This window comes from Pollicipes pollicipes, unplaced genomic scaffold (assembly GCF_011947565.3).
Source record: "Pollicipes pollicipes isolate AB1234 unplaced genomic scaffold, Ppol_2.1 Scaffold_3216;HRSCAF=3773_pilon_pilon_pilon, whole genome shotgun sequence".
NCBI classification, from domain to species: domain Eukaryota; kingdom Metazoa; phylum Arthropoda; class Thecostraca; order Pollicipedomorpha; family Pollicipedidae; genus Pollicipes; species Pollicipes pollicipes.
In genome coordinates this window covers 2,801,896-2,871,192 of record NW_023596251.1, presented here as the reverse complement: position 1 = coordinate 2,871,192, position 69,297 = coordinate 2,801,896, and the positions used below count along the sequence as shown (strand labels likewise).

The 69,297-nt window shown below is 60.9% G+C and overlaps 3 protein-coding genes and 2 long non-coding RNA genes across 5 annotated transcripts; 3 read left to right on the top strand and 2 right to left on the bottom strand.

Annotated features, from left to right (window-relative positions):
* Positions 1-9,629: 9,629 nt before the first annotated feature.
* Positions 9,630-58,518, top strand: LOC119090940 (RNA binding protein fox-1 homolog 2; the record flags this gene model as incomplete). The annotated part of the gene is made up of 7 exons (XM_037213667.1): positions 9,630-9,995; positions 48,959-49,159; positions 50,659-50,838; positions 51,603-51,656; positions 53,257-53,349; positions 56,725-56,788; positions 58,430-58,518. Coding segments are annotated over exons 1-7 (780 nt in total), but the record flags the coding sequence as incomplete, so codon positions are not given.
* Positions 39,908-41,634, bottom strand: LOC119090938 (venom serine carboxypeptidase). The gene has a single exon (XM_037213665.1). It carries the CDS (start codon positions 41,617-41,619, stop codon positions 40,069-40,071), a length of 1,551 nt encoding a protein of 516 aa, XP_037069560.1. The 5' UTR covers positions 41,620-41,634; the 3' UTR covers positions 39,908-40,068.
* LOC119090939 (putative serine carboxypeptidase CPVL) lies at positions 42,186-43,733 on the bottom strand. Its single transcript, XM_037213666.1, has one exon. It carries the CDS (start codon positions 43,673-43,675, stop codon positions 42,302-42,304), a length of 1,374 nt encoding a protein of 457 aa, XP_037069561.1. The 5' UTR covers positions 43,676-43,733; the 3' UTR covers positions 42,186-42,301.
* Positions 58,519-58,549: 31 nt separating the features above from the next.
* LOC119090937 (uncharacterized) lies at positions 58,550-61,100 on the top strand. Its single transcript, XR_005093335.1, has 3 exons — positions 58,550-58,565; positions 58,859-58,913; positions 60,950-61,100. It is a non-coding gene; the product is annotated as an uncharacterized LOC119090937 (long non-coding RNA).
* A 95-nt stretch (positions 61,101-61,195) lies between these two features.
* LOC119090936 (uncharacterized) lies at positions 61,196-62,512 on the top strand. Its single transcript, XR_005093334.1, has 3 exons — positions 61,196-61,236; positions 61,669-61,741; positions 62,337-62,512. It is a non-coding gene; the product is annotated as an uncharacterized LOC119090936 (long non-coding RNA).
* The last annotated feature ends 6,785 nt before the right edge of the window (positions 62,513-69,297 follow it).

The following is a 69,297-nucleotide window of genomic DNA, read 5'->3' as shown; positions in this document are numbered from 1 at the left end:
GGAGCGGCAACGGCGCAGCGACATGAATTATGCACGCGAGTCAGGCGCACGTCCCTGTCCTCCCCTGTCTGACCTCTCGCCGTGACCGGGCCGGGAGGCGGGGCCCGGCCTGACCTGACTGGTGACCGGCGGTGACCCCTGGGGGTCGCCTGCGCGTCCGGTGAGCGCCGCGGTCGTCTGCGCTTTGGCTGCCGGGCGGAGAGACTTTCGCCCGGCCCGCAAACTCGGCTTTGATCGCGCACTAATTGACCGCCGCCGCTGCGAATGACGCCGCCGGGCAAGAAGTTGCGCGCTCGGCGGCCGCGACAGCTTGGCGATGGGGGCAGCCGGCGCCGTGGTCGGAGAAAGGGCGTGTGGCAATCAGCCCTGCGGCGCTGCTCGCCGCGGCGTGCGGCGCGTGGACGCGTGCGATGCGTGGACCCGCCACGGGTCTGCTCTGGCTCGGTCTGTGGACCGGCGCACTGATGTTAGCGCGGCTGCGTAGCGTTGCGCGCCTTGTGGTTCACGTCACTGTCATCGACACTGCTGCATTACTGACAATTGCTGGATTATTCATCGCCACATGCGACCGCGTAGAATTTCAGTGAACGCTTCCACATCGCGGGGAAGCCAAGCCATTGAGAACTCGCACGGTGGGAATCGAACCCAGGCCTTTCGATCGATATGGAATCGGTGCTAACGCTGGTCCTTGGCGTGATGTCCGTGTGCGCTGGTGCTGTTCTGTGCCACGCCGACCACCGGCCCCCGGCAGCGGCGTGGGTTCGTCACCGCGCTGGCGACCAGCTCGGTCATAATGGCGGAGACGGCGGCGGCCCGTCGATGCAGGCCAAATTGCCCGACAATCGCTGGCCCCGCTGTCTTTACCCCCCTCTCGCCTTTGCCGGACGGCACTCGGCGATGGCCTGTAATTGGCCCGCAGCGCAGGAGGTGGAGACGCTCCGTAGAGACTGGCGGCAATCACCAATCAGCGGCGTTGCCATGGCGACCGGCGACCGCCGGCCGCCGGCCGTCGCCCGCCGTCTCGCGGACACCGCGAGCAATTACGTGCACGCGCCGAGACGATTACGGTGGTGAGCGCAGCACCATCGCCGAGCAGCGCACGTCGGCAGCAGGAGAGATCAGGAGCTGGCGGCGGACGACAGGAGTCAGCAGCTGCCGCCAGCGACGAGCCTGCGCCCACCGCTGACGACCAGGAGTCGGACTCAGGACTCCCGAGTCGGCCGGAGCTTTGAGTTGGTGATCTGAGCGAGAGCGGGCACAGAGTAGCGATGACTAGCGGGAGCGCCCCAGCTGGCTCCGCAGAATGTGTGCTGAACAGCCAACCGTCCGGATTCTGAGCTTAAGTTCGAAGTGAGGGATCAAAATGTCATTTGAGACCGAGGCGGGACCGTCCTCGGGAGCGGCCGTGCTCCCGGGATCATGGGCCCTACCGAAGCCTGGGCTCGGCTCCGAGTCGCCACTGCAGTCGGGGCTCGGCTCCGAGTCACCGCTGAAGCCGGGGCTCGGCTCCGAGTCGCCGTTAGAAGTGGCCTGACAAGTGAGTCGCGGCCGGAGATGACCTTCCGTCGCCGGGCGCCGCGGCCGGAGCGCTCAGCCAGCCGACAGCCGGCCGTGTTTGCCAGCACGACCTTCATTTCCGGTCAGCGGCGATCTGGACAGAAGTCCTCGGGTGTCAGCCGACAATGGGGCGCTGCAGCCCAAGACTTCGCGGTCTAGTGATGACACCCGCGCTCCGTGGCGTCACGCCGCGCCGGGCTGTGACGTCATATAGTCTGATGCGTTTTGGCAGGGCGCCTCGGACGGTGACGTCCGCAGAGCCTTGGGACTCGCCCGGGAATCGCATGGGAACTGCCTTGGGAATCGCCTGGAAATCGCTGTCGCGGCCCCGAGGCGCCACATTGTGCGGGTGTGCGGGTCGAATATGGCACGGATTGCGGCGCCAGCACAGGCACCGTATTACAGGACGCTGTGGAGGGGGAGGGGGGGGGGGGGGTGCGTGGCGGGTGCCTTATGACCGAGTGCCGTGGCGGGCGCCGTAGTGGGCGCCGTCGGAGGCGCCGTAGCGGGCGCCGGTTGGGTTCCGTGCCCGCCGCGGCGCCGTCCGTCGTCACGCCTTGCATGGCCGTGTCTCCCGGGCGCCACTAGCGTGGCCGGAGGTCGATCGTCCGAACCGGCGGCGATCAACGGCAACTGTCGGTCCCGCCCAGTCGGTGGCGTGCCTGCGTACAGGGCCTTGGCCCGGGCTGACCCGTCGGACTCGCGTGCTCCTGCTCGACCGTCGGTTTCCCCGAGCTTTGCCGGGTATATCTCTCCGCCGGCTGGTCCGGACCGCTACGGCGTTGCGTGCCGGGCAAATGAGCCCCCGAGGTCGTTACGAGCGCGTCCGGTCGGCCGACGCCGGGCCAGCGGGCGGCCAGCCGTTCGAGGCGGTCCACGCCTGAGGCCACGACGCGCCCCTCAGGCGCCGAGACAATCGATTGCGGCGGCGGAAGTGATGCGCCTGGGACGCCGCGATAGTGCGGTTCGACTGGCCACCCGTCGGCGGACGCCTCTTGGAGCCGCTTCCGGCTCTCAGACACCCGAGCTCCGGCGGGGCCCCGCCCCCGCGGCACGGCGGCGTCTCCTGCGCGGGGTACGGCTGGGGGCGTGAGGTGCCACAGGCTGACATGGGCGTGACGTCACTTCTCGTACCTCCCTCTCCATGATGTCACGGTCCGAAGAGGATGCTGTGACCAAACTGAACCTGGCCTGTATAGGTGCCCTGACATCGCAGCGACAAAGGCGTGTATTGGCATCCTGGCACTGCAGTGACAGCGGCCGGGGAGGACGCGAGTGGCGCCAGACTCGGCCTTGGCGCCGGCGGTCCGTACGGCTGGTACTGCCACCGGTACTATCACGCATTGGCTGGGAGGAGCCCAAGGACGTCATGTACGTCATGGGGTGCAGGTGTCTCAGCGTAATGCTTGCGGGGCTCTCAAATGGGAGGAGAATGTCGCACGATGTCTGTGCATTCTTACCAGTTTGAAAGGCCCACCCAACTTGCGCCGAAGCTTGCGCACCGCGTGACTTAAACGCACTCTGACCCCCACCCCACCCCCCACCCCCCACAGTTCATGTCGAGTTTCCATCCTATACCTGCCTGCCCAACCTCCCACCTGCGATATGGGAGCGGGAGGGCACGAATGTGGACGGTAGGATCGGGCCCTTCGACGGAACTGTCGATTCCCAAGCACCGAAGGCCGGCGGTGGAGGCCTCAGCGCGGGCCGTGGGCGGGGTTACGACAGCGCCGGGGCGCGGCCGACTCCCGGTGAATGGGGCCTGTCGTGCACGTGGGTGGTGCTGGAAGCTATTGTGGTAGTCTGAGACGGCTACCGCGGCCGCGCCGGTGGAGAAGCAGACCCAGGGGAGGGGGGGGGGGGGGGGAGGTGCCATACTCCGGTGGTTTGACATCATCCCAGCTGAGTTGCATGTTGAGAACGAATAAAAAGACTCCACGACCCCGTCAAGCAACTTGCGCAGCGACGCGGCGTCCATTTATTCTGTTTATCATGATGACAGCGTCTTGCGATGACATATATGGTGGATGGTCGTGGGACATGCATTGACATTCAGTCATGCAAGCGCCTGGCACGAGTTGCATTGATTACACCGGCCGCGCGTATTGGAGGCAGCGGCGTTGTTTCTTTGTCAGAAACTAACTGCGTTCCGCGTACAAAGTAAGGAAGCAAAGATGAAACAATAGAGCCCTGGCCGTGCGGGCCGCCATCATTTATAGCACGAAAACATCTAACTGGGCACCAGCCATAGAGAAGTGTCCTTGTACCGCACGTGCTTCGTCCATGTTAGCGTGCAAGGCGAATGTTGGATCGTTATGCAGGACTGTCCTGCGTTGCGCAACCGTTCGCCGCCATCTTGAAAGGTCAGGCGTGGTGTCAAGCGAGGAATTCGGCTCGCTGCCCCGAAGGCACGCCTTTAAAGCAGGTGCGTCGGCTCTGTTTTGGCGAGCATCGCTACGCGGATGGCTTTGGTGTCGTCCGCCGACGTTTGGTGCTACCCTCGTTGTTGTACTGCGGACGCTTGCTGGATCACTGCAGCCTGAAGCTTCGTCCTCCGTGCCTGGAGCGTTACGCGCTCCCGATGTTCTTCCGCTCCCATTGTAACGTTGGACCGTGTTGACAGTCCTACCTAACGCGTCCTAGCGTCGCCAGTCGCTTCTGCGTCGCTCCGCCGCCCGTCGATTTAGCTCGTTTTTCTGTTGTTTTCCGCGCGCCGCTTTCGCCGCCGCGTGATTGGAATCCTCCGTTTGCAATTCGCTGTTTGCCTTCCCATTCTGCTTCGCTTCCTAAGGGCAATCTCCGGCGGGTTGGCGGCGGAGCCGATGTCTGTTGACGGCGACGCGGCGGGGACGCGTCAGCCTAGCCGGGCCGCCGCCTCTGGCGTCAGGCATGCCCGACGAAGGAGGCCGCAGCGGAGCCGATGTCCCAGCGGGGGTTCCGTACGCTGACGGGCCGCACGTCACGCACGTGACGTCGGAGCCTGCCGATGCTGCCCTGTCCACGGCGGGTTTGAATGCTGAGGCGACGCTCTGCGTCACATTCACTCCACAGCCCTCTGCCTGGGAAGATTGGCGGACCTGTGCCCGCTCTGACCCGCTCTGAGCCCGCTGTGAGCCGCTCTGAACCCGCTGTGAGCCCGCTGTGAGCCTGCTATGAGCCCGCTCCGAGTCCGCTGCGAGCCCGCTGTGACCCGCTCGGAGCTCGCTCGGAGCCCGCTCGGAGCCGCTCTGCGCCCGCTCTGACCCCGCTCTGACCCCTCTGTGAGACCGCTGCGAGCCCGCTCTTAGCAGCCGACCGGCCTGCCGCTGCCGGGCGCCGTCTGGATCGATGGAGGGCTATCATAGCGGGACGCGGCGTCCCGACCGGCGCCGGGAGTCGCCCGCGCGCCGCTCGTGCCCCAACAAAGAGACGCGCCGCCATCGGCATGGGACGCCGGCCAGCTGTTGCGTCCCGCTGACGTCACGGGATCGATGGTGACCCACCTGGAGTGGGGGGATTTAGGGGGGGGGGGTGACAGATGTCGTTCTTGCGCCGCAGCTGCCGGTGCGGCCCTGACCGCCTCTGTCGGTGGCGTCGGGCCAGCCTGAACCTCTCCTCAAGCTGAAGAAGGAATTTCGAGTGGCGTCTTTTGTCGCTTTGTTTGCATACGCGTGTTTGCTTCCTTCGCTGAGCTTTCAAGTGACAGCTTATTGCGCTCGTGGTCTGTCACAAAATGGATTTTGTGTCCTAAGCATTTGTTTTCCATTTTTGTCAGTGCAAAGTCAGTATTGGTTTTTTTTGCTTCCCTTGTTTTCTGTTTTCAGAAGTAATGTTTGCTGCTATATATGCAAAAAGCGCAACATGCCTGCAGTCTCATTGACATCCTTTCTTGCGGTATTGCAATGCCAGCATCGAAATTGATAATGCTGCAAAAACGCAATTTTAAAATCATTTTCCGTGTGATTTTGGCGTGAAAACCCAACTACGTTTTTAAGATATCGGACAATTTGAATGACGTGCCGTACAATTGATTAAAACTTCCAGTATTGCAGTTAAGCGCCTATCGTCGCACGTGCCAATGGTTCTCGCCTTTATCACGGTTAACTTCTGTACAGGATGCACGTCATTTATGGCTGCAAGACCGGCGTGGCCGCTTGGCCGTGCCAGCTCCGCCTGGTGGCCGGGCGGCTGATGTCGGCCAGTCCCGGCCCCTCCTCGCCGCGGCGGTGGCGGCGGCGGCGCGCATTGCGCGTGCGGCGGCGGCGGGGCCGGCCGGCCGCCCGGCGCCGCCGCCAAGAAACTGGTCCGTCCGGCTCGGCCGCCCGCAGGACGGGCTGCGCACCGCACGGCCACGCTCAAGGCCCCGGCGTACGCGCCGCACGCGCCTGCCGGCCGGCGCGCGGCAGCAACTGCCATCTAGCGGACCAGTGGAGAAAGTCTGTTGGTGGGGATCATGCAGCAGGTGGTGCGAGTGTGCTCATCGCGAATGCGAGTCGTGGTTGGTTTGTATTTTCTGATCCTGTCACGAACCAGTGGTTGGAACCGCAAAGCGGTCGGCAAGAGAGGCGCTTCCATTTTTGATCCGTGTGGAAATTGCTTCTCACCGCTCCATTGATGGTTGACCTTTAGTGAGGCCGTTATCGCCTCTCGTCTCTCAGTTGTTTTATGCTTACATAATATCTTGGGACGCACTTCCGTCCATGACCGGCGAAACGATTGGAAAATCGATACTCAAGGCGTGTATACAGGCAGCACCGATCGTTTGTTCACTTGATCTGAACCGTGCTTGCATCGTGAGAAGGTTTCGGGATCATTACCTGCGCGGCAGGGCCTCAGCAGCCGGGACGCTGTTAAACAATATCAAACCGAGGTCAGAATCGTTACTTAGAGCCTGGGCACCAGATGTTGACGGGATCCTGGCGAATGGGTATCTGGCCCATGTTGGTGACGAGGTGCAGGCATCCATTTCGAGTGACACAGCAGTGGTCGGTGAACTGGCTGGGGCGCGCGTCCAATTGGCATTCCCGGCTGTCACGCCCGTCGCTTTGTCTTGAGCTTCTCGCCAGTTTGATGACGTCATCGTCTGTGCTGCCCCACCGCCTGTCTTCGCCTCTGGCGGATGCCGTCCGCCAGGGGCGCTGATTCCGACTTCTGATCTGGGAAGGAGGCGCATTAGGGTCCATTCTTCACGCTGGTACCGGTGTAGTCATTGCACTGTATACTGATGTACCGTACTGTGATTGCATGATTTACAGACCATTTATTGCGCACCGATGTAAATGCTAGTGGCGTAATGCAGGCATAATACTGATGCTGCGATGAGAAAGCACACAAGTCGTCAGAAAGCACATATCCTCGGCAGATACTTGAGGAAAACTGTGTGTGCGTGCACTCTTCTACAGGTATGCTGTTCATGCGACAGCAGTGATGTCGAGGGTAGACAGACGGTAGTGACTGTCATCGGCGAGGGCAAGGCGCCCCTGCGTGCCTCGTGTGCGGGGCCGAGATGGCGGCGGGCGTGACGGCGACATTCGCGCTGTGTGGGGAACCGTATCAGTAGTGTTAAAATGCGCACAGAACGCACCGCCGCTGAGATAAGATATCGCTAAAACAACACCGGAGTTGTCGCCGTGGCAAGCCCCACGGAGGTGCCGAGGCGTCGCTCCATAGCGTGATGTGCCTTGCTATGCGCCCGCATTCCGCCTTTTGGCATGCCCTTCACTTCCCTTGAAAGGCAGTGGGATGAGCTGTGGAATATGGCTTCCTGTGCGGTCCCTGTGTTCTTGCCTCAAATCGAGGCGCGGCCCAGCCTTTGATGCCCCGTTGCGCGTGCCGCATGACCCCACGAGGCGAACCCTCGCGGGCGGCGACAGATGTTATCGGCCCATGATTGGCTGTGGGTTGGAACAGAAAACTGTCGTCTTCTGCTTCAGTGTGGCACCATTTCAGCTGAGTTCTTGACGTTATTAAGAGTGTAAATGAGCATTGCGTGAACCTATTTGCTGGCTCTCTTGAAATCTAGAAGGTGTTTTCGTTCAGCGAGCTTCAATGGTTTGCACTACTTGTGCAGTGCGCACGATGATTTTTCCTTTCCTGAACCAAGATGCTATTGCTGCTTTACGCGCTCGACGCAATTACTTGCTGTACAAAAGAAACCTTGGCAAGTCCATAGACGACGATTGGGATCAGCTGGACGCCGAAATATGGGTACGATCCTCTTTGTGACATCCATGCAGCTTAGTGTTCAGGCCTGACGGAAGCGCCCCGCGGATCCTTTCGTGATGGAACGGAACCTTTTAATGGTCGTGTTTTTAAGTGTGTAAACACTGGTACTCCGTAATTGGGTGCCCAATAGTGAGGGGAAATGCATCAACAATGATTCATGTAATCAAGGGTGCAGGATAATTGTACCAGTAGTGTGTGCATTAGTGCGCCATAGTCGCAACGTTAGGAACCAATCATGTTCGTCAAACTCTGGGGTCCGTTGATATGCAGGTATTGGGAAACGCACATGTCTCGATGGCCACCTTTTTCCCAAGCTTCCCAGACGAAGCCGGTCAGCCTTCAGCTACGTTTTTTTTCGGATTACTTTCACCGTTATTTATGAACCCCGTGCAGGCATGGAACCTTATCATGTCGGTCCGTTGATTGTAAACGTTTTTGCAGCATTAATGATAACATCGCAAATGTTTATGTCGTTCAGTCATTCGCGTTCTTGGGTTTACGTTATTTGTAACTCAGTTCTGTCGGTTTTGTAACGTGACGAGCGAATCGTGCACCGACCTGGACGGGGCGCCGAGACGAGTATTACACGGCTACGAAGAAGATGTTTCTGTATTGCTTATTTGCATTGTCCTCATATCGTCTGACTGGATGCGGTTCAACTGCGTTGCCATGTTCTTATCTGTTGTCATGATGCGTGGTAATCGTCCAGGCTCCAAGGCCAAAGTCCTGTTTCAAATGCATCAACATCATTGCATGCTACCACGGTCCGCTGTGCCATGCTCGTGTCCGGAGGACTCGTGAGCATGCAGTCTCCCCAACTTCGCCCCTCTTCCGCCGTCCCCCTGTCGCCGCCTGCGCTCCCCCTTCCCGGCGCGATCACATCTGTGCAAGGAACAGGGGCCGCCGCAGCCTATCTCGCTGCTGCCTGGGGCAGGCGCGCGCGCTTCGGCGCGGTGGGTGAGGGGAGAGCCTGCGGACGATGCCCTGGGATTCCCGGCCCCGATATCGCCTGAAATGTCGACCGCTCACACATCGAACAATGCGATTTTTGCGGCCGCGTGCTCGCGTTATTGAATGACACGCACCCGTCCACGCGGTGGCTGGCTGCGCCCCTGGCCACGAGTATGGATTTTGGCAGGGACGGGCGGGCGACGCCATCTGGCGTGAGGCTGTGCGGCGGCGGGCGCTGGAGGCGAGGACTCGGAGACGCCAGATCGCCGTATATTTAAACCGACGACGTCACGTCAAAGGTGCCGCTTTTGTTGCCTCTCCTCGGCCGCCGTTTTACGCACGCCTGTGAAGTTTCAAACGTTGCTCTGCCGTGCGCAGCGATGCCTGGGCGGCGGGAATGAAAAGCTGGAAGTTTCGGAGCTGTGCGGTCAAGGGCGGTCAAAGGCGCGCCCAGCGCCGCGCCCGAGGCAGGCCCGTGGGTGCATCCGGAGGTTGTTGGCCATACGGCCGTCGGCCGGCGGGCGTGGGGCCTCGGAAACGGCCGGGGTCGGACCCGGCCCTGGGGCGTGGCCGACCCCGGCCGTGCGTCGATGCGGTACGGTCGGCCGGTCGATGCGAACGGTGTCGCCCCGACGGTGGGGCGCCCCCACCCCCCTCGCCCCGACGACGCCCTCCCGCCGCCCGTCATCTTGCCCCAGGGGCGGCGACAGGGCGGCGCGCCGGCGGAAGCGCGGAAGCTGGCGGCCGGCCGCCCCCGCTCGCCGCGCCCCGCCGGCGGCGGTCGGCGGCTGACGTCACGGCGCGCGCTGACGTCACGCGCCGCCCCGGGCCGGGCGGCTGGCAGCGCCCCTGCCGTAACGACGCCGGGCGCCAGCGGGGGCCGCCGCCGGCGCCGGCACTCGCCCGCGCGCCCCCGACGAGCCATCGCGCAGTCGTCGACGGCCGCGCCCGCTGCTCCTCCGCCGAGAGAAGCCAGCGCCCGCCGCACCGCCGCCGCTGTCGCAACGGACGCCCGAGTGCTATCGCGGCCAGCCACCTCGCACATCCGCCGGCCGGCGCGACAGCGTCTCGCTCGCACGCCGCGTGTTCGGCGCCCGCGCCCGTGTCCGCGTCCCGGCCGGTCAGTCGGCACCGAGGCGGCGCAGGGAGTGTGCTGTGCGCGGCGCCGGCTCCGCCGCGGAGCCATGTACGAGATGCCCGCCCAGGAGGTGCCGTTCGACCCGAGCACGCTGGGCCAGCTGAGCCAGTTCTACCAGCTGATGCCGGGCGTGCTGCCGTACCAGGTGAGGCGGCGTCTGAGGCTGAGGGCGCCCTGCAGGCCCCGCTGCTCGCCAGGTGGTGCCGCAGGCCGGCCACCGGGCCCGCCGGAAGCGTTGCCGTGTCGTTGAAGTGGAGCCGCGGCGCGACGGGCCGAGCCGACCGCGGCGAGCAGCGCTGCGCCGGAGCCGCACGGCCGGTGGCCCGGCTCGTCCGCCGGCCGCCGTTGGCAGATCGCGCGGTGGCGTCGCTGGGCCGCCATCCAACCCGTCCGTCAGCCGCCGGCCTCTCCGGTCCCTTCCCCGCCCCCTCTCGACGGAGGGGCCGCGACGGACGCGACGTCGCAGCGCCGCGGCGCGACGCGGCGTCGTCGGCGGCGCAGTTCGCCCTCGGCCCGCCAGACGGCGCCGCGCTCGCCACCGGCCGGCCGTCGCACGTGCTGACGGCGCCGGGGACGGCTGCCGGCCGCGCTCTCGTTATTTCCCGGCAGCGGCGGCCGGCGGCCCCATTACGCGGCAGCTGGCTTGCGTCAGCGGCCTCCCGGCGCGCTGGTGCGCGCGCCGGCCAGCGCCGACCACGTGCTCCTCCGCGCACCCTGCCTGTACTATCCACCAAGCGCAGGGCCATATGCGGCTCCCTGGAATCGTGGAATGGATGATTGCGTTTTGTCAAGCGCAAGCTTGCGTTCCCTCACCATAAGGTTTATTCCAGATTAGCACGGTGACTGCAGCACCCTCTCGCCCCAGCCCCCTTCTCGCCTCAGCCCCCTCTCAAGCCCCTCAGGCCTTATCAACACCCTCAGGCCCCTCTCAGCCCCTCCTCAACGCCCTGGTGAGCCGTGAAAGCGTGGCTTCCCCGCCGTTAGTGGATCCGTAGCCTTGTTGTTCGCCGGGGTCCGCCGGCACTGCACGAGCTCCGGTCACCGAAGCCAACTAAACCAGCCATTATAATGTTAACATTGTCGGAGAAATGGCGTCACGGGCCGTGCCCGCGGTCTCGAAAGCGTGGTCGATGGGACGGCGTTGCTTGGGTCATTTTCCATTGTGCCCCTGGGCCGGTGTGCTGGCATCTGGGAGGGATAGTGTTCAGGGGAAGGGGGCAGGTCTCTTCCCTGTTCTCTTTGTCCCAGGCGGTTTTAGCGGAGCCGGTCGCTTTCGGGAAGTGTTTGCGCCGAGTTTCAGGGGGTAGAGTTACAGAGTCGGAGCGAAGCTAGGGATCATTAGTAACACATGGGCCTTGCACATTCGACCGGGTGAGCTTACAATGACTGGCGCGACAGCTGGCAGCGAAAATGAAGCGGTTTCTGTAAAGAACGGTGGTTGCTGTTTGGATACCCATTTGCGGACCATAACACTCAACCACATTGCGTTAAGGTAGCAGAAAGCAGTGGAAGACGTCTCCTGGCAATGCCACGTGTTTTGGGATCCCTGTTGCGCCATGACTCTGCGCACTCAAGTGGCATCTGCGATCGCTGTCGCTCCATAAATGAGCGCACATCTCACATTCCTCTTCATTAATAAAGAAATTCCACCACCTTCGCTCTGTTTGCCCACGGGGGTGTCAATGAAAGAAACACAAGCCGCATCCATGGCCATTTCAACTTTGAACCCACATTTAGTGGTGCCAACATGAGGTACATCCGTTGCCACTGTAACTTTGAGCTCACGTTTAGTGATGCTCGTTGGCCGCCGCCGCCACGGTCACGACTCCGAGCACGTGACAGGGTGCCTGCTTGGGGTGCCGCCCGCACGTCCCCAGCGTTAGGCGTGGAGGTGGCCGGGCGCGGGGGGGGGGACAGCACCCCGCGGCGCTGCTCGCGATAGTGCAAACGGCCCGAAGAGGCCTCGGGGCGGAACTCGGAGAGTTCGCAACTGAACCGGCCGGACCGCGCGCTGGCGAGCAGGCGAGGCCCCGCCCGCGACCGATGCCGTGGCGCCCGCCGGTACACCAGACGGGCCGCTGTTGACAGTGCCGGCGCTCCGACCGCGAGTAACGCAGCGCAGCGGCGGCTCTGCGGCCGGTGTGAGCGCGGGCGGCCCCCAAATTGCCTCGGGCGGTTTGCGTGCGCCGCCCAGAGCGGGGCCGGCCGCGGAGCGGGACGTCACGCAGTGCCGCGTGCTGACCGCGTCCCTCGTCTGACAGATGGCGCGTCTGCCGCTCTCCTCGCCGCCCAGCGGCGTGCGCTCGCGCCGGTGGACGTGTTTTGTAGACGGCCGGCGTTGGAGCCTTGCTGTGGCAGGCTGATGTATTGCTCCACGTCCACGCCATGTGGCCGGCCGCGCGCGTGAGACACCGGCGCCATGTGACGGACTCTGAATGGTCGATGGAGCATGGCATGCGTTGTGCGTTGTGCGGAAGCGGTTCCGTTTCGGTTGTAGTTGTTTTTTTTGTAGCCGCCATTGTTTTGATACTTATGAAACTTCTTTACGCTAACTTACCTTTTGGGTCGTCGGCAAATTTTGCCCATGCGAAGCTGAGGAGAAGACACTATGTAGCATCTCACTACATCGATGTGACACTAGAACCCTCTCAAATACATGGCTTGCCCTAGCTGTCCGAAGTATGCGGACTCGATGCTAACGGCGTCGTTCTGTTTCAGGTACGTACCGAGCGGGCCGTTCCGCTCGCCGGATGCCGATCTAACAGGGCTGGCGTGAGTACGCTGGGCGGCCGCCGTCCTGCGGCTGGTGCCGTTTGCCAGTGCCGGTGCGAGCCCCGCTTCCTCAGGGAAGCAGCAGCAGCGTGATGCACCGGGCAGTCGATGCTGATATTGTTAGTGCACTGGGCAGTTGATGTTGATATGGTTATTGCACTGAAGTCGTTTATAGTGTTCATATTGGCGATTGGGACAGTGCACCGAAACAGCAACTTCAAAACTAAAAGAGGGTTCTTAACGTAACGCTACGGAGATATATGAGTCCAATAAGCATTCAAGGTAGTGTACGAATTTTGAAGGTAATCACCAGCACCAACATAAGTTACCCAAACCTGGGAACGGCACCACGTCGCTTCAGATGTGATGACGGCCATAACCCTAGCCCGTCAGTTTTAAAGGCCCGTAAATTGCTATATGTGAGGCGAAATCATGCTGCGAGGCTTTAATGTTCCCGGCGGCTAGCAAAATATTTCTTCTGCGCCGAAGCCCGACCCGGCAGGTTTTCGCTACAGCGAAATGTGTGGAATAACGCATTCCTGTCCAAATAGGAAATAGGAGTCCGGAAGCTGGTGGATAAACGAACGTACCATGCAACCATTAGGCAATCATTTCTATTTAGGTGTTGACACCTCCGGTAGTGCTAGCGGTTAGAATGATCACTCAGCATCAGAGCTGATAATGCGGAAAATCAGGAGTCGTTTGAACTCAGTATCAAGCATCGTAGATTTCGTATAAAGTTGTTCGAGCCCTTATACGATTTTTGATACATCACTTGAGTCACAATGTATACCGAACAGGTAAAAACCTAAGCAAGCATGTTTGACGAACATAGGTTTTCATGATGCTGAGCAAACAGTACGATGAATGCTGGTAGTGAAAACAAACATTTCAAGCGAGAAATCGGGGCTGTTGGGAAACAATTTGAGAGAACCAACTTTTGGATCGGAAACGGCGTGATTGGTCCGATCATGCGCGCGCGCAGTTACACTTCGCCGTGAAAGGTGGCGCTATGGCAGCATTAGCACCGTAAGATTGCTACAGGCCTTGCGCTGTCCCCAAACAGTATCTGGTGTCGTTGATTTTCTTATTCGCCCCCGCCCCCCGCGCGCTAGTCGAACTTTTGTAAGCTTCGCTGCTGATGGCGTGGCTTCAACCGGAGCTGTGCGAAAGTTTTCCGAGCACGAATCCGTACGGGCGAAGTCTCGTCCTCTCTCAATGCAACCAGGCGCCTTGATAACACAGTAGAGAAAGGCGGTTCGCCGCCTGGGAAACGTCGGCCGGGGCTATTGTCGAAAATACTGCAGCCTTCGGCGTCTGCGAGGAGCAGCTCCGTCGCCTCCCAGCCGGGTCGGAAAATACTGCAGCCTTCGGCGTCTGCGAGGAGCAGCTCCGTCGCCTCCCAGCCGGGTCGGAAAATACTGCAGCCTTCGGCGTCTGCGAGGAGCAGCTCCGTCGCCTCCCAGCCAGGTCGGAAAATGCTGCGGCATTCGGCGTCTGCGAGGAGCAGCTCCGTCGCCTCCCAGCCGGGTTGCTCTCTGACCCCGCTCCCTGACGTGCCGCGAGCCGCTCCCTCCGCCTCGTGCTGGCCGTGTTTTACAGCACTGATCACTGATTCGGCCATGGTGTCTGCATGTCACGCCGCCTGTAGCGGGGGATCGAAGCGCAGCTAACAGCAAGTTTCGAACCTGCCTCCCCTTTGTTGTGGAGCGGCACGAGCTGCGGCATCGTCAGGGTCCGCTGCCCCCAGCGGCATACGCAGACAGGAGCGGCCACCGTGCGTGCACGCGCGTCTCGTCCGGCGGCGTGCGGTCGCGGCCGCCGGCGGTGCCTGACCCGGCGGCGGGCCGCGTCGTCTCCGTGCGGGCGGCGGCAGGGGCCGGCCGCGCCCTGTGCGTGCCGACCGGCCGGTCGTGTGGGCGCTGCCGGGCCGCTGTCGGCGCCGCCACGCCCGGCCGGCGGGGCTGTGACGGTGCCGCAGCCGGCTGGCCTGCCTGCGGTCGGCACCGCTTCACTAGGATACATGCCGATTTGTGGTGCAGTGGAGTCCAGCGTTGATTTGCTTCAGTAGAATCCTATTTTGATATGCTGCAGTAGAATTCAGCGTTAGTTTTCTTCGGTTGAGTCCAGCGTTGATTTGCTGCAGTGGAATCGAGCGCTGGTGCCGCTTCAATGGAAGTGAGGTTGGGTTCTGGGCTCAGCTCGCGTGAAAACGATGGTTATCGGCGTTTTGGGGGAGAAGGGGGAGGGTGGGGGACGGACGACGATTCACTTCAGTGAAAGCAGGAGCTGATTCTGCTCCGTTAGAATCAAGAGTTGATTTCGTTCCAGTCAGGTCGGATGTAGATTTCGCTCCATTGGTACGAACTCATCCCAAGTGGAGCTCCGAATTCGTTCACAATGGCTTTAAAAATGGCGGGCCTTCCCGACGCTTGATTGAGTCTGCCAGGAGTGAAGCCATTATCTTCAGCCATATAACATGCGCCTTGCGCTACATCATTTGGCGGAGTCGCGGCGACCAGAGCTCCATCCAGCGGCCAGCTAATCCATGTATTAGGAATGACGCGACTTAGTTGGCGTCATTTATGTATTGTATAACGTGTGCGTCGCGTTATGACACTTATGAAGCCCTCGTTACTTAGTGACGCAAGTCCACGGCATCAATGGAGCGCGCTGCCGTGTTCCCCGTGTCCAGTCTCGTCGGCGCTGCCAACGTAGTTGCCGCGCTGTTTTAGGACAGGCAGGCTGGCCCGCTCTCGGTCGGCGCGGCAGTACCTTGCGGCGGGACGGTGATGCACGTGTGATGCTCAGACCTGCCCGCGGTCTGTAGCGCGGCACGGTACCTTGCGGCGGGACGGTGATGCACGTGTGGTGCTCAGACCTGCCTGCGGTCTGTAGCGCGGCACGGCAGTTGGGCCTTGGGCTGCCATCGCCGCGGCCGGTCGAGTCGTGTCCGGGGGGGGGGGGGGGCGGAGGGGAGGGGAGGGGGTATCACCTGCGCTCGGCCACGGTCCGGCTGTCCCGGCGTCTGGCGACACACCTGCTGCCGGCGCCGACGAGCCGCGCGCTCCGCTGGCGGTCCGCCGCCGCCGCCGCCGGTTCTCCGCTGCTGCCGGTCTTCCGTCGCCGCCGGTCCTCCGCCGCCGCCGACCCTCCGTCGCTGCCGGTCCTCCGTCGCCGCCGATCCTCCGTCGTCGCCGATCCTCCGTCGCCGCCGGTCCTCCGCCGCCGCCGACCCTCCGTCGCTGCCGGTCCACCATCGCCGCCGATCCTCCGTCGCCGCCGATCCTCCGTCGCCGCCGGTCCTCCGTCGCCGCCGGTCCTCCGTCGCCGCCGATCCTCCGCCGCCGCCGGTCCTCCGTCGCTGCCGGTCCTCCGTCGCTGCCGGTCCACCGTCGTTGCCGGTCCTCCGCCGCCGCCGATCCTCCGTCGCTGCCGGCTCTCCGTCGCCGGCCCGCTGCGCTGCCCCGTATTGATTTCGGGGGTGGCCCAGCCGGCGGCCGGGGCGGGGCCGGTGCTTTATCTCCGGTGCCGTCGGCCGCGACGGCCAGCGCGGACCGCTCGTTCGCCTCGCCTCGCCGCTGCGCCGGGCACGTTCGGCGCGGTGGGGAAGAGGACCGGGAGTGATGTGCTGGCGTCCCGAGAACACCGCAGAGGGAACATCGATGGTTAATGACAAAAGTGCTGTTGTAGGAGCGCGGACAGTGCTTCACAAATTAGGATCACGGATGGCGCTCTTCCGAATGCGAAGACCTTGCCGCAGACCGCCTCCTGAGACTGCGTCCAATGCACACTCGAGGCTCCGGCGAACCAGGCGCGAGGCCGGTAAAAAACCTCCCTCGCATCCGGTGGCCCGGTGGCAGCGGGTGGTTTGGTTCGCATCCAATCCCATTAGTACGGCGTGATTCAATTGGCGCCTGGCCCGCCGCATGGAGGACGGCGATTGAATGGACTGGCCTGCCGAGCTGTTGCTGCTCCCGGCGTCCGCTCTTCTCCACCAGGCCCGCTATGGGGTCTCTCCGCGCGCGCCGGCCGCGTCGCGGGCGAACGGAGAAAATCAAAGGCCAGCGGCGAAAATCAGGAGCACCAAGGAGGGCGCCGTTTTTAAAACTTGGCTTCGGTTCCGTTGCAGCAGTGTGTGTTCGAAAGCGTCGTCCGGCCGTGTGGTGCTGCCATGGGACTGCGACTGTGCGGACGGCGATATGGGACTGGGACTATGCGGACGGTGATATGGGACTGCGACTATGCGGACGGTGTTATGGGGTTGTGACTGTGCGGACGGTGGTAAGGGCTGTAACTATGTGGACGGTGATATGGGGCCGGGACTATGCGGAAGGTGATATGGGATTGTGAGTATGCGGACGATGATATGGGACCGGGACTATGCGGAAGGCGATATGGGGTTGTGACTATGCGGACGATGGTGTGGGGCCGGGACTATGCGGACGTTGATATGGCGCCGGGGCTATGGGGACGTTTATATGGGGCCGGGACTATGCGGACGGTGATGTGGGCCGGGACTATGCGGACGGCGATATGGGATTGTGATAAGCGGACGGTGGTATGGGCCCGGGGCGATGCGGACGTTGATGTGGGGCCGGGACTATGCGGACGGTTATATGGGGCCGGGACTGTGCGGACGGCGATATGGGACTGCGACTATGCGGACGGTGATATGGGACTGTGACTATGCGGACGGCGATGGTTCGACCGCGAGGTGTTTGTCTCGGCCTGCTTACTGAAGCACAGCTGGTCATAAGGGTCGAGCCCGCATTGTCGTGCTGGTTAGTCGGGCGTGCTTCATCACCGAGCTCACGGTCGAGAGATCCAGGCCCAGCCGAGCAAGCGTGGGGTGCTGCATGTCCGATGCGCACACGCGTGTGCGGTCGTGACGCCAGGGAACGATGGCCAGCTGAGGGACGTGGGGGTTCATAGACGCGCAGATAGACGAATGGCTTAGCTCTGGACTGTTGAAGTTCGCTGACGCGTAGGTAGTGGAGTGACATACAAGTGTCCTCAACTTGTCGGTTTTAGATTGAAGCATTTTGTTCTTCGAGTAGGTCGATGTTACGTTGCCCTCCCTCCCCCATCCCTTATTTACATCTCAGCATGTAATGTGTTTTGTGCCGCAACGGTCCATCGACTGACGGAGAGCGATTATCTAACTAACTTGGCAACACATGACAGGGACGACTCATGACAGTTTCGGAGCAAAACCTTTAAAAATAGGACCGTTACTTCCACACAGTGATGCGGTGAGAGTATCGACTTAGAAACGCGCTTGGCACACAAGCTTTTGTGGCCCTCCTTATCGGGTTATCCAGCATGTGTATGACAGCAGGGGTGATGTTGGTCCATCTGAGAGTAGTGATGTAGTGGAGGTAGCTATTTCCCGCGTTGGGAGGCATTCCGTTAGCCTGGCTTGAGGCAGAGCTAAGGTTGCAAGTGCCGAAAGTGGATGGTGAAACCATAGACGCTCTATTTCACGTATGTTGAAAATGGTCAAAGTCACAGGAACGCATTGCCTATGTTCAGTCATGCAAAACTCGGCAGCTATCATCAAGATCTCATTGAGCAGGGTTGCGGACAATAATGAAAGCTGGGACAGCTTTTTCAAAAGATTGATATGCGAAGTTTGCATTCATTTGTCTTCTGTAAGGAACAGCTTGCTGGACGTGAAAATGCAAAGTTGACATGAAGGCCTAGCAAGATTATTTTCTTGCTGGTTCTTTTGATATTATCCCAGTCCAGATATTGGTTCGGATTCCGCGGCGTAATGCGACGTTGGATGATGGTTCCAATAAGGTCCCCAGATGCATGCCGGGCTGGACCTTTGCTCCCGCTGGTTCTTTCGGCAGAGCACCACGCTGGACCCTGACCGTTGCTGGATCCTTACGCCGACCATGAGCCAGCCCCCGGCTCGTGCTGGTCGCCCCGGCCGTGAGCCCGGTCCGTGCCTGCACCGCCTAGCTGCAGAGCTGTCGCCACCAGTGATAATTGGGGTGCAGTGAGTGCGCCCGGTGCGACGGCGGCCTGCAGCTCGACGGGCGCTGCGTCATCACGGCCGGAGCACAGTCCAGTGCGGGGCGCGCCGCCCTGCCGCCGGCTCACATGCACGGCCGGATGGGGCGCGCGTGCCGCCAGCCAGGGGCGGCGCGAGAATGGCGTCTGCAGGGGAGCTGTCTCTCTAGCGACGTTGTGTGACGCCGGAAATGAAGGAGCGGGCTGCGACGGCAGTGGACGTGCGTCATCGCGCGCGAGTGGCGACCCCGGGCGTTCCCTGGCGTCCAAGGTCCAGACGCGGCGCCTGGGATATGTCGGTGCGGAGCCGCACGGCTGGGAGGCTCGGGCGGCCGGGCGGGGCGGGCCACCCCCTCTTCTCCCTTCCGGCGCATGTCGGGTGACGAGTAGGGGACCTGGAAGCGCGCGAGCTGTGCGGTGCAGCATGGGAAAACCCGCCGTGCCCCTGGTGGTGCCCGCATCCGAGTGTCGCCCGCCGTTAGTGGGAGCCGTCGCTGGCGAACAAGCATACCGGGACGGCGCGCCCGCCGAGCGAAGCGTTCGTTATCTCTGGCCTCTCAGGGGACCCACCGACATGCTGCCGGCGCGCCGAGCCGAACAATGGAGCACCGGTCGCCTCCCACGCGGCCTGCGTCGGAGGCGACGGCCGCGACGCTCCCAGCATTGATCGCCCGCCGTCCCCGGCCGGTACAGCCTCCGGCACGGGGTCCCCGCGCTACCGCTCGTCCCCACCGCCGGCCGGCGGCAGCGGCGTGCCTGCCAGACGCCGTACCGCCGCTCATCGGCGCCGGCGTCGACCGCGACGCGCCGCGCATGCGCAATGGCGCCGCGCGCCGGATGCGGCGGCCGCGCGTCAACAGCGGCGCGTCCATCGCGCGCCGGCGGCCTGGCGGGGAACGCGGCCACGTTCGCGCCCGCCTGTGACGGCCGCTTCCACTTAGAGGGCGCGGCGGAGCGCGGCGCCACGGCCCCCGCGCCGGCCAGCGTCGGGCCGCAGCGCAGCAGCAGCCGCAGCGGCCGCCGCCGCCGCACGCGCCGCCCGCCGCCGCCGCCACCGCCGCCACCGCCGCCGCCGCTCGTCATGTGGGCGCCCGGCATGTTCCCGGGAGCGGCGATGCCGTACTACCCGGTGGGCGTGCTGCCCCCGTCCCAGGTGAGGGAGCTGGCTCCTCCGGGCTCCGCGTGGTCGGCCTGGGGTCGGCCTGCGGGCCGGCCGGTGCCGCCGCCTGCCGCAGCGGCTATCAGCGCGCTGACCTGGGGCGCTTCCTGTGGACCGGCGCGCGCGGCTCGAGGCGGAGCGCGGCGGGGTCGTGTTGACGGTCGCCGCGAGCCGTCCGCTGGGCTGCCGCACCGTTAGCCGGCTGCCATGCGTAGTCACAGCCGGCGGGCGGCCGCATTTGTCGTGAAACCGCCTGTGAAAGTAGGCTGCTGTGAAATGCTATGCACTGCGCCCGCGCGTTTCGCGGAACGGGTGAGGCGGCTCACTCCACACTTTTTGGTATAATCTCCGTCATCTCCATCATTTTAATCATGATATATACATCATCTTTATCGTGATACCCTGTCGCGATCTTGAGCATGCAATGATGTAGAGATCCCAAGGACCGTCTGGCGATGGCGGGTCCGACGCCACAGCACGGGCCAGTGACGGGGTCCCACCTGACGCCTTATGACCGCGCCTTCAGCTGGATATAGCCCGACGCGGCGAACATGGGGAACAATCGGCTCCCGGCTGCATTCCGCCACGCCCGCCCGCTCGGAGGGTGCCCCGCAGATGAACCCTGTGCTCTGACGTCACGGTCCGTGGCGTGCTTGCGAGCTCGGATCGTTGGGCGAATGGGGGGGGGGGGGGGGGAGCGGCGGCCGTGTTTCGTGTTGGATAAGGTCATGAGCTCCGTCACAAACGACAAGTGTGGGTATGAGGGGAGACCGCGAGCTTTTGAGGACACTTAAGTCTGTAGGTCGCACGTGAATTTCGTGAAGTTTGTCACGAACTGTCCTGCCCCTCCGCCCGTGTCTGGGATCCCGTGACACAGCTGGGCGACACTGCTGGGGAATGAATAACTGTCCTGCCCCTCCGCCCGTGTCTGGGATCCCGTGACACAGCTGGACGACACTGAGCTGGAGAACGAATAACTCTCCTGCCCCTCCGCCCGTGTCTGGGATCCCGTGACACAGCTGGACGACACTGCTGGGGAATGAATAACTGTCCTGCCCCTCCGCCCGTGTCTGGGATCCCGTGACACAGCTGGACGACACTGCTGGGGAATGAATAAGTCGAGGACAATCACTGCTGGGGAATGAATAAGTCGAGGACAATCAACTAAACAATTTAAAGCATTTTAACCATGCAGTGCCCACAGGCGCACAGAAGTCAAATCAGCAGGCGTCAGTCGTCGCCATGCCTCTCGACTCAGCCGCCATTCGCTGTCAGCTGATTAGCCAGCTGAGTCATGACTGGCACCACGTGACCACCGGCCGTCATTGGGGCAGGCCGGCCGACGCCGGCGGCGGTGACCCCTGGGCTCCCTACCCAGCGGGGAGTGGGTACTGGCCAGGAGCTGCGGCGCCGCGGCGCCGGCGCCAGCGCCAGCGGCCGGCGGCTCGCACCGGCCCGCCGGGACCGCCGGCCGACCGGCCGCCGTGTCCGACACGCCCCAGGGAGCGACGCCGCCCTGCGCCACTAATGCGCCCGACGCCGGGCAAATGACGACGCTCGTGGCGCGCGCTCGGCTGACCCCGGCCCGGGCCGACCGCGCGCCACGTCGCATGACTATTTGCGCTGAGCTGGCGGCGGCGTCCACTCGGGCGCGCCATTAGCGTCTGCCCGGCTCCCCAGGCGCCGCGGCGGGATTGCGTTCTGGCGTGGCCAGTTCGGCACTGTGGTGTTTTGCCGGCGGTGGGTGGCGGCGGGCCGCCTTTGTTGCCGCCGCGTGCCGTTGTTTTGTGAGCGTCGGCTGGCCGTCGGTCACCCAGGACACAATGACCGGGCGGCACGGGCCGCGCGCAGATCCATCAGCGCCGCACGCGCGCGCCGTCGCCGTCGGGCTGCTCATTATCGGAGTACACACTGCAGGTGCGCCGTGATTGGCGGACAGCCGGATCGAACCGGCACCATTGTGATGCTGCGGGGCGCGCCCGGTTCTGCCGATGAGCACTGGTACCGGATGCTGATCCGACACCGTGGTCTCCCAATCCGGGGCCTCCCCAGTCCGGAACCTCTCTCAATCCGGGGCCTCCCCAGTCCAGGGCCTGCCCAGCGCGAGGCCTCCCCAGTCCGGGGTCTCAGGTCACCTTCCGGTAGGGCGGCTCTGGCTCGTGTCCGAGCGGGCGGTCTTTAGAAGAGCTGTACAGAGAGATGTTGGCTCGGCTGGTGTGTGTTGACCCACTACGGGCGAAGTTCGCGCGGTCGCGCGGGTCCCGCCGCCTTACTTTTGTATCGCTGATTTGCAAGTCAGTGGTCTGTTTCCCGAGATGTTCACAAATGGTTCGTTCCCTGAGATCCGTATTTCTTTTACACATCTGGATCTGGTCTTTCGCGGCGTGTTGTGGGAGGTGGTTTTTCCAGAGTGCCCATAAAACCACGTGCTCTATTCAGTCGGGCACGCTCCTTTCACAGAAGGGCCAACGGCGGGACGCCTCCCGCGTTACTTCTCAAATGCCAAGACGTACTCACGGATCCCGCTACTTGTGGTTCATCATGTCGCCAGCTTGCAACTCCGTAGGCACAGCCATCTTAAGCAAGCGATCCGTAACAATCCGTGCATAGCAACGTTGGAGCGGTCTTCCAAAGCGCAGATGATGCATGCGACTGCAAGGTGGGACATCACACCCGGCATGTTTTAGGCATGAACTACAGACGGGTTGGACGGGAGAATTCTGGAGCCACTGAACATGGGCAAAATCTCTTCTTTGAAGGTCAGCGCGTTAACTACAGCGCGCTTGGGAGACCCGAGGTGCGGGGTTCAATTCCCCGCGGTGCTCGCCCTTCTGGCCAAGGCGAGGGACAGGCGATGCCGTATATCCCCAGCAGCTGAGCGCGTCGTAAAGTCCCGACGACACGAAGGTCAGCGCGTCCGGAAGCGCGCTGCCGCCGACCGGCTCCCGCGCACGTCTCGTGCACTCGCGCCCGGCGTGCCGGTGCCGAGGTGCGGCCGTGCTCACGACTCCTGGTTTACGCCGGGGTCTATTCTCGGCCAAGTGGCGGCGCAGCTCTGCCGGCGCCCGCGGCGGCCGGGCACGGCTGTGTTTATCGCGCCGCAGTCCGTTCTGTGTACGTGTTGGCAACGTGACGACGGGCCCGGGCGTATACAGAGGGCCGCGTCCGTCCTGGCAGCGGTGACCGGCCGGCCGTCCAGAACAGGGTGCCCGCGGCAGGCTCTCCCTCGTGCAGAACATCTCCCTGCTGACGGATGCCTCGGCTCTCGCCGGTCGGCGCTGCGGCCGAACACTCAGTGCTCTGGAGAACTCCAGTGGTGATTACCACCATCATTGCCACTGCAGGCTCCCAAGCGGCCAGGCCGACGCGTTGGCTCGCTGTCGGCCAACGCGGTGACTCGCTGTCAGCGGACACGGTGACTCGCTGTCGGCCGACACGGTGACTCGCTGTCGGCCGAGACGGTGGCTCGCTGTCGGCTCGAGATGGAGCGTGCCGCGACCTCCAGCGGTGATGAAGGTCACAACAGCGTCAGACCAGCCGTTTCCCGGACCCAGTCGTAACACGTGCTTTTGTAATCACCAGGCCGCGCCGCCAGCAAGCGGCATAGCGGCTACCCACGCCGAACCCAACAATTATGCCTTACTCCGACGGCTGCCGGAAAGTAAGCCTCGCCGTGCCTGTGCCAATAGCTGCCCCCTCCCCTCTTTCCTATATCACACGGACCGCCCACGCAGCAGTCTGCGGGCGGGCGGTTCGAGCCTGGCTGCCGCGCGGCCGGCGCGGCCGGCGCGGCAGTCGGCAGGCTGCACCCAGCTGGGCGGCTTCCAGGGTCGCGGCGCGCGGGCCGGCCCCGGTCTGCGGTTGCGTTCCCAGCCGGTGCCAGTGCCGGCGCCGGGCACTGGAACGAGGCGTGGGAGCAGCCCGGCCCTGGTTCGCGGTCGGCCTGCGCGTGCAGCCGTCGGACGACCTCGGCAGAGCGGATCCGCCGGCGGCTCGTACGGGCGACGTCACGCCATGATCTCAGGTCAAGGCATCAGTGGCCCGACCGTGTCTCAATTGACGCGGCGCTTAAGCGTCGGCACGTGTTTGAGGTCGCGGGGCGTCGATATCTAGACTGTCCCGGTGCACACTTCTGCGGGCTGATGGCGGCGGCGCTGTCCATATTTGATGAAGCTGTCCGGCTCGGACACGCCCGCCCATGGCGCGCGTGACTCAGCGGCGACGCGCGGTCACAGAGCGTCCGCCCCGGGGCGGCTGAGTCAGCCCGGCGGCCGGCGGGTAGCGGCGCCGGGAGCGCCGGATCTGCCAGGCACAGCCGCGGCCGGCCAGACGGAGACGTCCCGGAGACCTGCCGGCAGGAGCGCCGCCACCTGTAAAAACACGGCCGCGCCCCGGCCGTCCGGCGACGGTTCGGCCCGGCGACGACAGATGTCGCCGTCGCCGCCTCGCCCGGCGCCGGACGCCGGTCGCTGGGACGGGGGCGCGTCACGGGATCGGCTGGGACGCGCCGCCGGCGTGGGAAAACGGACGCGGCGCGTCGGGGACGGGCTTGCCGTGTGTTGGCATCAACCAGTTTTGTGTGGCTGGTATTTGCGACGTTGGTGGCAGGTTGTCAGCCAAACTCTACGTTTCAAGAGATCTCGGCCTTCAGTGCTCGTAAAACTACAATCAGCATTGGTGATCTAACCAAGGCGGCTTCACTTAGCGGCATGACTGCTGAAGGCAAAGGATGCCCTGACACCAACGTGGTCATACTTGTGCCATAGGGCATGCCTGAAGCCTGACGTAAGATATATGCGCTTTGGACACCAACCGGCATGTTTATTGATCAGACTGTGTGCACATTCCAAAGCATCGCACGTGACATACGGGGAACTGTTTCTCGCCAGTTACAGGCGCCATTGTTCGCGGAACGAGGAGCGAACGTGGCCGTCGCGAGAGGAGGGCAGGAACGGGCCGGGGCCGGGCTCGCACGTGCCTACAGGGTCCTGGCCAGGCCAGAGAACCGCTGCTGGACAGAATGTCTTGCAGCCAAAGGGCATCTAACACGCTGGCGTATTGGACGGCGGGAATTTGCGGAACCGGAAACAGACCAGCTGTCTTTCGCATGTTGTTTTCGATACCGTTAACGAAGAGAACTGATCTGAATCTTGTATATGGCCCTCAAGCTGATATGTGAATGAACAGCGGCCTATTTGTATTTGATCGGCTCGTGAGGCGGGCCGGCAGGATGTGCAGTGGAGCGGAACGGCGTCGCGCGCGCCGGCTCTCGTCACCGCTTCATTCTCGCGCCCACTGAGCGGCTGCAGCTGGGATGGGATCGAGAGCTATGCCAGGAGCCCGGCTGGCGTTGAGGGCTAAACCGGGAGCTGGGAGGCCCCAGATGGCACGAGTCACGTCTCTCGCTGGGGTCGTCGGGGACCCGCTGTCTGCCGAACTTGCTGCCTGGCATATGGCCCTCCTGGAGGGTCTGGTAACTCCCTTTGCCGTGGAGTGGGTTCTCCCAGGAAAAGTTTGGCTACATTGCAGATTTGTGCTCATCTTAACCGCACAAGCCTGGTTTGGGCTGGGATGTATATACTTCCCCGATTACCCATGCTGAACTGAATTTTTTATTAGATGACCTTAAGGTTGCGTGTTTGCGTCGATGCCTCAGCCGTCGATATTCTGTTGCGATCTGAGGCCACAGCCGCCGGCCTCACATTCTGTAGCCAGGTCCCGGGCCCGTGGCCCCCGGCGGCGCGCTCCCAGGACCTGTATCGACTGCCGGTGGACCTGGTCAGCGGCGGTCGGGCCGTGGGCCGACACCGGCCGACCGGGCCCGATCGAACGCGGCTGCCGTGCACGCGCCGCCCGCCCGGCTGGACAGGCGGGCAGGCACCGCCACCTGGCCACCGGCCGGGCCCACCAAAAATCCATAGCCGTCGTCGGCCGCGCCGCCGCCGTCGCCGGGGCCGCCGAGAGCGGACTGCGAGGCGGAGCGGGGGAGGGCTGCGGCGGCGCGGCCGGCTTGGGGTCGGTTGGGTTAGCGAGCCGGCGGCGGTTAGGAGCGCGTCGACTGCGTGGCCATTTTGCAACTTAGGGTGGACGTGTCGTCAGAAAACATTGGCTCCAGCCGGGCAGACGCCCCTGCCCCTGTCGTCTGCCCCCGATGGCAGGCGACACGGCGATCGAAATGGCGGCGGTCGCGCCCCCTCCCTCTCACGAGGGGCGGTGTTCTCGGCGTGACGGTGAGCGCCTCCCCCCCTCCCCCTCCCCCCAGCGACGTCCGATTCGGACGTAACATATGGCGCCAGATGGAAAACGTGGGTCTGAGGTTCCCTTCAGCCACCAGCTGATTGCTTGGCCATTACCATAGCGTCCTTCCCCTCCCCTCGTCCTTCCGGCGGTGTGTTCGGAGGAGGCTGTCCGCCGGCTGCCCCACCCTGGCGGCCCCTTAAACGCTTTGCCGGTCACCTGTCTGCGCCGGTAGTTTGGGGGATGGGGAGGGGGATTCACGGCGAGCGCCCACGGGCCGGATATGGCCACAAACAAAGGCATTAGTTATGCCGCCGGCCACCGCATTGCCGCTTCATTACCCTGGGCGGGTCGGTTTGGGTCCATCGGTTCGGGTTCGTCGGCTCGGATGCCGGGCTGGATCGGCACCGTCGGCCTGGGCTCGCGGGCTCAGTCGAGGTTCAGTTGGATTAACCCGGCGTCATGCGCTTGACTTCGGATTCGGCTAGGGTCGGCGTCGGCTCCAGTAATTCGAGCCATGTGGATGGTTTCTGCTTATTCCGGCACATGTGAACACCCGTGTTGTGTTCAAGCATGTGTGAAACTCGCGGTGTTCTGCTCATCTAAACGCCTTACTGGGAGCTCTGATTCGTGTCACACCCGCGATGTGTTTCGGTTCGTGCGAACACCCGCGATGTGTTCCGGTTCGTGCGAACACCCGCGATGTGTTCCGGTTCGTGCGATCGCTCGCGTGTGTTCCGCTTCGTATGAGCACTCGCCGTGCGTTCCTGTCCATGTGAACACTCGCTGTCAAGCGGCCAGGGCGGCGTCGTCGCGGCGGGGACATCGACCGTTCCGTTAGCGCCGGTCGTGCTTCAGCAGTCGCGGAGGCACTCCACTCTTCCCTGATGTGCTGCCGCGCGATCGAACAGTGCTGGATGGACGCTGAGACCGACAAAGGTGGCCGCGCTCCGACCATGCATTCAGCGATACATCCCGCTACTGCCTGGCGGCGGCGATGTTCCTGCTCAGGCAGCTCGTCACATCATAGCAGCCACGCAAAGCTCGTAACTTGACCAAGTTGGACACGTGCAGGTTTTATCGTCGCCATCAGCCTGATAGCTGCGATCTCTGCGAAGCAAGTCACGTGGTTTGCGCTTGATCCAGCTTGGTGACAGTGAAGCCCGGCTGGTGCCCCCAAAACGAAGCTATGCGATACCGAGTTCACATCTCAGCTTCTTTGGAATACCACCAAAGTCCGGGCAGAGTGTTTTTCGGACTTGATATTTGAATATTTACATAAAAATTTGCTTAATATTGCATAATTGTACCCTACATTCGTTTGCAATGATTCATATGCTACCAACTCGCGGTAAACTTGTTGATGCACGGTAGCTACGATTATGTAGCTGGCAAAAACCGTATGAGATGTGGGTGACCGGATGGGGAATGTTGACGGTCTTCTGAACCCCCATTCTGTCGGAAATGCAGCTCTAGTCATGTCTGACTCCATGCTTAGTGGCTTGTCCACCATCCAGCTGTTTCTGTTTTCGAAGAGGCTCTCCAAAACATCAGTCGGACGTTTTTGGAAAGTGTCCGTGCTGCGTTGCTTTCGGCTGGACTAGGGATGCTTTGGCTACCAATGCTCGGCGTACACAACAATGTGCACCCAGCGGAACGCGAAGCCCCGAGTAAAACGGCTGCGGCACGCCAGCGTCTGGCCGCTTTTTGTCGGGAGCCAATCCAGTGTGCGTCGGCCCGGAAAGGGCCGCGATGTTTTCCCACGCGCGCCGAACGGAAAGGCGCCGGAAAGAGGCCACCGGCCGCACATCAATCACGTGGACACCGACGATTGCTGCGCCCTCTGCCGGTGCCGCCGAGCGGAAAGTTCTGGAACGAACTGGATCGTCCCCTGGCGGGCTTTCCAACGCTCGCGCTGGCGCCAGGGCAGAAACGTTGACATATTTCGGTTGTTAAAATGACATGTGTGGCCAACTTTGTCTGCTCTCCTTTGTTTTGCCGTTGAGTGTGCTGCCGAAGCTGTCAGTGTCTCCAGAACGAATTCACGTCGTTGTGCTCTTGGTCGCAGTGATTGAGGTTTTCACCGGCTTGTGTCCCCGTGGTGGACCTCGATCTGTTCTTCAACGCCTACATGGATGCGGCCTTGTTACGCTTGGGAAGCTTCTCGCAGCGGTGGTCTTGATCCCAGCAGCGTCAGTCCAAAACCGCGAGGAAAACGCTGAAAAAAAACACGGAAAAAATAGCAACGTCGTGTGTGATTTGGGGAAATGTGGCCTTTACCTCCCTTCCTTCTCCTACCAGCGAATCTTATAACGTTCCTCTTTGGCCGGCCTCAGGTCTATAAATTTAGCGTTTCGGCTTAAACCACTTCTGGAAATCGGTGTCCGATAGGTACGGAACCTCATGAATTTTCGTGACTTCACCAAGTTCCAATGCCCTCATGTCTGATGCATTGGACTCGTAGCTTGGAGCGCGGACTTTGAGCGCTGCTTCGTAGCCGTGCTGAATGAGGCATGAAGCTCACTTAACAATGTGCTTCCCGTTTCCAGGTACGTTCCGATGCCCTGCTGCCGGACTGCACCGCCGCCTGGTTAAGTACTCTGGGAGAACAGTCCAGGGCGCTCCAACCCCCGTCCGATGGCTGCCGTGCCGAGCCTGAGACCCCCCCCCCCCCCCCCCGTCAGTGTCCGTCGTCCACTCCGACCCCGGCCGCCCACTCTGCCCCCGTCAGCGGCGCCATGCCATCCAGCGACAGCCGACCGCACTCGCGTCTGCCGGCCGGTCGGCGCGGCGCCTCCTCCCCGGACGTGAGGAGCAACCGCATGGACAGCGGCCTGGCCTGCCCCCCCCCCACGGGCCGCTCGTGCGGTGGTCAGCCCGCCCCGTCGGCCGTCGTGCGGTGTCCCTGCGGCCCCCACGGGCCGGTCGATAGGATGGCGCCGGTGACGAATGGACCAGGCCGGCCACGTGCTCCGCGCCGCCGGCATTGATTAGACGGCGATGGGCCGAGTTAGCGGCGGCCATCGATTGCTGGGCCGGCTGCGCTGCCTGCACCGGAAGCCGCCGGCCGGTGTGCAAGAGGCACGACGTGTGGGCGCCACCCCCCCCCCCCCCTCCCCTCCCCCTCGTGCTGCTGTCAGAGACGTGGCAGTGAGACGCTGGGGTGCTTGTTTGGAGTTACGTGGATGGGCCTTGGTTCGGTTCTCGGCCGTGAACTTTTTTCGTGGTGCAGTGCCATGACAGACTTCAGCGACGACGTAGAGAGCCAATTCTGTCGGTCGGAACGTAACGTAACGGTCGTCGTTGCACTGTTTTCGGATTGCAATGCTGGCTGGCCAAAGCAGACCTTGGTAGGGCGGCGATCATGCTAATGCGCGGGCATATCCCAGCACGCGATGTCCGGCCAAACCAGGCAGACACACTGCACAGCTGTAGGCGTCGCTGCTGAAGACCCGACGCCGGCGTTGCCCCTGCCCTCCGTACAATGGACGGCCGGGAGCAGCTGAATGGCTGCAGTTGGCCATTGTCTTTGAAGGGTCCGGTCGGCGCGCTCACGACACAGTCGACCTCCGACCTGATCGTCGGAGAATCTTCTTCGACTGGCGTGACCTCTGGATGTTCCTTTGGAGACATGGACTGACTTATGGATCGTTCGTTTGGCAGACCCGAGAAGTCGGTATAAAAAATTGACTCAAGAAGTCGGTGTGGAATATCATTACCAGGGAGACTCCGCGCCAATTTATAGGTGCGCGTGTCATTTGTTTCTTATGACATCCTCAGACATCTTTGAACCAAAAGCAGCCATGGCCATTAAAAGCAGGTGTATATTCGAATTTAGAACGTGACTTGTGCGCAGGGGTGGTACTTGCGATAATTTCTTGGCACTGGTTGTTTAGTAGGGAACGGTAGACAAATCTGGTGGGATGCAAATATATAGTGATATACTTCTGCGTTTCTTGCGGTTTATGCTCTGCAGTATGTTGTAAAACTGTTAATAGTGAGACCGTCGCAGAGGACATCGTTCAGGTTGAATGACAGGCGCATCATGAGGTTAGTGCGAATTTTCTGCTCCAACTTCCAACAGTGCGTGGATCTCACCGCACCTACCCCATACGAAGCGCCACCCGTGCAACATTTTGTAGATGCGTAAGAGAGACCAACCCGCGCCGAAGTCCTGCTTGAACAGTACTGGTTGCCGCTCGCAACCTTGGACTTGGAGTGTTGAGCAAGCCGCTGAAGCTGAAGTTCGAGCTCCTGTTTGTTGAGTTTGCGGTGTGGAAGAGCTCACGCGCCCAACTTTGCCCAGTATGTCTGATGTCTGAGCTGAGCTCGACATCGGGAGTCGAACGCTCGGTGCTGCTTCGCCTTTACGCCGGCTTCGAGACACCCAGCCAACAGTTCCTGGCGTATTTCACCGGCAATTTCCCAGCCAATGCCCGCAGCGCCGGACCGCCAAGCAGCTCTCAAGATTCTCGGCACCCTCAGCCGACATGTCGTGCGGCGACAGTGCCCAGTCGTTTTGGTTCGACGCGAATTACCCAGCTCGGACGGGCCCTGCCCTTCATGACACAAAAACAACGCGGAGAAGTCGCGTGGAGGTGACCTTGGCCGTCTGGCTGCGGCGCTGCACGGCCTCGCCACCGTCCGGAATGGTCCGCCGCCCGAGAGTCCGGACTCAAGGCAGGGTTCCATCGGGCTACCCATGCATCCAGCCCGCTGTGGCCGGACGTCCGGCGCTGCGCTCTCCTTGTGCTGGCGCCGCCTCCAATCGTCCAATTTTGTCAATTTGGTGTGGTTTTTGTGCGCGGCGGCGGCGGCGGCGGCGGCGGCGGCGAGGGTCGTCGTTCGCCGGGAGGCCGTCGCCGGCCGGCCGTCAGCTGTTGCGCAGCGGCGGACTGCCGGCGCCCCGGTCTGCAGATGTCATCCCGGCCGTGTTTGTTTGTACGGTCGGGGCGGGGCGGGAAGGGGGGGGGGGGGCGTCCTGGAGCCGGACTGGCGCGCCGCCGCCCCCGGGGAGGCGTGGGCGCGCGGCCCGCGCCGAACGCCGGCACCACACCGGAAACGGATGGCCCGTGTGCTGTCTCCACCCCTGGCTGAGCAGACAGCCGGCTTGTGGCTGGTGATGCGCAGCTTTGTGACATGTAAGCGACTTACAGCCCAAACGGCGTGAATCCCGGAGGTTCGCGGGACGAAGCAGGCCCTTCAGGAATGGTCTAGCTGGATGTTTGTGCGCCGCGCCGAAGGGAACCTTGCGGGCCACCGATCGACTGGAATGACAAATGGCTCTCCATAAATGACGAGGGATTTCTCCGCTTCAGCGGCTTTCAGCATATCGTCCTGTTCACCCGATCAGGATGAAGCTCCCGATTATGTGGGCAGCACTCGTCTCCTTGAACCAAACTGAGCTCGCTTCACATCCGCTCTGACGGATGGTTACCCTTTTCGAAAATGGCGGTGTTTTTTCATAGATAACAGCCGCGCTGTCGTAAGACATTGGCGTTGTAATGTCTTGTGTTTGTTCCCCCATTTTTGGGGCTGCGCGTTTCCCTCGATGGTTTTGGCTGAGTGCCTCGCCGCTGTCGTCTTTAGGGAGCGCAGCAGTCCTGTTGTGAGCGAAAGGTTGTTTTTTTTTATTCATTGCTGGATCGTTGTGGCGAATCGACCATCGGATGCGTTCAGTTTGAGAGTTCCCATCTTGACGTGGTAGATCCTCGGAGGGCTTCAGACTTCAACAGTGGTATCAAGACATGCATGCTGTGCGGCCTGTTCACCCTCTCACTGCCTGCCAAACACTGCCTTGGCCGGATTTGGGCCGAGCCTGGGTTGACCCGGTGCAGCGTGACCCTGCTACACGTGCCGAGGTCTCGTACCTGAACCAATAGATCTAGCCCCTCCCCCCTCGTGCGAACGGCCCCCCTCTTAAGCGGACTCCCTGACCACCATAGGCTGAGCCTCGTGCCACGGCCTGGGCCGCACACACGCCGTGGCGAGCGTTCTGGGATAGCCCGGTCCTCGCGCCGACGCAACTCAAACTCCGTCGCCCGTGCGGGTCATTAGTCCTGGACACGCAGCGGCTGGTGACGACGTGGGGGCCGCCGCGGACGGACTAACGAGCGGTGCTGCGGCCCCGCCGCTCGTGCCAGCGGTGGGGAAGGCGCACCGCCGTCACGCCGTGAGACGGCCCCACAAAGCGACCGTCCGGAAGTGGGCTATTTCCGGCGGTCTTGTCTCCGTCTGTCACAGCCTGGGGCCGCCGCGGTACCGCGCGCAGCTCCCAGCACCGGTCGGGGGAAGTGGAACGGGGACGTGGCCAAGGGTAGGGCCAGGGCGGCTGTGGACTGCCCCCCCCCCCCCCCGAGAGTTAAGAGGTTTTCACTGAACTCTGTGGTTCCACGTGAATGCCGTCCAATTCCACAGAATTTCAGAGAAAATTTGACATTGGCCACCCCTGAGGAAAATCTGGCTTCGTCGGTGAATTGGAACCAGACAGTGTCTCAACAATGTCGATGGAACATTGAAACGTGACCTTGCCTTAGATACTGTGGCTACGACGTAGTCGAATCGGATGCCGTTGAAAGCCTAGAGCGGCGCATCGACGGTCAGTGTCGTCGAACTGGCCGCGGACGGGCCTGACGCCGGCCGCCGACGCTGGGGGTGCGTGCCGCGCCGCTGACCTGGTTCCCGTCGGCCGGCACCGCGGCGCGCCGTCAGCGGGCGGCCGCCGCGCCGAGTCCGCATGGGGCGAGAGTGGCACGGCGTCGCCCGCCGGCTCTGGAAGAGCGCGATCGTGTCGCTCGCTGGGGAAATCACGTCTTGTAGCTGCGTTGGGCGTGGCGGCCGCGGGACAGGCTGCCGCCGCGGTGGCCGCGTGATGACGGCCCGCGCCGGGGAGAGTCCGTAATCAGCGAGCCACCCGCGGCCTGGCCGCCGTCCCTCCCGCCGGAGGGAGAGTGCTGATTAACTAGCTAATCGTGGGTGTACAGCTGTTCGTGCCTGGAGCAGGAGTGCGAGGGAGCCAGTGCCTCTGAAGGATGTGCCGACTCTTCACCAGAGGATGGAGCGCAGAACCACCCGGCCAACCTGGTTGATGTTTCTACTGATACCCAACTAGGGGCATGAGTAACATGCGGAGTCGGATCTGTGTTCCCACAACTGGAAGCAGGGAGTTCAGTGCATAATCGAACCAGGCGCCGGCTCAAAGCCCTGATATACCTCAAAACAGGAGCGGACGCCAGCTGGCCTTTGGTATTGTTTTCCCCTTCCGTTGTTAGCCTCGGGCCAGCCTTGTGGCGCCTTCGTTGGCAGGGACCAGCCCTCAGTGGGGCGGTTCGTTCTCACTGTCAAGACCCGTTCACCATGTTGAATTGGTGGAATTGCCTGGTCGGGCCAGCCTGCACTATCAGCCGTTTGCAGGGTCAAGTTAATTGTGTCGATCATTGGCTCTTATTGGCGCTCATTGTCGGTGACGTCAGAGGGGCCGAGCGCCGCGAATGGACGCTCCGTCATGCGGCTGAGGACGGCGCGCTCTGGATGGCTCGGCGGTGCGTGCTTGTATATGCAGTTCGCTCACTCCGTAGAAAATGAAGTGCGGGGAAGAGAACAGCACGGAAAATTTAGCTCAAACGAAGAGACTGGGATGAAATTGACTCCTGTTCGTATTCAGGTGGTCATCATTAAAATAATGCAAAATTACATCAAGATATGCGATGACTCACTGATGTCCTAGGACAAGCTTCATGTTTGTTGGTAGCTCAAGTGTGTGGAATGCTATGTAAGCATTGTGTACATACTTTGAGACATGCTGGTCCTCTGGTTGCTTTGTTAAGGATGCTGTCACGCATGTTAAGTGTTTGTTGCGATGCGTTGGGGTGCATCATCTGCCATCATTGGCATTTGTATTTGCCGTTTCATTGCCCAGTTGGCGGAGGGCCTCCCGTGTAATCAGAAGGGTGTCAGGCGCCATGGCTAGGTGGCGGAGCGCCTCCCGTGTAATCAGAAGGGTGTCAGGGGCCATGGCTAGGTGGCGGAGCGCCTCCCGTGTAATCAGAAGGGTGTCAGGCGCCATGGCTAGGTGGCGGAGCGCCTCCCGTGTAATCAGAAGGGTGACAGGCGCCATGGCTAGGTGGCGGAGCGCCCCCCGTGTAATCAGAAGGGTGACAGGCGCCATGGCTAGGTGGCGGAGCGCCTCCCGTGTAATCAGAAGGGTGATAGGCGCCATGGCTAGGTGGCGGAACGCCTCACGTGTAATCAGAAGGGTGTCAGGCGCCATGGCTAGGTGGCGAAGCGCCTCCCATGTAATCAGAGGGGTGACAGGCGCCATGGCTAGGTGGCGGAGCGCCTCCCGTGTGATCAGAAGGGTGACGGGCGCCATGGCCAGGCATCTTAGGAGCCAGGCGGGATTTTTTTGCTTGTCAGAGGCGGCCAACCCAAAAGATGGGCAGCCGTGCCCGTTTCGTGCCTGTGTGGCCACGCCGTCATCTCATACAGTCATGCAGTACAGCCATAGCAGTCATACAGTACAGCCACACAGTCAAGCCACGGTGAAGTCATACAATAAGTCATACAGTATGCTACGGTGAAGATCCTTTGGTGCTAGCTGACGTAATGTGATGTCAGTAAGACAGTCGTTTTGTTCCTTTTTTGTATTATTAATTTGTGCGCTGAAAACAGCCGGTCTTCTTTACACCAGGAGGTTGTAGTTACACGGCGATGTCAATGAATCATTGAATATATTATCATGAGAATACCCAGCGTGCTAGGCAGTACGCGTGGAGGCGAGTGACCAAGGTTTAAAAGATGCAGGTTACACAGCCCAAGGTGAGTAAAAGACTGGTAGTCGTACGAATCTTTGTTTGTACTTTACCTTATTTACTGCTTACCATGAACACTGCCTTAACGCGATGTGTATTCTCATAACATATCTCTATAATTGTCTGACATCGTCGTGTACCCTGTACTTATAGTATATTTAAAGGTTGATGATGTTTACCATTAGAATTGATGCTCTGGCATATAGCTGGTGTAAGACGTGGTCCTTTCAGCCATGGCTGCTTCACTTTGGTATTGTGATAAGCTTCTTCGCGACAAGGTTTCATAGGAGGCGCTCTGATCCCTAATTCAAAAGTCACACTTCAAACAAAAGGTCTGAAAAATATTCGCGCAAAACATCGTCGGGGAGCCGCGATACATCATTAGTGGAGTGGGTGTGACCCGGCACAGCATAGCCCAGGTTCTCCTGTAGTCGGGAGAGTGTCTTTAATTACGAGAGTGAGGGCGTTGCTTGGCTAGTTACGTGATTTCGTCAGGCTTGTAATGTTTATTTACAGGAAATATGACAAATGACTAGCCGTGGGCTGGTTTTGTCGGCGCTTGATGAATTGCGGACTCGCTGATGCCACCGGCATGCAAGCGAGACCTTAGAAGCAGGGAACCTCATGGATGTAATTGCTGCTGATCACACCAAACTGAACCGGTAACTTCTTGTCGCTGGTAAGCTGAATTCGTGCGGCGTGCTGCTATTCCTGTCCCTCGTGTCCCGTCACCGTACCCTCCTCGTCTCCCCCATCACACCCTCCCTCGTGTTCGGCCGCCGTACCCTCCGTCGGCAGTATATCACACTTGGAACGAAACTACTAGCCGGGCAGGCATCGCGGGCTGGAGAAATCGCACAGCTGTAGGGTAGCCGCGAAGCACGTGCTGCACGTCGGCGCCGGTCGCCGAGCCCGGCGGGCTTTGCTGACGCCACCGACACTCGCAGACGCCGCCGGCCGGGGCGGGGCAGGCCAGACGAGCACCCTTCTGCCATCTAGCGGCGGGCGCGGCGTTCGCTTGGGGCCGCCTGGCCTCGGGCCAAGTCGGCAGCCGCGAGCGAGAGGGAGGGGCGTCACGCATGGTGAGCCGAGCGCGCGTGCCCCGCGCGCTGCCCAGTTGGCAGCCGGCTGGCGCGCTGCCGGCGGCTGCCAGCCAGAATAGCCGGCGCCGCGCGCGTCAGGGGGTCATGGGTGCCGGCCACCGGCTGCGTGGAGTGCCGGCACGGCCGGAGTCGGCTGCACGAGGCGTGGTCAGACCAGTCTCTTGAGAAGGAATGTTTCGTTTGTGTCTAGTTTCTTGCCTGTCTCGTGGCATGACGATATGTCGGAAACATTTAGTGCAAGCTATCAATAGAACTGAGAGGCCTCTTTTTAGGCATACCGGAGCGTCCTAACCGAATAAGAGCACTGACGTCACCAGTACGAAGACACTAGCATGCGTTGCTGTCGTCAGTATGGACAATGGAATGCGTTTCTTCTGTGGGCTGTTCCCATCATGCGGTGTTGTTTGACAGCACCCTTACGCACGAAAGTGCGTGGTTACGTTGCTCCTCACACACTCACTATATTGTCCTGGTGCGCAATGTAACCACCGCGGTTGGCGCGCCCTTTCACCCCCAATCAATAACAACCCTTAACTCTATATGATCACGTTACCACGAATCAGCGTCTAATGCACTGCGCTTGCGATCAGTGGAAATGATGGCAGGGTTGCCACACGTGGGCGGGCGGTGAGGTGAGGCGGGGCCGGCGCACTGCGCCAGCCGGCGCGACCCGGCCGTCACTGAGCCGGGCGGCTCGCTCGCCGCGCTGCGGGGGCCGCCACCCGACTCCAGTCATTTATCTGCCTGGTGTTCCCTAACGCCATCTGAGGCCTCGTCCCCGGCCCGGCCCGAGCCGGCTCCGTCCGCAGCGGTGAGAACGCCCCTCCGGTCTGGCGGCGACCGTCCCCTCGGCGTGTGGCCCCACCCGCCGGCTGTCGGGGCGCCTCACTGCCGGTGGGTGGTCCTGCCGCACATTGGAGGATGTGGTTGCCGGGATTAGTTTGTACAGAACATGGCACCATTTGGCAGTGCAAATAATTTCAAATGTGTAGTTTCATATCTGGAAATAGTTCGTTGGTCAGGTGTGTCCGACTTGACCGGCTGCACCGGACCGGCTCGCCTCTTGCAAAACTACTGGCTGACATGTTTGCCAGTGTCGGCGGGCTGAGCCTGCCGTAAGTCGGTGACGGTCGGACACGCTCGGCGCCAGTCCTTGCTGAAAGGCCGGCCGGGCGCGCCGGCTGTGTAAATGAACGACTTCACGTCGCGGTGTCGGAAGCATGCCAGGCATCCGCGCAGACAGAGTGCGTCCGTCATTGTCGCCCGTGTTTTGCTGGCGTCCGGACAAAGGAACCGCTGACAGGGAGCCAGTCAGGTTAGGGCGCGTGAGAAATGGCCGGCCCACCGCTTCGAGGTGGTTTTGGGCACGCGCGCCTGGCATCCGCGCGTGCGCCGTGTGCGTACACGCTCCGCGCGGGCGAGACATGACCAGTCCGACGCGTTAAACGTGGCGAAATTAGGAGATTGGCGACAAGTGGTGCGAAGTCGCTCGTCGCACACGTGTGCAAAGCAGTGCCCGAAGACGAGGTCGGCCAGCTCGGCACGGGGAGCCGAGCTGTCACGGTGCAGGGGCCGTGGCGGTGTGGGTGGCTGGTGAGGTCCCGGGGCGTGTGACGAGGCGTCCCCCGCCTGGAGCCCGGCCAGCAGGCCGTCACGCGGCCGGTTATGTAACAGGGCCAGCTGGGGGGACAGCCGCGCCGAGCCATCGGCCGCCGGTGGCCGGTACGACCCCGCCCAGGTCGCCCGGCCGGCGGGGAGGGCCGACACGCGGACGCCCTGCGCCTCCGGGCGCTACGCGGCGAGAGCGGCACCTCGCGTTCAAACGCATTCCCGCTGACGACGTGCAGCACGTGCAAACTTAACAGAGTCAGGCAATCTGCTAAGTGGTACAATGCAGCGGCTTAGACAGGGCATCGGGCTGAAGTCTGTGCCCATCGGGTGGTGGCAGTAATGGTGAGGGGCCTCGTCACGGGCGCGATCCCTTCCGGGCCACGGCGGCGCGTGCTGCGGCAGTGCGCCTGGGCTCTGCAGCCATTCTGCCAGCCGGCTTCCTGGTATGAAGGATCGACCCTAAAACACGACGGCCTGGAATGGAGCCCAGCTGCGCTGCCAACATTAACATCCGCGGGCCACGGCCCTTACTCGCCAGGGGCAGACGTCGCCGTCCCAGGCGGTGGCCGTCAGCCGGGGAGCAGGCGGTTGGCAGGCGGAGGCGACGGGGGGAGCTTACGCCGGATTAATGCTTGGTGACGAGCACCGACTGAGCGCTCTCTGTTCGGTGCATCTCCGGGGGCGGGTTGTCTGCACTGTCTTCGTTTCTTTTTAGTAACCATCACGGGATGATAAGTCCTGCGGTTGTTCCCGCCGCGTCAGGCATCTCGCGACATTTGCCCGCGACGCGCCCTCCTTTCCGAGACCCGTGGTCTGGGTCGGAGGACTGGCAATGGGAGTAGGTCACTGAACATTTTGGTGTCATGAAAACTGCGTGGAAGAACCCTAGTACTATGGGCTTTTAAATGTTCGGAAAGTGTGGAGGATGTCAAATTTAAAGCTTCCGCAAACACCGCTCCGAAAATGCGGCTTTGTTTGTCGTTGAAAAAGGTTTCTCGTCCGGTATTTAACGCACGGACCTGCAATTCCCTGGAGCCTCTGGCATTGCTATTCGTCTTTCTTCTCAGGTCTCCAGAGTGTCCTCTCTCTATCCTGTCTGATAGACAATCTGTTTCCGCTGGGATGAATACTGTCAGAACATCAGGCCCGTATATTTTCCCTTGTTCCGAGCACTCTTGTGCGTGGAGCGCAGCTGCGCTCGATTTCCGGATAGCCGGCGGGCAGTGGCGTGCCCAGGCAGGCTGTCAGTGATGACTACCTCGTTTTCTGTTTCGGTACCAAGCAAAGCTGGCTGATCTGGGGGAGGGGGAGGGGGATCTGATCTGGTTCATTTCCAAGACGACTGGACAGGACCGTTGGTTCTCTCCGCTTTCTCACAAGGTTGTCGTGGAAGGAAGACTTTTGGGTCCCGCACCAGTTAACACCTGGGCGCGCGCTTGCCTGGTGGGCGAGAGTGACGGCGGGTGCATCTGGCCGCGGAGCTCTGCTTTGTATCTTCTGGCTATTTCTGCCCGAGCACAGACTCAAAGGCAGCTGTGTGGGAAGAGCCGGCCGGCGCCGTCGCTGGCCGGCTGGCGGCGGCGACAGCGACCACGCGCTCGGTGCCGATTTTGCCTCGAGCGCGTGCACAATCAGGCAGCGTCGTAGCACGTTCTGAAAATGGAGTGTGAAGGTCAAATGCATTTGGGGAAAGCCCTCTCCATGCGTCGCCACAGGATTAATGGGATTTTAGTGAAGTAGCGGAGGGCTAGCCACCCCCCCCCCCCCCCCGTGGCTCTCATGATGCCACGTCTAAGCGTTTTGGACGGTTCTGCTCTTCTGGACCACGGTGGGACGCTGGGCCTGGTCAAGGGTAGCGAAAGGAGGCTTTATCGCTCCCCTCCTTCCTCCCGGGAAGGGCGGAGGTTCGTGTTGTGCGACGAGCAGCTTGGCCTAGACGCAAACATTACGTCCTAAAAGCGCAACGATTAAGGACTTTTTACAGGATACCCGCCTGTTAGCACGCATGTTATGCAGTGTTTTGCTGCTGGCAATCGTTAGGCATCGTTGTAAGCTGTGTCTCATGGGGAGAGAAAGGCCACCTTTCTTCTTGTGCGAGGGAGTGAAGATCAGCCGCGGGTTTTACCAAGGCCGGACAAAGCGCCTTGCTGAAGCGTCTTTGATTTACCAGAGGTGATCAGCGGACTGCCGTGCCGTGGGTTTGTCTCGCGTGGTGCCGGTGGGCATTCGGTGAAATGTTTAGTACCATGCGTGCCTGTCACCAACGTTGTGGAATGACGATTTCCAGATCGCCTGCGCCGACGTTGTAGAAGGTCGAGGCGTTCAAAACGATCACCACATGTACTAATTTGTTTTTTGTCGTTTATTTTGCTTGCCATGGTTCAGGATCTATACACAGATTACTAGCTTCATGCATGCCACGTTTGTCCAGTTAGGCTAGGTACTCTATCAATATTTGAGCCCAAAAGACACTCGTCCTCCAATCAGCGAGCCTGCAGGCGTTTCCTAGAACGTCTTCTCGAATGTGAAGCGGCTGATCATGTCGTAGGCCCACTTGGGCTGGTCGAAGGGCAGAATGTGGCCGGCGTTTCGCACCATGACCTGGGTCAGGGCGCCGGCGTGTCGCTCGTAGCCGGCCACCTCGCCGTCCACGCGCCAGATGTGACGCGTCGAGTTGATGAACTTCTGCTGGCCCTTCCACGGCAGCTTCCGCACAAAGTTCTCGGTGCCGATGTAGTCGATGATGACGTCCATCTGGCCGTTGTAGATCATGACGTTGTAGTCGTTGTCGAGGAGGGTGACGATCTTGCCGCGGACAGAGCGCATGAAGTCTCCCTCTAAGTGGACGTAGACCTCCGTGCCGCCGTGGTAAACCAAGCTGCCGACATGGATGGCTTTCCGCGTAGCCGTGGAGGTGAGGAAGGCAGGGTAGTAGGAGAACTCCTTCGGAGTGCTTTGCAGAAGGTAGTTGTATACAAAGCCCAGGCCAGTGATGAGCTCATACTCCCCCATAGCGGAACCAAAGGCAGCAAATGCCTGCAGGTATTCGCCTCTGCGAATGAGGTCTTCGGTTACGTTCTGCTGGTGGATGAACATGTCTCTGTCCCGAGCCGTGATCAGACCGACGTTGTAGAGGAAGTCGCCGTAGTCCAGCTGGTCGATGGGATCGCATAAACCGTCTCCGATGGCCAAGCCCTTCAGATTGATCTTCAGCTTGGCCGAGGGGTTCTCCTGGTGAATCTTGTAGGAGATGGCCGGCACGTACTTGCCAGCGTACGACTCGCCCGTGACGTAGAAGTCGTTACCCTGGTAGCTGTCGAAGAGGGTGAAAAACTGCGCTAGCGCCGAGTACAGGTCCCGGGCGACGTCTTCCTCGTTGTTGGCGTAGCCGTCGTTGCTCTTCGTGAAGCTGAAGCCGGTGCCGACCGGGTTGTCGATGTACAACATGCTGTGTGTGTTGTGCCAGCTGAAGTCGCGCGGGTGCAGTCTCATCTTGGCGTCGACGCTGAACGGACCGTTCTCGACGAAGAGACCGAACATGCTGGAGCCGCCGGGTCCTCCCTGCAGCCAGAGGACGACGGGTGCGTCGGCCGCGTGGTTCTTGGCCGGGAAGAACCAGAAGAACATGTTGGAGTTGTGCGTGGCGTTGACGGTGAGGAGGCCGGCGTAGCTGTCAACGTCCGTCTGGAGGTCGGTGACCCGACTCAACTTGCGTCCTTCCTGCATCTTGCCGTTCTGGATGTACGGCGTGAGAAAGAGCGGCTGTCCAGCGGCGGCATCGACTCGGTGAGGCGGCGCCGGTGGGAAAAATCGACCGAGCGGTGTGTGCAGGGCCCAGGCGGGCACCAGGGCAGTCAGAAACACCAAACACGACCACATGGCGGCACCGACTAGCACTGTTGTTGCGCCGCGTCTGGCTGGTAACAGGCCGCGGCCGGGGCGTCGCCGGACGGGGGAGAGTGCTGGATCCGATGTCACGTGTTCTGTAGCACAGCGCCACGTGGTGGCGGACGCTGGAAGTAGTGTCGGGGTGATGGCCTCTTTGTTTATGGGCATTACGGTGAGCCAGAAGGAAATCGCTCAGCGCATGGCCACTGTATACTGCCTTCTTCGCAGTAAAAGGGGCAGAATGTTCATTGGGCAATAGCATGATCATCACGTGTGTGAGTGAACTCTTACGGAATTTGAGCTATTGGAAATAAACTCCTTGGCTTTTTTATCACGTTCCCGTAAATCGTCGGGCAGCCATTTAACAGAAGAAAAAAGTCTCAGCGTCCGCACAAGAGCGCTTCCAACCTTCCTGGGTTTTTGGGAGAAAATAGTATTAAGAATTGGCTCACTGTTCGATGGTCCGTATCACCCCCCAATGTATACGCCCATTCCTGTTTACCGTTGTTGCTGGCACCGGTAGATGAGTGACCGTGCCTTGAGTTCAGTGTCAGTTTGCCGGCTTCCTTTCACGGGGAGGGAACAGTAAACGCCGCGTCGCAATTGCCCAGACCAGGGGCAAATTAAGTTATTGACGAACAATTCCTCCGCGTTCAGGTCAAAGTAATAAATGGCAAAGTTGTCATCATTACGATAGTGTAATGGGTGTGTTTTGTTCCTGAGTAAAATAACTGTTAAATGTTTGAGCAGGTTTATTCCTGTGCATGCTCCATTGTTACATTGAACACGGGACTGGTAACGTACGTTGCGGACGTTGTAACATTTTTGTGATGCATATGAATCTCATTTCTTAGAACCTCTTCTCGGAGGTGAAGCGGCTGATCATGTCGTAGGCCCACTTGGGCTGGTCGAAGGGCAGAATGTGGCCGGCGTTTCGCACCATGACCTGGGTCAGGGCGCCGGCGTGTCGCTCGTAGCCGGCCACCTCGCCGTCCACGCGCCATATGTGACGCGTCGAGTTGATGAACTTCTGCTGGCCCTTCCACGGCAGCTTCCGCACAAAGTTCTCGGTGCCGATGTAGTCGATGATGACGTCCATTTGGCCGTTGTAGATCATGACGTTGTAGTCGTTGTCGAGGAGGGTGACGATTTTGCCGCGAATGGTGCGCATAATATCTCCCTCCAGATGCTCGGAGACCTCTTCGCCATTGTTGTAGACCAAGCTGCCGACGTGGATGGCTCCTCTCGTCGCTGTGGAGGTGAGGAAGGCAGGATAGTAGGAGAAATCGGTAGGCGCGCTCTGCAAAAGATAGTTGTAGACGAAGCCCAGTCCGGTAATACTGGTGTATTCTTCCATGGCTTTGTCGAAGGTCCGGGAGGCCATGACGTAGTCACCCTGGAGAATGTATTGTGCTGTGATGTTCTGCTGGTGGATGAACATGTCCCTGTCCCGAGCCGTGATCAGACCGACGTTGTAGAGGAAGTGACCGTAGTCCAGCTGGTCGATAGGATCGCATATACCGTCTCCGATGGCCATGCCCTTCAGATTGATCTTCAGCTTGGCCGAGGGGTTCTCCTGGTGAATCTTGTAGGAGATGGCCGGCACGTACTTGCCAGCGTACGACTCGCCCGTGATGTAGAAGTCGTTACCCTGGTAGCTGTCGAAGAGGGTGAAAAACTGCGCTAGCGCCGAGTACAGGTCCCGGGCGACGTCTTCCTCGTTGTTGGCGTAGCCGTCGTCGCTCTTCGTGAAGCTGAAGCCGGTGCCGACCGGGTTGTCGATGTACAACATGCTGTGTGTGTTGTGCCAGCTGAAGTCGCGCGGGTGCAGTCTCATCTTGGCGTCGACGCTGAACGGACCGTTCTCGACGAAGAGACCGAACATGCTGGAGCCGCCGGGTCCTCCCTGCAGCCAGAGGACGACGGGTGCGTCGGCCGCGTGGTTCTTGGCCGGGAAGAACCAGAAGAACATGTTGGAGTTGTGCGTGGCGTTGACGGTGAGGAGGCCGGCGTAGCTGTCAACGTCCGTCTGGAGGTCGGTGACCCGACTCAACTTGCGTCCTTCCTGCATCTTGCCGTTCTGAATGTACGGCGTGAGAAAGAGCGGCCGTCCAGCGGCGGCATCGACTCGGTGAGGCGGCGCCGGCGGGAAAAATCGACCGAGCGGTGTGTGCAGGGCCCAGGCGGGCACCAGGGCAGTCAGAAATACCAAACACGACCACATGGCGGCACCGACTAGCACTGTTGTTGCGCCGCGTCTGGCTGGTGACAGGCCGCGGCCGGGGCGTCGCCGGACGGGGGAGAGTGCTGGATCCGATGTCACGTGTTCTGTAGTACAGCGCCACATGGTGGCGGACGCTGGAACTAGTGTCGGTGTGATGGCCGCTCTGTTTATCTTTGTATAAATGGGCACGCAAGAAGCAGGGGCTCCGCCGCCTGTCAAAGTTGGGAATAACATGCAGTCTCCTTGAGTGTTCTCTATTGGTATGTAACGAGAATTTAGTGCTGGATAAAAAAACCAGGGGGGGGGGGGTTGAGGGTTTTATTTGAGACAAGTCCTTTGGCCGATGGAGAAATGTAATTATACTTTAAGGTGGGTATATGCGGTGTTGTTTGTCAGTTCGGTGATTTTTCTTATTTTCAAAGCACTGATCTTCCGAACTGATGTAATTTATTGGTTTTATATCTTCATCCTAGTAATTGTTTTCGCGGTGTATTTCAGCTTCGCAACGAGCCCTATTTCGGAGCACCTTGCTCCGGGCGCAGCGCTCTCATCTCCCCTCCAGCCTCGTGCGGCGTGTGGTGAGGGAGCCTCGTGCGGCGAAGAGCCGGCCGCCGCTGGCCGGAGGCGGCCTGAGCTACGCGGGTCGACGGCGACGGATCGGCCGTGTTTTTGTGCGGCACACGGCCGGCGGGCTCGCGCGCCAATCAGCCCCGGGGCCCCCGTCGGGCTGCCGGCCGCCGCGGCACGATGGGGCGGCCGCCGGGCCGGCAGCCTGTTTGCGTGTCGGCTGCGCGGCGGCCCAAATGGCCGATCTGTCGGCGCCATGCGGCAGGTCGGCCGCAGCCGGCCGCTTCGATCGCTCCGGCGGTCGGCTGCGGATCGGCGCGGCTGGCCGGGCGCGGCTGCGCCGGCTCTGCAGCTCGAGTTCACCGTGGTGCATGGCTGCGCCGCTGCTGCGCTCCCCTCGGCCGATGCCCATTTGGTCGGTGAAACGCGCTCTTTACGGCCCCAAAGCGGCCGTTCTGCAATGAACGATGTCTGATAAGTTACGCCATATATTTCGCCACGTGACAATACCAGACGCTCGTGTTGATCCTGGCCGCAGGAGTGCCGTAGATGCGAGACGCCTGTTTGTCCTCGCAACGGCGGCGTCGCCTCACGACATGCCTGTGGGACCTTCACTGGGCCTGGTGGCCGCTGCTGCGACTGCCTGTGATTCCGATTCTGCTTGCAATTCTGCGCGTCGGGCCGAGCCGAGGCGTGCCGAGGAGAAGGCGGCTGGGCGCTGCCTGCAAGCGCACATTCGAGCCACGTCCCCGGGGAGGGCCGGCGGCCGCGCGCGCTGGAGCGGCGCTGAACGAAGGCCCGACGCAGCTCGCCACCGGCTCCGCGCCGGAGCTAGAGACAGGATGGATGCGTGGCGAGCGGACGGAGCGCCGTCGGACGCACGTGGTGGGCTACGCAGAGCCCTGAGTTCCAGCTGTCACCGGGCTCGTGGAACGTGGCGGTTTGGCGCACCGCCTACCCGGTCCTCGCGACTCCCGGGGGCGACGCCGGTCGCCCCTCAAAAGGGTTGGCAGTCTGTTGTAGACGCGCTGACTCGACCGTGGCTGAACGGGAGCTGAGCAGGCGCTGCCAAGTTGCGCTGTCTGACTCTCACTGTCTGGCGGCTGACTCGCCGGTGGTGCCGTGTCTGGCGGCTGACTCGCCGGTGGTGCCGCAGCGGTGGGGTCGACTCGCCTGCTCTCTCCTGATCTCCTGAGGACGGGGGGGGGGGGGGGCACCGATGGAGAGAGCGCGCCGCTCTCGATTACGGGCCGGAAATGGATGGCTCGGTTGGGCGGTGTTTTTGTCCGGTCACGGCTCGCCGGTCATGGAAGCGGGCCGGCCCGGGCGCAGAGGCGCGGCCCGACGTCGGCCCGTGAGACAATGGTTGCATGACGTCATCGGCAAATGTCCGCGCTGGGCGCGGGCAGGCTTTATTTGTTCATTCGTGGCTGACTGATGGTGATGAAGCTTCACAAACGGAAACGATCAGGAGCAATCTTTTTGTAGTGTTAAGAAGTTGCGCAAGCCTGCGTGTGCTTGTCCAGAGCGAGAGCAGTAGCGGATCGAGATGTGGACGAGGGGCTCGGTCTCAACGAGCCACGAATCGATTCATATACCGTCGCATCCTACATGTACATTATTACATTATGCATAATTATATGATAATATAATAGTTTGTGTTACTATATGATATGTAATTATGCATTTACTTTGTTAATATCGTCGTGGATCTGCACCCGTCCGCTTTTACTATTGTTGTCGACAGCGCGCGACGCTGTGACGTCACGAACTGGCAGCGCGCGCGCCGCCTCCGGAAACAAAATGGCGTCGGCTTCTGAGAGCCAACTTAATTAGCGGGGATCTGATCTGATCTGAGTGAAGTGGCGGCGACCGGAGCACAGCCTGCAGCGCAGCGTTCGGCCGGCGGGGTCGCCTGCAGCACGTCTGAACAGGCCGCGGCGCCGTAATTGAGGTCCGTGTTTGCTGGTCTCGTCGGTGTGGCGTTGTCTGGATGTGGAAATCCGACCTTGGGTTCGGCTATGAGTCTAGAGTTGGGTCGTCGCCCACGACGGCTGGGGTGATGGATAGCGACACTCCATCACCCGAGATGGTTTATGCGTGGCTGGACCCCAAAATTATTTAACGGGATTTTGTTCAAGAGTGGCGTTGCACTCAGTACCTTCAGGCTACCGGAGAGTGATGATGAAGAACGGCAAAACACCGCTTACAGCGATGGAGCGCACATTGTGTGTTGCAGGTGTTTTCATTTGACACCAACGGTGTCAAATAAAATCCAACGGTGAAATTATCGCTGGAATGTAAAGTCCTTTGAGAGCTTGAAACCGTGCGGTTGCTGATGGTATAGATGACGTGTGAACAAAAACACATGCAAATGGTTATCAGTTTGGTGTAAGCCCTATTTTTTCGTGACAGCGCTCACGTAAAAAGGCTTGTGGGCGCTCAATGACCCCAGCGATCGGCGTGCCCCCGGACGCCAATCATTGATTAAATACGGCATGGTTCGTGCCTCCTATGGCTGGTGGCCGCGGCTGGGAGACGTTTTGTCTCCACCATCGGACCCTGGGCTTCTGAAGCAGCCATCGATCGCGCCCGGCGCAGCACTCGACAGAGCTCTTCACCCGCCGGCTGGAAGTGGAACAAGTCGGAACTTCTGAGAGACGTCTCGACTGGCCGCCGCTCGGCCTCACCGTTACGCGAGAAGCGTGGCGATTGGCGTTCGACCGGCCAGGTCACGGCGGAGCCAATGCCTTGGAATAGTTTCTGATCGACACCGCCAGGCGGATTCCATTAAAACTTCTGCCAGTAGCTGGCTGAAATAGAGTGATCGGGGTTCGCATAAGGCATGCGAAAGGATTTGGCTGCCAGTTTGTCCAGGCCGTAAGCCTTGAATACCGACATCTGGTGTCGGGCATTGCGCGGTGTCAATATACCGCCGACGTATCGCGACCGCCGGCGCTGGTGAACGGTCCGTATTTGAACGATCGGATGGTGCATGCTCTCGTGGTCTGCGTGCCCCGGCCGTCCGACCCGGATGAGGCTGAGCGCGGTAATAACCCCGTGTGCAAAACCTACCGTCGTTAGCGACGCGACCCACCGTCGTTAGCGGCGCGACAATCATGCCGGAGCCAAACAACGCGCTGATTACGCCTCGCCGCTAGCGAGAGGAGCGGCGTCCCGGAACGGCCCTCGGGCCGCGCCTGCAGCGGCCGCGGAGTCGCAGAGCCCCGGGGCCCAGCTACGCCAGCCCCCGTCCGGTCCTCCGCCGGCCGCGCCTCGGTCCGAGCGCTGGAGTCGAGTGCCGGCGTCAGGTGGGCGCGCCGGTGCCGGCGATTGGTGCTCGGCGGGCGGCTCCGGTGCGGCGGCCGCGCCGAGGCAGCGCTCGGTACCGGCCGGCCGCGCGTGGGCGACTGGCGCCGCGTCACCGCCGCCCTGCCGCCCCCCGCCGCTGTTTGTCAGCGATGGTTTCCCTCTGCGGCCGGCCTGCGCGGCTGGTCTGCGCTGCGCCGTCCGAGGAGCCGCCTAAGCCAAGCCGATCCCGACTCACAGGCTGGTAGCCTAGCCGTCGGACAAGATTTTATAACACATTTTTCGCGCGGGAAAAGGCCGCGCCAGGCCGCGCCAGCGCGCTGGGTAGCCACTTCTGACGTCCGGCTGTGGCTGGGGCAGCAGGGACAGGGGATGTTCAGAATCCGGCCGTGGCTGGGGCAGCAGGGACAGGGGATGTTCAGAATCCGGCCGTGGCTGGGGCAGCAGGGACAGGCGATGTTCAGAAACGATTTTCCGTCGGAAAATGAGCTGTGGCGGAGTGAACGATCCATTTTGATGACGTCACAGCGGCGGCGGCGGCTCTGTTTTGTCGGCGGTGAATGGGGCGGCCATTTGTCGTGATTTCCGGTCGCGGGGACGGCGAACGACGTCGGCCTCGTCGCCGGCCGACGACGCCGCCCGGCCGGCTGGAGCCGGTCTGGCGCCGTCCTGCCGTTGTCTGCCGGAGTCTTCCGATGGCCGCCAGATGCGACGGGGCACCGTACCTGGCGTTTCCGGCCGTGCCGGCTGGCTGCAGGCCCCGCCAGCCGGCCTCAGGCCCCGCCAGCCCTCCTCCCTCCCGGGCGGTGCAGCCGGTGGCGGCGCCGGCTCCGGCGGACGAGGGCGCCTCTGCGTCGGTCTCGCCAGCGGCGCCGCTGTGGACGGGCGGGCCAGATGGAGCGTAGAGGAGCCCCTCTCCGCCCGCCCGCCCGCCCGGCCCCGGGGCTCGCCAGGGCTGCATGTGGTTTGCGGTGTAAAAATGGAAAACTGACACGTTTTGATTATTTTATCAAGTCTAATTTTATCAAGTGCATTATGTCCCCCCCCCCCCCAAGACTATCCGTTGCCTTTGGTTAGGGTTACGGAACCGGCCTGGTGGGCCTGACCTGGCCGCGTCACGTGACACGCGTGTTTCGGTACTGGGCGACCGCGGCCAGCCGGGACCGCCGAGCAGCGGCACTCAGACCACCGGCATGAAACATGTCACCGCAGCACTGATGCCGCCCGGGCCAGGGGCCTGCAGGTGTTATGGGCCGTGTTATAGGCCGTGTTAGTCCTCATGATATGTCTGTTTTGTGAACTTCTTTTGGAGCCGCCGTTCCTTACGCAGGTGTTTGCTTGTGGTCTTGTGCTGTTGCAATTCGTGCAGACCGGGCACGCGTAACGCCCGCTTTCTTTGCGTTGCAGCAAATGGTGCAGACGGCGCAGATGGCGGCCCCATACCAGCTGCCGTCGCAGAACGGCGAGCCGACGGCCGTCAAGGCAGCCGACCTGACCAAGGAGGGCGGCGCGCTCTCGCCGCCGGTGGTGACCTCGCTGGCCGCCGCCGCCGCCGCTGCCGCCGCCGGCGCCCAGCAGAACGGCGTGGAGCCGCCAGCCGCCGCCAATGTGAGCAGTCTGGTCTGGTCTGTCAGCTGGTCTGGCAGGACAGCAGGAACAGCTGGTCTGAGGGGGAGGGGGGGGGGTGCGGGCAGGAAGGGTGCCGGCCGGGACAGGTGTCGGTGGTCGTCTGTTGCTGTTGTGGGTGCTTCCGGGGTGGGGGCAAGCGTCGGAACACATCTGGAGGGCACCCGTCGAAAGATCTGTGACCCTTTGTCTCATCTCAAAGTTTAATTAAGAATCTTCCAGGTTCCTTTATTCGGAGGTAAATAACTTTATTATTGTCTCATCCAGCCTTGGCTGGACGAGCTGTCCCATTTCAAAATTTAGGCTGCAGAGCGGCAGCGGACTGACGGTACTGCGGTAATGGCCAGGTCTCCGCTGTGGAATGTCGCTTCAGCGGAACAGGTCTGTGACTAATTAATGGCTCCACTGCAAGACCGAAAACATCCCTTTATGCCCCTGTACAGTGCTGCTAATATGCTCTAGGAGCAGCTGTTGGATACCGGCTTTGACTCGAAATGCATTCTGTAGTTCGTGGACACAAAGCAAATGAAAGAAGGCCAACGAAAATATCCAGCATATGCTATAATCCAACATCCATAATTGCCAATGCCACTGTGGCACTCATGTGGATGCAACACTTTCCAGAGCTCTAATCGTCGCGTGCACCCTCTCGAAGGTGTCCATAATAACAGGTCTCGTGAGGCGGCTCTTGCAGGTGTGGAAGCTCCCAGCGTTTCAAAGCGTGTTGCATAACCGTCCGTCCTCGATGCCATTCGCGGCGCGTCCCTGCAGCCGCGCCGCCGCCGGCGGGGATGTGCCGGGCACGTATCTGGCGCGCCATAAACCTTGGGCGGGCCGCGCTTGGACGTCGGCTCGGTGGCGTGGCCGACGGCGATGGGCGCACGCTCGACAGCCGGCCGACGCGGCTGGCGCGGTCTCCCCGGCGGAGGGCACCATTCGTGCCCGGAGGGTTGAGAGGCCGATTTGTATGCGGAACGAGAGGGCCAAACGGCCACTGTTGGCGGCGGGGAGCGGCGGCGACTGGGTGCGCTGAGCCGGCGCCAGATGCCTAAACGCTGGGGGCTTTTCGTACGTTTGTATATGTCCCTGGGGTATTAGATCCAGACGGCCGGTCTTCTGGCTGCTGTGGCTGCTGTCGTTTTGTTGAGATTGAGCCCGGCCGCGCGGGTACCGGAGCTGAGTACGTCCGTTTTTCCTTTGGCGTGCCTCGCTGTGAGACGAAGTTGTGATGCGCCATCGCGCACAGCCCTCTCGCGGCCCGGCGTGGTTACAGTGACCTCATGGCATTGTGGCCTAACACGTGACCTGTGCTTTGACGTGGCGGGGTCTCGTGGCTTCTCGTGCGATTCAACCTCACCGCTCGTGTGTTTGTGTGTATGTGTGTGCGGTGTGGTGTGGTGTGGTCTGACCTGACCTGACCTGACCTGACCGCGCCGGATGGCCCGGCGTGACCGGTGGTGACGTGACGGTGCCGCCGCCAGGCGCCGGCCGAGGGAGGAGCTGAGCCGTCAGGCAGCGCGGCCGAAGGCGAGGGCGCCGCTCAGCCGGCCGCCGCCGCCACCGCCGCCACGCCGCCCGCCAGCAAGGAACAGCCCAAGCGGCTGCACGTCAGCAACATACCGTTCCGGTTCCGCGACCCCGACCTACGCGCTATGTTCGGGGTGAGTGTCACCAGCCGGTGGGGGGAGGGGGGGGGGGCGGAGCGGGCGCGTCGGCGGCAGCGCGTCCGAGCTCGGTCACCGGCGACGCCGTCTCGCTGCGCGCGGCGCCACGGCGCGGGAGCTGCAGTTAGCCTCGTTGGAGCCCGGCGGGCTCCCGCAGCGGCTTCTCCGGTGGCTGACGCCGTGTGGTGTGTGGTGACTGAGAAATGGCCGGGAATCGCGTGACAGTCTCTGGACAGAGGCGGAAGATGAGGGAGTCCATTTCGCTGCCTGCCGGGACGATATGGTCGCAAGTCTGCGATAATGGAACCAAGTTAGCGAATTGATCGCCCCTCCCCTGGGCCGCCCTTCTGGGGCATCTCGACGGCTTGACCGCGTGGCTTCTCTGTATTTCTGCCGGACTACAGGCACATTTATATAGCGGTTGTGTTTTCGTTGCCGGCGAACATGCCTCGCTTAAGTTGTGTTTCACCATTTACCCACAAATAATTCCGATGTTTTCGTTGCGGGTGATGTTAGAAATTCTTTTACTTTGGACGTGCTGCCTGCCAGATTTATGAGCTCACTTACGAACCGTCGTCTTCTACCATTGCAAGGGAAACAAAAACCCTCCCGGTCAGGTGTGGCAAATTCCCATATGAAAACAAGGTATTGTGTCATCCGACTGGATGCCCAGTCGTGTTGTTCCTTTTCGTGCCAGAGAACGGCAGTATTGCTGGTCTGTGATGCTCTGTTTCAACCTGACGTAATCCCTTGTCTTTCAGCAATTTGGTCCGATCCTGGACGTGGAGATTATTTTTAACGAGCGAGGCTCCAAGGTAAGGTTTTCGGACATGCATCAAATTGCTTACAATGCCGATTCAATCACTGAAGCCTTGTGGAACCCTCGAGTAATTTGGTAAACGGTCAATGTGTTCATGCTGAGTGTCGTATGTAACATGGATTGGATAATGCATAATGCATTTGCCGCTTTTGACGCGTTGGGCATTTTTGCACCATAAATGGTTGATTGGTTGACCGTTCTCTTGCTGTGGTGTGTTCATGTGCGCGTGTAGTGTCGTGTTCGATTGTTTGCTGCCGGCCCGCTCCTGTCCGTCCTCGCCCCGGCCCCACACCCCGAGCATTGTGTGTCCCGCGGCTCCGACGCGATGGCAACTAACACCCTTCTTGTGCAGATCTAGTGCTTCAACTGGTACACGACTGCTCCCCTCAACTCCCCCGTTATTTCTCCGTCTGGTCCACTTCTCACGTGCCTCGGTGACGCTCCCTTGTCCTCCTTCCCTCGTGCTTTCCTGTCGCCGACTGAAAAGGGCTTGCTGCTGAGGGACTCATTTTAAGATTTTGCACGTTCTCCTTTTCCATCCTTAAGTATCTTATTACATTACCATCGATAAACGTTCCGCCCGAATGACTCCCCATCATGTGTTTTATTCGTGCGGGCCTGGTACCAAGATTTAAGCTGTTCGCAAACCCTGTGGCGTACGGCGAATGTTACCTACTGCCCTGAAACGTTCCTTGTAACATGGTTTTAACGTTGTTAACGCTACTCGGTCGGAGACCGGGGAACGCCGCAGTTGAAGGGATAGACCTACCAACGTTGTCGGCCTTTTGCATTCTGGAGCCTATTCTTCCCCACTAACGTTCTAAAGACCAACGCTGTCCCAAGAACAATCCTTCTCCCTGAGTGATCTGTCTTTTTCTCATTTGAAACAAATCCCGGTATGGTTCCGTCTGTGGCTCTCCTAGATCTTGTGTCCGATGGCCAAGACCACGTCTCGTTCCTGGTGGTACCCCGCCATCCTGGCCAGTACGAGAGTGGAGCCGCCGGCCCGTCCCCCTTTACGTGATCGTCATGCTAAATTGCGCCCGCTTCGTGCTAGTCGTTGACTGGTCGTGTTTTGTTTCTTATTATGTTCTGTCCCCCAGCATCCCTCTGAATGAACAATATGTTTCTCGGCTCTGACGTTTTTCCCCACGCAAAATTTAGAACAGCCTTGCTTTTGTTCTTACTGGGACGATTTTATATTTTCGTAACCCAACTGTTATAGCGCCCTTCGGTGTTTTTGCAACGGAACCCTCTCCAGACTCCAGTCACGTGCCCGCACCGTGATGACCTTCGCCCTTGTGACCCGGCGCCCGTACCCGACTCCTCTCCGCGCCGGCAGCAGGGCTGCGGCCCGCCGCCGCCGGCCGGCCCGCCGACCCCCGCCCCTGGCCAGCGGCGCCCCATCCGTCCCGCCGTGCCCGTACTGCACACCGCACACTAGAGCAGCCTGGCCCGCCGGAGTGTCGGTATACCTGCACGAGGCGCGTGTTTCTGGCATGCGACGCGGCCGCTGGCCGGCGGCTGGCGCCCGGCCCGCCTCTCTGACGGCGTGTCTCGTGTCTCTCTCTTGCATGGGTCTGCCGGCTGGACAGGGGTTTGGGTTTGTGACGTTCGCCGGTAGTCAGGACGCTGACCGCGCCAGAGACAAACTCCACGGACAAGTGGTAGAGGGCAGGAAAATTGAGGTGCGTGCGCTGCAGGGCTGAGCGTCTGGCTCGCTGTGATATGACCTGTCCGCGGGCGGCGGCGGCCGGGCGGCACCCGCCGCCGCGCCCGCCGCCGCCCGCTGCATGGGACTCTGTGTTGGCGCCCGGCGCGCTCGGTCCCCGCTGGCGGCGGGTGTGCACGTGCATGACGGCCCCCGCCCCAGGCGGCCCGGCTCCAGTGGCCGGCTGTCGCGCGGCCAGCTTGTACTGTCCCGCCCGTCGGCGCGTGGTGGTCGCCACGGAGACGCCGCCGTCGCCGTGGCGACCGAGCCCGCTGCCCCGGCGACCGAGCGCGCCCGCCTATGCCTGGTCTGCAGTAATTCGACCCAACGGTAGCACTCACGTGGTATGTTTAGCAAGAGGCCTGGGCTTGGCTCGAGTGACCTTGAGGTGGTGCTCGACCCGGCCTCAAGGTCAGTCAGCCAAACCCAAGTCCCGCTGGTGCATTTTTCTGGGCTATTTTAGATTGAACAGGTAGTAACTATTGTCGCAATGCGCGAATGCATTAGTTTGATTTACGTTGCGTTGAATCACCTGACCGATTTCGTTCTGTCTGTTTGGTTGATCTCTCTTCTCAATCACTGTACATTAGCCAATATCAGCGCGGCGCCTCGTCCGCCGGCTGCCACCACACTCACACGAATGCCGCGCTCGAATGACGTCACGCGGAATGCGCCCATACCGCGGCACGCGCGCGCGCGCGCGCGAGCGATCGGCGCCGCGCCTCTTCTCTAATCCACCTTAACACGGCTGGGTTGTGGTGTCTGACTGGTCGGCGACACGGCTCTGCTTTGGTCCTGGCCGCGGCGGCACGCCGGCGTCGCCGCAGGCTGCAGCCGGGACGCGCCACTGCCGGCGCGCGCTGCCTGCCCCGCCCCCGCCCCCACTCCCTATCGCACGCGGTGTGGCTCTGTGTGGCGACGGGCGCCGGGCGTGCCGCACGCGCTCGTCGCGCGCCTGCAGCGAGAATGCGACCGGAGCGTGCCGGCCGGCCCCACTGTACATCTCTGTAGAGGCAGGCTGGCTTGTGGTTGTTGCGCTTGGGGCGCCTGCGGCCCCCCACCAATGCGCCCGCGGGCGACGCGGCCCCGGGCCCCGCCTCCTCCCCCCCCCCCCCGCCCCCATACACTCACGGCTAACGTGCAGAGTAACGGAATGGATGTTTGCTTCTCTTAGTCTGCCCCGTTCGACGCACGATTGAGGCTCGCTCGTTGCCATGGCGACTTATAACGACCATCCTTGTCCTCACAGCCGGTGGCGCTGTACATAACGATCACATGCCCTCCATATGTCCCGCCGAATGTCTCGGCCCCCGTTCTCTCTCTCACTCACTCTGTCACTCTCTCTGTCTCGGTCCGCCCCGTCCGGCCCGGTGCCGCCCGGTCGGCTGTTGTCACGTGCCGGGGCCACACGCTCTCTCTGTTTCCCCGCCAGAGCGGCGCGACGCGCGCTCCGTCCCGTTATGGCCGGTGGTGGCGCCGCCGGCTGGCCGCCCGGGCGGGCCGGCCGGCGGCCAGGTCGGGCCCCAGTCCACGCCTCGCGCCGCCGGCCGGCCGGCCAGCCCGGGGTCGGCCGCGTCAGCGTCCTCTCTCGAACACACTGGTCTAGCTCGGATGATGCAGCAACTGCTTCCGTTTCTCTTTAGCGGGGGATGGCTCAGTGGTGGTCGGTAACGCCGGTGCCGTGACGGCCAGGTGAGTGTGCTGCGGTCACGTGGCCGGCCGGTTCAGGGTCGCACAGCGGCCGGCGGCCACCCCCGGCCCGCCGCGCCCCGTCAGAGCTCGCACTCGGAGCCGGCTGCGTTCACCGGGGGCGGCTCGTTACCGCCCGGGCGGCGGGCGGGCCGCGGGGCCGGCTGCCGGCGCCAGGCGTAGGCGTGTGGGGTCAGGTCGCCGACCTCAGGCGCGGCCGGGGGCGCGCTGGGTCGAACGGAGAGGGGGCACGGAGGCCGCAGGCTTGGCGCGCTTGCAGCGGCTACCGGAGCGCTGCTCCTGCTCAGGGGGTGACGGCCTCAGTGTCCCCGCTCCTGCGCGCGCCGCCGGCGGTGGCCGAGGGGACCGGTAAGTGTCCCGGAAGCGGGACATCTCGGGGACCAGAAGCGGGACGTCTCGAGGGGACGCGGCGCACTCTGACTAAAGACGACACGTGGACTCGGCACAAACGGGACCACTCTCTGCCGCGTTTCCGGCGGGCCATTCAGCTGGGGCAGCGACGAAGGCACTGATCAGCCGGCGAGTGGGCGACGCCTTTCGACCGGGTCCACACGTGGATGGCGGCTCCGCCGGGCTGGCACGCACTGGAACGGTGTGCAAACGGGTGGACGGGCGGCGGGAGGCCGCGCGGAAACCGCGGTTTCCTTGCCTAATGATATGCCCTTGGTGGCGACTGTATCGAACCTGGTCGTGGGCTGTCGCCCCGGGCTACCAGCAAACGGTCACCACGGCAGCGGGAGCACCCGGTGGGAACGCCCCACCTGGTCATGCTCGTGGACGCTGCCTTGCTACCGCCACTGGGATGGTGGACGGGCTGGACCGCGAGCGCGCGCGCCGGCTCTTCGGACCACGGCTGCCACACGGCCGGCCATCGGTCGGCGGCGGTTCGGCTGGGGCCGAGCCGCCTGGCAGCGAGCCGACACTGTGCCGCAGCACACGGCTGCGGCCGGCGCGGCCTACGCGGCCCGGCGGAGCGCGCCCGCCCACTGCCCGGCTCCCTCTCTCCGCGTGCACGCGGCCAGCATCGCGCTCGCGTGCCCGCCAGTGGAGCATGATTGACCTCTTAAATCGCGTGCAGGCGGCCGGCCTGGGGTAGTCGCAGTCACGCCGCGAAGCGAAGCCGCTCTCGTCCGTGACGAGGCGTGCACCGCAGTGTTTTCGCTCGGCAGGGCTTGCGGTGTTTCGAAATTTGTCGAGTCGCGATACGATCCTCCACGCATAATTAGCGCGCATTCGTGGCCGCAGCGGTGAAGGCTAGGTGTTGGTTGACAATGGACACACACGACAAACTGCAGTGCGCTCCCGGCTCCCTGGTATAGAGCTCAGCTGTTCTGCCGCCGTGTGGCTGCAGCCGCGTGCAGGTAAGTTCGGCACTAGCCTAGATTGTAAGATTGTATGACATGTTAGCATAAGGCGTGACCACCTCTTTCAGCTGTCGTACGCGTTCTGGCGTTGTCGCGTTTACTTTGCGAGCGTGTATGTCGCCTTTCACGTACGGGGCTGGGAGTTCTAGTCAAGCACTTTCTGTATGGAGCGTGTGGTGGTGATGTTTGCCGAGGCGCCTTCAGCGTCGCTAGTGGTGTCACTGCGGGGACGGCGCCGTCGCTGCGACCGTGTGCTGACCGGCGCCGGGGCGCTACAGGTCAACAATGCCACGGCCCGCATCCAGACCAAGAAGCCGGCCGCCGCCTCCACGCTGCCCAACGGTGAGTGCCGTGGCCGGGGAGGACGGTGAGGTGGCGACGCCGCGGGGTGGTGTGGGGTGCGGCTGGCGGCCCGTCCCGCCCAGCCGGCCGCCCTTGCGTCGGGTAGTGCGCCTTTCTGCCTGCTTTGTGTCGAGCATACACACTTGTAACGGGATCGTCACTGCGTGTGGTCGACAGCTTTGTACATGTACCAGAAGCGGAGGAGTGGGCAGCATGTTCTGACTCCGAACGCCGGGATTGTGGCGATGTTCATCCCGGTTGGTTTTCCGTTTCCGCATTTTGGGGACTCTCACAGTCTACCTGGTGTCTGTGCAAGTAGGGGATGACGTTGTCGAGACATAGCAGTAACCGGTACGGTCTCTGTGCTTCTTTTTGTCACTTTCTTTCTATCTCTTTCCCCTCTTTCCCTGGCTTTCTTCATCTCTGTCTCCCTGTCCAATGCTTGTTGTCTTGCTTTTACTCGTCGCCCTTCTCGAACTCTTCCCTCTGTCCACCGACTGTGCGGTGCGTCGTGCTTTGCATTCTCAGCCCCCTGGTCGTGGTCCCTTTCGTCCTGTTACGTCACTCGGCTGTGGTGGCGTGACGTCACATACACACCCCCAGTGTGGTGGGCGGTCATTGGCGGGCGTTAATGTTAGCCTCTCTCTGATTGAAGCACTGCTGGCCCGGACCGGAATGCTTGCCACACCGCTTGGTGAGAGGACTGGTGTCGGTGTCTGGCTCTGGTGCTCCTCTGCTCTGTCCCGCTCGGACGTCCCCTCTCTGTACACCCCCCCCCCCCCCTCCACCCACCCACCCCCATCTGGCGTTGATTGGTTTGATCTTGGGCTCGGCCGTCCTGCTGCGGTCCGCTGCGGAGCGCCCCGCCCCGGCGCGTCATGCTTGGTGACTGTTTTACGCAGCTGCTCGTGACCGCGGAGTCACATTGTTACGGGTTGTTCGTTCGCCTTGCAAAATTGAATTTCGCTCGAATCCTCAACCATTATCGTACGCCCCCCCCCCCCCCTCCCCCCTCCCCGTCTGTGGGACTTCCGAGGCCCTGTGGTCGTCCTCACTTCTCTGACGCAAACCGGCGGCACGCTAGACCGATCACTGGCGCCTGATCGGCCGCGCCGTTGACCGGATGTCTCACGCAGCTCTCAGCATGCTAGCCGGTGTCGACTGGGGACTAGGCTGCCGTTTGGCTTTCGGTGTTGTCTGTGTTTCATTGAGCGTGTGCGCCGCAGCAACATTCCACACCACACGGCCACCTAACACCAGTGGCGCCACTGCGGACACTCGCGCGGTGGGCACGCATGCCCTGCCACCTCCGCGCATGCGCACTGAGCCTGAGCGCCACCGCGAGCCAGCCAGATGGCGCCGCTGTGTGTAGATGTCGCTGAGATCGCCTTGCGTCGCCCTGCGCCGCGTGTTTGTTCCCTGGGACTGTGGCTGCCGGAGACGACGGGTCTGTGCTGGGTGGGTGGGTGGGTGGATGGAGGCCGTCCGTCACCCAGAGTGGTCTGTTGCGAGCCCGCCAGGGTTCGGCTCCTGGCCGCTGTCCGAGCCGGCTACACTCAGACACACGGCACGCGCGCCGGCGGCCGTCGGCGGCTGTAGTGTGCCTGGCGATCGCTAGATGTCTCTGTCGTGTGTCGCCAGCGGCCGCCCTGCGCGGCGCGGCGCTGCAGCGGGGCCGCGTCCGGGCGCTGCCGGCCGCCGCCGCCGCGCCGTTCGCGCGCCACCCGACGCCGCTGACAGCAGCCGCCGCCGCCTCCGCCCTGCACGGATACGCGCCGTGAGTAGGACGCGCCGGCCGGGCGGCTGACGACTGCCTGGGACGCGCCGCACTGAGCGGCCCACACGCTGTCATCGGCTGCATATACGGAATCCATCCTGCTGGATGTGTCATCCTGACTCGTCATGAAGCCACTGAAAGGGTCTCGTATTTTTCTGGCGCTGTAATTGCTAGAACAAGGCAACGTCCTGTGTATGTGTGTGAGCGCCTGGCTGTGGCGGGAGCAGCGTGTCTTCAGTTGCATTCCCTGTCATTGGGCGTGTCTGACTCGGACCCGGCTGCCTTCGTTACAGACTGTACTACGACCCAACCATGATGGCCAACTCGGCCATGGCGGCTCAGCTTCAGGTGAGGGTCGGCCCAGCTCTGCGTAGTGCCCACCTCGAACCCGACCGGCGACGCTCACTGTACTCGGCCGCTCCCCTGTTGTGTCGATGACCCGCGGCCGGGCCGTCATGTCACTGGGTCCGGGCTGCCGCGTGTGGTGACGTCCTCAGCACCTCGTGCCCGGCCCTGCTGATGCTCTGCCGGGCGGGCGACGGACCGGCGCCGCCGCGCGCTCGCCGCGCCGCCGCCACACTCGGCCGGTCGGTGTCGGCGCCGCGCCGCGCCACTGGCGCCCGTTGGTCCGTGTCTGCATGCCCCCCGAGCTCAGTCGGAGCGCATGTGCGCCGCGACCCGGGAGAGAGAGAGAGAGAGCATCAGCACTGGCTGGGAGCGGTGTGCGGCCGCTGCTGGAAGGGGACGGCGCGGCCAGGCGGCGCCGTCCGCCACCGCGCATGCGCGTTTGTGTCGTGTTGTGACCCGCTTTCGGTGTGCGGCGCGCGTGCGGCGTGCTGTCGTGTCCCGGTAGCTGTAACGATGTACAGAGGTCTCTCTCGCTGGCTCTCCACTGACCCGGCCCGCACCTGCCCCCGCCCGCATGCTAACCTAGCCCCGCCGCTGACCGGGCCTGCGCTGCACTCTCTGTCTCTTTCTCTCTCACTCACCGCTCCCGGCATGCTTACACCGGCCGCGCCCGCGCTCGGGCTAGCTCGCACGCCCTCACCGGGGGGGATGGGAGTGCTGTGACGCACGGCCGGCCGCGCCGACTCGAGACACGGCGCGGCCCGCGGACCGGAGACGCCCGCGCCGGTGTGCCGGGCGGCCGGGCTGTGCTCACGGGCGCCTCTGCAGGCGGTGGACGGTGCAAGCCAGGCCATGGTCTGGACGCGTTTGGGTGACGGCTTCTGTGTAACTTGACGGGCGAAATTTGTAAGTCGGTGGAGTGGAAGTGTTTGTCAAGTTAACCCGGCAGTGAGCGGGATGGCAGAGGGTTCTGCCGGATTACCGCTGTTAGCTGCTTGGTCCGTGAACAGGTGATGCTCGTGGTGTGTGAGTTACAAAGCGGTGAGATGTAGCATGGATGTAGCTTCATTTTTGGGCTCTGACGGCAGGACAAATCGGGCTCACAGGAGGACAGCCTGACTCGAAATTGTGTTAGTTTATTGGAAAATTTGAGAAACGCCCAGTCGGGGACATAAGTTAAGAAACTTCGGGCAGGGACAGGCGCATTATAAAACATTGTTTATTTTCTCTGCAGCCCGCAACGTTTTATTTGCAGCATACGACTCAATTAAAAACAGGCGGATTGCACGATGGCCGAAGTCGTTAAGTGGCGACATCTGTTGCGGAGCCTGAGAAGCTGAGGTTTTGTGTGGCCGTAAGACGGCGTCCGCACAGTGAATGTCGCGGCGCCCTTCTCTGGGCTGAGCCTTGCTGCACCGCGCCGCGGAATTCGGACTTCCAACGATCAACGTCGAACCCGTCCACAGCCAGCGCAGCTCGTGTTTGGCGAGGAACTGCCCCGGAATCACGGCACGCTAAAATATCGAACCGTAAAGTTATTTCATGCTGACCCTCACGTCCGTGAAAACTGGCTTATGGGCTGCGACGCGACACGGCAAGTCGCCCGAGCGCCGTGGCCGTATTGGTCTGGCTCGTGCTTTTCGGCGGACAGGACGAACTGGTGAAATGGCGACCACATTCGACCTTAACTGGCGTTATGTTAGCCGTCTGGGCCTCTCGGCAAATGACCGCGCCCTCGAAGCGCCCTTGAATCGAAATCTTCTGAAGGTTAGGCATTTCGCAGAAATCATCATCGAACACGTGAGATATTCAGAGTATAAGTTATGTTTTTAAAGTGGCCAATAGGCGTCCCGGGTCACACCGCCTGCCTGGTGGGGAGTGGAGGCGGACCTTCGCGCTCAGCAGCCGGCGAGCTCGTCTGGCCGGCCGGCGGGGAGGGCAGGGGCGGCCCGCGTCCTCCGCTCTCACTCATTCCGCCGCCCGTCCGTCCGGCCCCCTCCCGCATGGCGTCAGTGCGGCCCTGTACACCGTTACAGCCCGGCTCGGCCGCCGCCGCCGCCGCTGCCGCCGCTGCTGCCGCCGCCCAGGCCGCCATGCTCAAGGCCACACCCGTCTCGATGTCGCAGCAGGCGGCCGGCGCCGCCGCCTATAACGCGGCCGCGGCGCGCGCCTACACGGCCGCGATGACGGGCCAGCCGGCTCTGGCGGGCGCCACGGGCGCCGGCGCCTCCGCCGCCGCCACCTCGTACCCGGCGGCAGCTGCCGCCGCCGCCGCGGCGCAGCAGGCCCAGCAGGCGCAGCTGGCGCAGCTGGCCGCCCTCGGGTGAGTCGACCCCGCCCGCTCGCGGCGCCCAGCTGGCGGCCACACTGGGGACCGGCTCTCGGTTTGATTCCCCGCGGTGGCAACTTTCACGGATCACGGCCTTTGCCATAGATTGCAGCACTTGCGGTCCGAGTCGTTACATTGTGGTGACCGCTGTCCAAGCTGTTGTTATTTCGTGTGTCCGAAGCGGTGCGATTGTTCTGTGAAGGCTGGCGAGTGTCTGCCACTGCCTGGCACCTGTTCGGCCCCGATTGTTCTGTGAAGGCTGATGAGTGTCTGCCACTGCCTGGCACCTGTTCGGCCCCGATTGTTCTGTGAAGGCTGATGAGTGTCTGTCACTGCCTGGCACCCGTTCGGCCCCGTTCGTCCGTCACGTGAGGGCGCACGGAGCGGCGCAGAGGAGCGGTACGTGACCTGGCCTTCATGTTGCAGCATCCCGACCTCGACTGAGTACGCTGCTGACCCGTACCTGGGGCACAGCATAGGGCCCATGGCCGGATACGGGGTAAGAGCCGGAGACGAGCGCCTTCTTATGTGTCGGATGAAGTCGGGCTGCATGTCTGGGCTGGCAGCTGCGTGTGGCGACGTAAACCCCAGCCCTTGTAAGCGTCGATAAACACCCCACCAGCAGCTGTACGCTTGCCGTGTAAGCGGTGTGGACGCCAATGCCGGTGCCGCCTCTGCGGTTCAGCGGATGGCGAGCCGGACGCGGCTGCTCAATTGTTGTCAGGCTTGTGCTGAGCCCTGAGGCCCTGCTGATGTGATGCGGCATGGACCGCCAGTTGGCACCGGGCCAGGAGAGACAGGCCGAAGCAGCGCGGTGGCGGCGAGGACGTTGTGTGACACGTTTTTATGTCGGGCAAATTTTGCATTAGCCTTGAGCGGTTATGGTGGGGTGGAGGTGTTAGGTCCTTGCAGCAAGGTAGGTCTGGCGAGGACTCTGATTCCGAAGCCATTCCTGCCGCACAACATTCGATAAAACGTACGCTTAGGAGTGTGTCTGCCGCTGATAGTATGGGTGTGCCGCCGCTGTTGGTGCGCAGCCGGCGGTGTCGGCGCCGCGCTGTGCCCCTCTGTACCCCTCTCTCCGTCTGCCGCAGGCCACCGTGTACCGCGGCGCGTACAACCGGTTCGCGCCGTACTAGCCGGCCGGCCGGGGAGCGAGCGCGTCCCGCCATCGAGACCTCAGCGCCCGGGGAGCGCGCCCGGGGCGCCACCTGTTGCTCAGCGTCGCCCGCGCCAGCGGCGGCCGGCCGGCACCAATACTCAGCGCCGCCGGCCGCGGCCGAGGGAGCGCGGCCGCCGCCTCAGCCGGCCTGGCGGCCGCCTCGGCCGGGGCGCCGCGCGCGCGCCTGCGTGTGCGTGTGCGTGTGCGTGTGTACATAGCCGTAGCGGAGAGTGAGCGGGAGCGGGGCTGAGCGCGTGGCCGCGGCCGCCCGGCAGCGAGGGGTCGAATCTCGAGCGTGCCGCGCCACTCAGTATTAGAGAGTGTGAGCGAGCGACGGCCGGCGGCGGCGCCGGGCCACTGGGCCGTATTTTTATGCGTGGGTGTGTGCGTGTGACAAGCGCCCGGGCGGCCGGCGTGCGCAGTGGCAGCGGCCGCCGTTTTATCTCTCGTCCGTGACAATAGCACGTGGCCGCCTGGCCTCGGTGACCGCCGTCCCGACGACCTGGCCAGGCGGCCGCGACTTTTACCTGCATTTGAGCGGTTGACCGGTTCGGTGCAGTGTTTTGCTGCGCCGGCGGGCGCAGCGGGCCTGTTTTCAGCGTTGTTTTCCTAGCCTAGCCTAGCTGTGCCGAGATCGTGCTGCACCCGATGCGATTCTGTTCCGTATTGTGCTCCGGCCTCCGCCGGCATGTCCGCAGATGACCGGCGGCCGGCGTCCGCGCGGCTCGACTCGACTCGCCGAGTCGACGCGCGCGTGAGAGCCGCCCTGATGTGTGTGCGTGTGTGTGTGCGAGAGCGAGCGGGGCGACAGGGGAACGCGAGGCGTGTGAGGAGGTGCCGTCTGGATGAAACCGTCGCACAAACGTCCTCGCGAGAGAGCGCACATAGGCGGCGCCACCAGCGCGCACGACCAGTGCCCGTGCGTGGTGCAGGCGCGCGCGACACACGTCGGCCGACTGGCGCCCGGTCCGTCGGAATCGACGCGGACGCGGTCCGGACGCCGGTCACGTGGTGCGCCTGCCGCGTGCGCGAGGCTGTCCGTGAGTGCGGTCGTGACGTCACGCGACGGTGGCGCCGCGCGCCGGCCGGTCGGCGAACCACCAGGGCATGGATGCGATCCGTACCAAATATTCGCGTACAATACTCTGCTATGATCTGACGCGCCTCGGGTTCGAATCCCGGGCAGGTCACGTTTCGTCAGCTGTCATCACTTGTGCGTGGGAGGTCATCGAGAGGGTTTGGACAATCATTGGTGCGCCGCCGCTGGACGAGGCGCGGCGTTGTCTGCGCGGGACATGGCTAAGTTTAGTTACTCTCTCTCAAGCTCTCTCTCTCTCTCTTTCCGCTCGTCTTGGGCATATTCGATGTATGCCAACTGAATCGCATCCCTATCTCCCTTTCGTCTTTGTCGTGTACAAAATATACCAAGTGTTGTAGTTAAAATGTCAATGAAATAAAGGCAGGCCGGTTGAATCTCATCGTGATGTTTACTGCGACTCTGCCGGGACGCTGCAGGCTCACCAGTGCACAAAGCACCGCCTTGGGTGACGCTTTGTGCGCTGCTCGCCTGGCTCGCGGGAGGAGCAGTCATGTGTTCCCTGACCGCTGCCCGTCACTCTACAATGGTCGTACAGCGAACTCACCACAAGAATCCACACAAACCCAGCAACAGCGTCTTGAGAGCACTTGCATTCCTATTAAAGGCGCCGAAACCGACCAGCAGGACCTCCTGGGGGTGGTGTGCGGGGGCCATACAAGCCTAAGCGCCTCGGTGTTGTTCACGTGCAGACCTACGCCCGACAGCACGACAGGGCTGGCGCCCGCGCGTGCGGGTGTGTGTCAATGCTTCACATTCCTCACGGTCCTCTAGATCCGACGTACAACGAACGGAGCGGTGGCCGACCCGGGCCAGCGGGTCTGCTCACTTGGCTCAAAGATCACAGGCCTGGAAGTGGCCAAGTCATCCAGCGCCACCTGGACCAATCCAACCAGCCGACAACTGGCCCATCCAGCGCCACCTGCACGTTTGTACCAGGTGACACCACCGTCGCCGGCGCAGGTACTGGGCTGATGATTTGCTGGCAACCTCCGGGCATGCGTGCCAGGTGGCGCCACTGTATCGGACTTCTGTCAGGCGACGCCATGCAGTCCCAGCAGCTGACAGTGTGTCGTAAAGCTCCAACAGCAACAACAAACAACACACCCTAAAAGGGAGGAACGCCGTGTCCCGTGGGGCGCCTCAGCCAGAGTGCGCTGCTAAGCATATCGTCACGTGACCGGCAAAGGCCGGGGCGCGCTGCTGTACACCGCGTCACGTGACCCGACGCGAGCGCTCCGCGGGTCGGCCGGCCGCCAGTATAGGTTGAACGGAGCGCTGTTTGTACTGGTCAGCCCTGGCGACTGTTCCCACGTATATTCGTCAGGGGACAGAGAAGCTTGTTGCAGCGCATGCCCATGGTTATTAAGGCTTGTCTTGGCACATTAGCCGTTATTTCTGAAACGACATACGAACAAGATATGCAAACACCACAAGAGTCGCGAATGCGCCGCAGGCGCGACGTTCCGCTTATGGTCGCTGCGCGAATGAGGCAAGTTTAGCTTTGATCATTGTTTGTGAACGAACGAGCCAATGTTTTGAATCGAATAAAATGTCAAACAGCAGAGGGGCATGAGTGCCATTTTATGGGTGCGTCAATCAATACGGTTCTTCAGATTATGGGGGTGTGCGATTCTTTGAAAACGATTATGTATGCAGTCCATACTTAAGGTTGATCTTGTTTACCATTAAAAGTGACTGGTATTGCCAAATGGCCTGTGTACTAGTGAACCAGTACTTCCTATGCCAACGTCGTACCCAGGGTCGCGATTTGTTTTCATTTGGCAACATGGGATAAATATTTTGTGTAAGATATTTGTCGTACATTTCTTAGTTTAGTTTTGTTGTCAACTGACTGCAGATAAATATTCGTCTTAAAACTTGTTCGGCAAGTCACTGCAATCCCGATGTTGTAAAAATGCATTAGCTAAGCGGTTGGAAGTTGGTCATGTTGATCTTAACACAATCCCATTTGTTATCCAAATATGCACTTGAACGTGCGGGTCTTAGTGACGCAAATTGTTTAAATATGGTAACCTGCTCGCCATGGGTATTCAGATGCTCCCAGGCTTTACTAAAAATTTATCCTGCAACAGTAGCATTGTAGATAATTTGGACACCGCGCTGTAGCCATGTCCCAATGACACCTGATCAACGCAAATTCGAATTCACAAAGCTGGTAGATAAATGCATATCCTTCATCCATTTACTACTTATTGGGCACCCAATTGAGACCCAGGTCGACCAAATAATATGAAGCCTACTGAGGACCAATGTCCTACCATCGCTCCGAACGGCCGCGTACTCACAGTCCCTGCGCTAGATTAACAACGGACGAGCCGCGACACGAAGCTGCTACCAAGTCGTCAGGAACATTTCCAGCCAGTGGTGACGTATTCATTGTCTTATTGGATAGCAGAGGGGCTATTTCATCGAAGATTTTGAGAGTACAGTTTTCTGCTAATGATGTTAATGGGCTCGTCATTCGATGAGAATGACGCAAAATGGGATGCGGGATGTCACCCGCCGTTTGTCCGCGCACTTGTGCTTTACCAACGAAGGTCAAACAGCATTGCAATATAACTAATGTGTGCAACAAAGACATTGCGTGGTGCCGACGATCGCAACTTTGCAAAAACCTATAAGATTAGACAAATTATCAAATTAATTAATAATATTATTGGATTGGACAAATTATCGGATTATTTATAAATATAGTGATCGGACACAACCGATTGGAAAATCAGACAACGAAGCGCATTGAGAAACCTGCCTACCTCAAGTGAATTGAAGTGTGTTGGAGACGGCCGAAAATGGAATTTCAAGCAGATGTAACCGTACTCATGCAGGCTTTACCTGTCATGTGAGTAAAAATTCTTACACCAGCGTTGTCATCAGTGTCCAGAGGTTGACCGGAAAACGCGTGTCTTTGCGCCATCAGCGTACAAATTCGTTAATACAGGCCACCAATAAGACTAGAAGAACCCTATCCCTACTTTCATCCTCGTTAAAGTTAAATTTATCATCGCTGGTGCCCGCCACGGGAATTCCGTTAGCGCGTGGCGTGTTACTACCGAAAGCGGGCCGTGATTTCCAACCTACCCTCACATTCACCTGGTCGTATTTATTCATTATCCGCTATCTCGGGATAATGGACAATGTTGGGCTTTGTCTAAAATGGTGCTTTTATCTCTCATGTCCCCAGCTCTAATCTCCTCTCTTCATGTCCACACGAGTGCCTTCAAACATCCTGAGCACCTTCAAACGACAAACGCTGAATTTCAGCTCATTCCGACGGCCGTCAGTCGTCACATACGTAATACAAAACGAGCCTGGTGTGATTTCCTGGCGTTGCAGCCTGCTGAGCACACCACACCACGGTACTGTCGACGTGGACTTCCATCCGTTGCACTGACCACGCTTCTAAGGCCGGAGGGTGCCCGTCTTTCTTCACACTTGGTTTGGAGATGACCGTGTGAAATGTTTGCGCTGAGTGGTGCGTAGATTTCTGGCCCGTCGTTTCGCGTCTAGAAACTCCGATGATGACAGTGTTAGGTTTTGTCTAAAATGGCGCGTTTTTCTCTCACCGTCAGCTGTTTCCGCCATCATCATCATGACAAAGATTGGTGAGATGGTGCTTGAGCACGCCTGTAGTAGGGTGCATACGAATGTGAACGCTGCTGCACTGTTCAGCAGTCGAAACCATGTTTGCTAGGCGTGCTCAGCTGTCGCAAATACTTGCGCTGTGGCGGCTGCAGGGATCGAACTTTGCACTGTGGCGGCTGCAGGGCTCGAACTTCCAAGATCCAGATGTCGACTGACAAACGCGCAGCGAGCCTTCGTGTTCAGAGTGACATCGTTCCGGAGCCTCTTTGAGGAACTGGTCACCTAGGGTAGTTTTGATGCTGCTTTTAAACTCAAATAGAATTACCTGAAATGACCTTGACCGATCTTTTGTTTCAAAAACGTATATGTGTTTAAGTTCGTTGCGTGCAAAGTTCTAAGAGAAGTCCTGTCACCAATTTCGAGTTTTGCATTAGTTATCCTTAGTTGATCCAAAGCTCAGGGTATAGAGATGTAAAAAATTGACGCACACGAGGTCATATAGTTCTACGCACCCCGTGCATCTGGTATGTCTAGCCCTCCCACTTTTTAATACCTGAGAGGTCAGACTGACTCCTCTTCCCGCGCGCGTCATAGCAGACTGTCACCCGGGTGCGTGTTAAATCGCCTCATGCAAATTTTGTATTTGTCCCCACGAGGGATAAATGCTGCCCCTTTGCCCTAGAAAGCTGACGGCGTTCCTGTTCGGGGGTTGCGGTCTGCTGGGTACCGCACGTCATGGCGTTGCAGTCTCCGATGGTGCTGCGCTATGTCGCCTTTGTTCAGTATAAGCTGTGATGTCAGATCCGTTTTCGCGACCGGAACGCGCTCGCTTCTCCCTTGGAAATATTTCGAAATCGGTAGTGGCAGAGATACATACGCCCAAGAAAACAATAGGGAATTAAGCCAGGACAAAGTTGATGGGAATAGTTTGCCTTTAAGGAAGGACCAGTTTCTTGTTTTGACAAGGAACTGGTCCTACCTTAACGTTATCCGTTATTCTTCATCCCATAGCCCTGCAATGCTCAAAACTGGTCGAAAGGCTCCAATCCAAATAATCGAATGACCTTGTAATGTAATGTAATACAAAGAACATATTCGGCTACTAACTAGGCTTCATCAGTTGGTTTGGAAAACAGTTACCGGTGTTTTTTTGTTTCAATGCCGATAAATCCAGTCGAATGAAACACATGCGGGCCTTTGGATCTCTTCCACATTCTGTCAGCCCTGAACATATGCTTACTTGCTAAGGCATAGAAGAAAGTGTATCCACTGCTCGCACCTGCGTTCTGTCTTATCAATGGCATCTCCCGATAACCTATCTGTGCACCAAACTACATGATTCGTGACTTTCGCTGCGCGCCGTCTAGCGACATCCGACCAACAACTAGATGATAGGAGAGCACCGTCGTGTTAGGTGACACGGCGACTCAACTGCTGAATTATTTCCCGACTCACATTTTTGCGGCGAATCTTGCCGATTCGCCGCATGGGCAAGATTCGCTGCAAAATTCGCCGATTCGTCGCATGGGTTGGAACGTCGTTCATTGTGACGTTCAGTTTTGCATGCGTAGCCATGCATTAGTGTTGGCAATCGAAGAAGGTCTTGACTTTTGTCTGCAGGGATCGATTTCTGACATCATTTTTCGATAAATGATACATCATTAATAAATTTCGGTGCATCGAACATTGAATTGAGTGCAGTTATGATTAATGCACGTACGACGGCATCAAAAATTAATGGAGCTATATAAGAGGAGTGTATGCCTTTATAAACTGATGCATATTTTCGCGATGTTGTCATTTTTCCAGGCAGGCCATTTTCACATTTTATCAAGTTCCAGCCAAAAAGGTCAGCGAATTTTTGTTATTCAATTCAAGCGGAATGAATAAGAAAATATGGGCAAAGTATTGCCAAGACGTGTGATGAAGAGTTCTTTTGTAAAGCTTTAATGCCTGGAAGATGAAGAATTGAAGCCGCCAATGAATCTGGACAAATCCACACTTAGCCTGGAGTATCTAAAGATATCTCACATCTGGTGTGCTGCTTATATTTCGGTTGGTGTTTAGTGATGTACGGGTTTGAATTAAGTTGGGTATAGACGGTGGGCAATGCTGTATCGGTCCAGATTAATATGCGTGTCCGCGGGTTTATTAAGTCCAGTTTAGAGCGGCTGCTTATAACAAACATGGG

Bases quoted from the DNA above. Each gene is read 5' to 3' on its own strand.
- LOC119090938 (XM_037213665.1), bottom strand. From the start codon at position 41,619: ATGCCCATAAACAAAGAGGCCATCACCCCGACACTACTTCCAGCGTCC.
- LOC119090939 (XM_037213666.1), bottom strand. From the start codon at position 43,675: ATGTGGTCGTGTTTGGTATTTCTGACTGCCCTGGTGCCCGCCTGGGCC.